The sequence below is a fragment of the Mustela erminea genome, chromosome X, assembly GCF_009829155.1.
Source record: "Mustela erminea isolate mMusErm1 chromosome X, mMusErm1.Pri, whole genome shotgun sequence".
In the NCBI taxonomy this organism is placed as follows: Eukaryota; Metazoa; Chordata; class Mammalia; order Carnivora; family Mustelidae; genus Mustela; species Mustela erminea.
In genome coordinates, this window is record NC_045635.1 from 19,134,924 (window position 1) to 19,199,959 (window position 65,036).

General features: G+C 40.5%; 2 protein-coding genes and 1 non-coding gene across 5 annotated transcripts; all 3 read left to right on the top strand.

Annotated features, from left to right (window-relative positions):
- Nucleotides 1-2,140: 2,140 nt before the first annotated feature.
- LOC116583203 (small ubiquitin-related modifier 2) lies at nucleotides 2,141-3,151 on the top strand. Its single transcript, XM_032331231.1, has one exon. The coding sequence runs from the start codon at nucleotides 2,270-2,272 to the stop codon at nucleotides 2,555-2,557; it is 288 nt and encodes a 95-aa protein (XP_032187122.1). The 5' UTR covers nucleotides 2,141-2,269; the 3' UTR covers nucleotides 2,558-3,151.
- A 9,545-nt stretch (nucleotides 3,152-12,696) lies between these two features.
- On the top strand, nucleotides 12,697-12,799 carry LOC116583754. Its single transcript, XR_004282868.1, has one exon. It is a non-coding gene; the product is annotated as a U6 spliceosomal RNA (small nuclear RNA).
- A 22,078-nt stretch (nucleotides 12,800-34,877) lies between these two features.
- PRDX4 (peroxiredoxin 4) lies at nucleotides 34,878-55,137 on the top strand. 3 transcript variants are annotated; one of them, XM_032330781.1, is made up of 8 exons: nucleotides 37,552-37,922; nucleotides 41,519-41,636; nucleotides 44,628-44,744; nucleotides 46,784-46,906; nucleotides 49,134-49,264; nucleotides 50,261-50,295; nucleotides 54,149-54,195; nucleotides 55,023-55,137. In XM_032330781.1, exons 1-8 carry the CDS (start codon nucleotides 37,679-37,681, stop codon nucleotides 55,024-55,026), a joined length of 819 nt encoding a protein of 272 aa, XP_032186672.1. In that variant the 5' UTR covers nucleotides 37,552-37,678; the 3' UTR covers nucleotides 55,027-55,137. The 3 variants fall into 3 exon arrangements, with proteins under 3 accessions (XP_032186673.1, XP_032186672.1, XP_032186671.1); XM_032330782.1 differs by lacking the exons at nucleotides 37,552-37,922; nucleotides 54,149-54,195 and adding an exon at nucleotides 34,878-35,364; XM_032330780.1 differs by lacking the exon at nucleotides 54,149-54,195 and having other exon boundaries at nucleotides 37,554-37,922.
- The last annotated feature ends 9,899 nt before the right edge of the window (nucleotides 55,138-65,036 follow it).

The following is a 65,036-nucleotide window of genomic DNA, read 5'->3' on the forward strand; positions in this document are numbered from 1 at the left end:
CCTGTGGAGTTTTTGAAACACAAGGTACAGTATCTGAGATACACAAATAAAGTCAAGAACCTGGGACTGGAGCAGCCACTGCCAAAGATATCATAAAAGGGTGGTTTGGGAGTGAGCTGTGCTTCTGCCATGTGCAAGAGAAAGGACTGCATTTCCAATGTCCACGTGCGGATGTTACGATGGTGAGTGGCATAAGATTGTGTTAGAAGGAAAGCATCCAGAGGAGTATGTGGAAAGAACAGAAGGAGCCAAACTGAAGGGTCAGTCACAAAAGGCTGAGGAATTGAGTATGGGTCAAGTGGACAGGCAAGGAAAGGCGTATTTCTGAAAACCTACACTGAAGAGGATTTTGAATATATATGCTCCAAAGGCCAAGACAACAACTGCCAAATACTCCCATAATGTAATGTGAGGTACTAGTATGCCTGTTATGGACTGAATTGTGTCCTCCAAAATTCTTGTGTTGAAGTCCTAACCCCCAGTGTGATTTACTTGGATATAGGGCTTTAAGGAGATAATTAAAATTGAATGAGGCCATCACAGTGGGGTCCTAATCCAATAGGACTGGTGCCCATTTAAGAATAGGAAAAGTCAGGACACCTGGGTGGCTCAGTTGGAAGGGCATCTGCCTTTGGCTCAGGTCATGATCTTGAGACTCTAGGATTGAGCCAGAGAAGATTGAGAGTGAGACTCTGGGATTGAGCCAGAGAGAGCCCACTTCTCCCTCTCCCTCTGCCTCTCCCCTCTACTCATATGCTCTCTCTAATAAATAAATAAAATGTTTTTAAAAAAGAATAGGAAAAATCACCAAAGTGCACACTCTCTCTCTGTACGCATGAATAGAAGAAGCTATGTGAGGACAAACAAGAAGATCACCATCTGCAAGCCAGGAAGATGGCTCTCATTAGAGATCAACCCTGACACTTAGATCTTGGACACCTACCCTCCAGAACTATGAAAAAATAAATTTCTGTTGCTTAAGCCCCCCAGTCTATGGTATCTTATTATAGGAACCTGAGCAAACTAACAGACCACGCCACAAAAAAATAGACCTATATGGGTTCTCTTGACATTAGCCCACCACCCACCATAGAGATCTAAAAGAACTGAGAAGAAAGGAGAAAAGAATTCAAAGATATCAGTGTGAAAGGCATTTTGTCCACAGTCATGAAGTACAGAAAAGGACTATTTACCCCTTGCCACAAAATCACTGACAAAGAGCTTTACAACTGACTAAGGTCCCTAAAGATTAAGGAAGATGGGAACTAGTGTCCGACCTACCCAAGTAAAATACAAGAGGCTGAGACTAGTGGTACCCCAAGATAAGGAACAGTGAAAGTGCATCTTGGGAGAGGGCAGCAAACCCACAATTTATAGAGAAGATATCTCTGATTTCCAGGGTTCACACATGGATTCTAGGGGCAAAAGTACCTGAAAATTACTTAAATGCCAAAAGCAGCACATGAAGAGGCAAAATGACCCCCGAAAGAGTTTAAAAACCACAAAAGGCCTATGAACTGAGGGACAGTCTCATGACCAATCAGAGGAAAAAGGCATTGCATTTAACAAGGGCATAAAGTCTTAAGTCCCTAAAAGATGAAATTAAAATGTCTCTAAGAGCGCATCCACTCATGGGGCACCTGGGTGGCTCAGTGGGTTAAAGCCTCTGCCTTCAGCTCAGGTCATGATCCCAGAGTCCTGGGATCGAGTCCCACATCAGGCTCTCTGCTCAGTAGGGAGACTGCTTCCTTCTCTCTCTCTCTCTCTCTTTCTCTCTCTGCCTGCTTCTCTGCCTACTTGTGATTGCTGTCTGTCAAATAAATAAATAAAATCTTTAAAAAAAAGAAAAAGAGAGAGAGAGAGCATCCACTCAGAATTTCCTCCATATCTCAGATATGAGACCCACGCTACAATTTAGTCAACTAGTCAAGGATGGGCTCTTCTCTCTAAGCCTTTTTCTCTCTGGTAACCACACCAAGAGGGATAAGAATGAGCAACTGTACAACTAGGGAGAAGTTATACAATTTCTCACTGATCAATAAAATCAAGGCAAAACATGGCTGCCTATTTTGAACTCCATTTCTATATACACACCATTTGCAAGACTCCAATCTTTAAAGAGTACTTAGCTGGGGTGCGCGCGCCCTCTCCCTCCTCCACCGCTGCCGCCTCCTTCTTCTGCCGCTCCTGGTGCTGCTTGTGTGCTCGTTCGGTGCGGACCTGGTACCTCTTTTGTGAAGCGGCAGCTGAGGAGACTCCGGCGCTCGCCATGGCCGACGAAAAGCCCAAGGAAGGAGTCAAGACTGAGAACAACGATCATATTAATTTGAAGGTGGCGGGGCAGGATGGTTCTGTGGTGCAGTTTAAGATTAAGAGGCATACACCACTTAGTAAACTAATGAAAGCCTATTGTGAACGACAGGGTTTGTCAATGAGGCAGATCAGATTCCGATTTGATGGTCAGCCAATCAATGAAACAGACACACCTGCACAGTTGGAAATGGAGGATGAAGATACAATTGATGTGTTCCAGCAGCAGACAGGAGGTGTCTACTAAAAAGGGAACCTGCTACTTTACTCCAGAACTCTGTTCCTTCAGACCAAGAAGATATTCTCAATTAGAAAGCCGCAATTTGGTTCCACCACATCCTGACTACTACAGTATAGTTTTCTCTATTCTTTCATTTTCCCCTTCCCCATTCCTTTATTGTACATAAAGTAACTGTGTATGTGCACAAGCATATTGCATTTTTTTTAACTAAATGGCCAATGGTATGTTTTGATCGACATCAAATGGAGATGGGATGGGGGAAAATACTGCTTCTGTGAAAATCCCCCCCTCTCCATTAGTGGCATGCTCAGTCGGCTCTTATCTTTATATTCCAGTAAGTTATTTTGCTCTCACTGTTTAACAAAAAAAAAAAAGAACAACATAAAAATCCTTGCATACCTTGTTCAATTGGAGAATTTTAATGTTTTTCATTTATCATTGTAAAACCAAGGACAATTTTATAACTTTTTTGTACGTAGCTGTTACACGTAGGGCAATCTGTCTTTAAGTAGGGATAAATTACTCTAAAAGAAATGAATCCTAGATAGTTTTCCCTTCAAGTCAAGCGTCTTGTTGTTTAAATAAACTTCTTGTTTAAAATGAAAAAAAAAAAAGAGTACTTAGCTGGAAGTAGAAGATAATTATCAATGTTCAAAAGTGGAAGGGGGCGCCTGGGTGGCTCAGTGGGTTAAGCCGCTGCCTTCGGCTCAGGTCATGATCTCAGGGTCCTAGGATCGAGTCCCACATCGGGCTCTCTGCTCAGCAGGGAGCCTGCTTCCTCCTCTCTCTCTCTGCCTGCCTCTCTGCCTACTTGTGATCTCTCTCTGTCAAATAAATAAATAAAATCTTTTTAAAAAAAAGTGTCGATCCTTTGGAAAAAAAATTAAGTGGAAGGGTTTTTTTTTTTAAGATTTTTAAAAATTTATTTGACAGAGAGAAAGAAAGCACAAGCACAGGGAACAACAGAGGCGGAGGGAGAAACAGGCTTCCAGTTGAGCAGGGAGTCTGATGGAGGACTTGAACCCAAGACCCCGGGATCATGACCCGAGCCGAAATCAGATGCCCAACCAACTGAGCCACCCAGGCATCCCCAGAAATTGAAGTTTTGATTACTTTTCTATAATAAGCTTCTTAGAGATTGGAAGTAACAACAGAATATTTGGCTATCTAAGGGTAACCAGAAAAACTATGGGACCCTCCTGGGCTTTCCTCCCAGACATGGGGGAAACAGATTCCCAACATAGCTTTCTTAAGAAAGAGAAAAAGAATAAATGTATTGTCTTTTTTACCTCACTCACATCAGCTCCATAGGATCTCAAGTGAAGACACTGATCAAATTCCAATATGACTATACTCCAAAGTTCTTTGAAAACCCAAAAGCAGGGATCCAGTCACGTTTCCACTATTTGATACTACAAGGTGGGAGACAATGACACACTGTGACTGGTCAGCTCTCCATAAATATATTTTTCTAGTGTTTTTTAAAGGCCTATAAAATAATGAAAGCAAAGACCTTAAATCCCAACAGGTCACATCATGACACGTGAAAGCAGAATAAATATGCAGAAACTGATATTGGACAAAATGAAGGGCTTCCCACATGAGCAGGCCCAAATTGACTAGATCCCTGAAGCTGTGATAAAATCAGCAACCAATAAAGACCAAGTCTCTATAAGGGGCCTTTATATGTCACAGACGTGAGGCATTTGGATGCAACCTGAAAACTCACATAACAATGGGATGAAAGGGTACTGCCTTACCCAGTGTTTGAAATATGAAAAGTGCATAAAGAATTTACCCATAGAACCTATAATAAAGAACAGAGTGAGGGAATATGCTATGCATCATACAGATCCCTGGAAGTCTGTCTAGAACAGGATGTTGAACCTTAGACAGGCGTTTGGCAGAGGCTTCAAAAGTCAAAACAACAAATGCCAAGGACCCCATATTCTAAGGTAAAGTACCATATTAACTTGCTAAACATCAAACCAAAACTGGGCAACAACAATAACCCACTGCCCCCTGCTGATAGATGAAAAATTGAGGTGGACGAAGAAAACATTGGAGGAAGTTATCAGCATGGTAGCTGCTGTTGGGTCACATCCCTTTTACTTAACCTTGTAATTAAGGAATCTACTTAAATGGGAGGCACCTGCTGTAGAAATGTCACAATTAAAGTCCAGACTGACTTTCATAAAGCATATGCTCCAGTGAGAGTTGAGCACTGGTTGATTGATTGGTTGTCCTTGTTCTTCATCATCATCATCATCATTATTTTTATTTATTTATTTATTTATTTTTTAGGATCTAAGCAATCTTCCAATAGCATTTGCCTTCCTGGGATGAAACAAGAATGAGTGGTCCATTGAATGTCTCTTGAAGTTCCCCACTGCTGCGTACTTTTTGCTGTAAAGTTGGCACTATTGTCTGATTAGATGTGGTCACCAAATACAAATAGAAAACTTAATCTGACTAAACAATCCTTACAACAATCCTAACAGTCCTTAAAAACAATTTTCCATCTGCTGTGCTCACAGGATTGCTAGTGCCAAAGTCAGAAAAGGAATCAACTGCAATTCATACCCATCATAACTTTAACAGGATAATACAGCACCAGGTCTGGCACATCAGTTTATGGACCCAAGAATCCCTTCCATAGCTAACTGTAGAGCTAGCATTCTAATAAGCACTTTTCTCAGGCTTCCTTGGCCCCATGTGTTAAATCTTGGTTTCAGGCCAGATCCTGAATAGAATACAGATCATCATGTCCTATGCAATAGTCAATCCACTTGACCATGGTCCTTTCCTGGGCAGTTCAGATTGATGAGCTTCTTGATTCAACCGATTTTCATCCTAAGAGTCCCTATTCATGAGCAAGCACATGGAACACAAATAGGAATTGTGTGTCTTGTGCAGTTGGCTCATCATATTCAGCTAAACAGAGATTGGGCCAAGCACCAGTTCACAATGTCAGCCTAGAGGCAACTACCAAGGAGTCAGTCAAAATATAACAAGATGCATTTGCAGAAGGGGAGGGTGGTTTCCAGTGAAAACACCACAGACTGAATCTTCACCCACTGAGAATTCCTTTTCCAGGCAGAATTGGTTTTATTTGGGTTTTCACAGTCTTTCAATTTTCTGCATCTCGATATACTCCTACATTTGTTAACAGATTTATCCACTAAGATCCAATCAGATCCAGGCATCTTCAATGATTTGGGTATATCTAAACCTTTTTTCTTGTATCTTTGAGTCTTTAACACTTGGTTTATTTCTTGTATGTGTACACTACTCTGCCTTAAAAACAGATGTTTCTTGGGGAATAACCACATTTTGGGGATTCTCATTTTTAACCCATCCCATGATAGGGAAAACAAGGTTTAACGACCCTTGATCTTGCTTTGTCACTCTGCTAATGTCCATCAGCACCCACCAATAAGCCAGCAAGAGCTTTTTAAATGGGGTACATTGGGTAATAGTTTCAGGCAAGCACCATGAACAAACCCCAGGGGTGCTATTGCCTAATGGCCATACCTTTTTGCCACAAGTCCCACACTGCATAAATGTCAGTCATTGACACTTTGGTCAAAACACAATGAAAAGGTAATTGTCCCTAAAAGAAAGGTAATCTGTACAACTTTTGTATATTTTCTAAGGCAGGTTGTTGGTGAACGCTATGCCTTTAAAATAATTTTATGTAATGGTCTGGGTAGGATACCTATGTGATGCACAAAGTCTGTCCAGTACTGAATTAGTCTATCATATGCTCTGCCAAATTTAGTTTTCTGGAGGGTTAAGGACACCAATACTATTGAATAAGCTTGGGGTTTTTATCTGGGCATCAGCCTCCATGGTTCAACAGAACTTATCTGGGTTGTTGAATACTAATTCTTGGCAGAGTTAATCTTCTGGCTTGATTCCTTAGGTAATAGGCAGTTTGTCTAACAAGGACAATCCACTGTCCTTAGCTCTTCCAATCAGAATAATGTCATTACCTAAAAGTACCATAAATTGTCTGGTGAGAATTTCCATTTTGTGGATCACAGCCTATCAACTGGTGAGGTGTCATGGAAAAGTTTAGGTTGCCTTGTATTACAAGGTAAGCTCCATGAAGGCAAATTGGTTCCCATGATGTGGATGCAGATAAGTGAAGAAAACAGTAACAGGTCCACCAATGCCACTTCATTAGGTGCCATGACCTCCATAATCTGGAAGTGGAGGGCTGAGTAATATAGCTGCACTGAGCTTGCATTCCAGCATAGAGACACTTGGAGTACCAGAGGGTTTTTTCACTACCCACACAAAGCTATTGTGCAGCACAGTATAGTGTTCTTTGCTTTTTTTAAAAAAATAAAGATTTTATTTATTTGACAGAAAAACAGCAAGAGAGGGAACACAGGAGTGGGAGTGGGAGAGGGAGATGCAGGCTTCCCGCTGAGCAGGGAGCCTGAGGTGGGGCTTGATCCCAGGACCCTGGGATCATGACCTGAGCCAAAGGCAGATGCTTAACAACTGAACCACCCAATTGCCCCACGGTACAGTGTTCTTAAACATCTCTGCAACTATCAATTTCTTGATCGGTGTAGGGACCTCCTTTCACTCCCCTGCCCCATATTCCCGTATCCAACACTATCTACTGATAACTCGTGACTGTGCTGAGGAAACCTGGTGGGCTTCCATTTGCCCCCTCACCCCACTATCACCATTCTATTGTGGCATCTCCCCATTGGGAAGAGCCCTTACAATCAAAAGAAGTACACCTAAAACTCCTCTTCCCACAATATAATCAGCAGTGTAAGTGATAACATCTTCTATGTGTATTAGCTCAAAAGTACCGACATTTCAGAACACATCAGTCCACAGTCCAATCTGAGAGTTACAGTCACAAGTAAGGTGAATTTTTTTACCACAGCTATGGAAGTTTCTACGAATCATGGTGACCCTTGCCCATAACAGCTGAAAGGCTAGACAACTTTGAGTGCCATGAATTCTCCAATACACCTCGACCAGTGGATATGGCCTCTTGTTCCAGTAAAAGAGGGTTGACGCTCAATCTCTACCCTAGACCTCTTTGTTCTTAAAAGAAGAAAGCTCTGGGTAGAAAGGTGGTATAGAATAAATTAGATAAACAACAGTCTAATTAGCACAAATCTGAGCAAAGGGTCTAGGTCTCTTGCTCTCTTCCTATCATCAGAAATTCTCCCTCCTGGGCACCCGGGTGGCTCAGTGGATGACCTGCCTTCAGCTCAGGTCATGATCTCAGGGTCCTGGGATTGAGTCCCACATCAGACTCTCTACTCAGTGAGGAGCCTGCTTCCCACCTCCCCACCCCTGCCTGCCTCTCTGCATACTTGTGATCTCTCCTTGTCAAATAAATAAATAAAATCTTTTAAAAAGAAGGAAAAAAAGAAATTCTCCCTCCTACAGAAGGAAGGTGTGTGTTCTTCATGGAGGACATGTGATCCTGAGAGACTGTGGTGAGCTTTTGCTCCATCTTAAGCAAATAAAACCCACCACATTTTCAGGTGTTCGAACATCACATCCTCAGGAAAACCTTTCCTGACCACTCACTCACCCACCCCAACATTGCACTGGGCAAAGTACTGTGTGCAGTGATAAAAAATATTGACCACGTGTCATTTCACAGTTGCATATTTATATGAGCATTCCCTCTACTCCTGATAATGCAACTAAAATTTTAGCTCTTAAAAGGCAAAAATACGTCTTTTTGGTTAATGAAGTCTCCCAAATAACAGTGCCTGAGACAAAGCAGGCACTCAAAAGTATTCCAGAAATTAAGTAGTTGATATAATATGCACTTCCAAGGTCTTAATTTCTATTGTTATGAATAAGATACATCATGGAAACATAAAAATATAATAAATAAATGTGATAGTGACAAAGTGCTGAACCATGGCCAGGAGATAGCAGAAGACACTCAGGGATGTACAGACCTTCCTGGGGCTCAAGGAATTACATCCCCCTAAGTGACTGTCTACATATGGATGAGCTCTATTCCATCAGTCAAAAACCAATCCACTCCACCCCGAAGAAGGTTTCGCACCAAATGGAGGTGGAAGCCCCATGAACACCTGCTGATTTTCAGCAGTACACAGGCTCCACTACTAGGAAAGACAATCAAGTATTTGATTTCAGATCAGGGGGACTGTTTCAAATATGTAAAGAACATATGGATATGCACCCACAGTGCAAAAATTAAGGTTGCAATGAATGCAGGTGCTGTGGACACATTTCTGAAAGCCTGCATTGAATGAGAAGTTGAACACACACCCTCCAAGGTAAGACACTGGCAGAGGCTCCAAAGGCCAAGACAAAATAAATAAAGGTAGCACTGTGTGTCAACTCTACTCAAATTTTAAAATTTGATAAACAAATAAATAATAAAGTGATAGGCCACCCTGCAAAGAAATGGATCCAAATGAATTAGCCCATCACTCAACCCAGGTATAGAAAAATCTTTAGTGAGAAGGAGAAAAGAGTTTTTAGAGGGAGCTGTTACCATGCTCGGAATTTTCTCCACCCTCATGAGGGAGGGATGGGGATTGTCTCCCAGTTGCTACAAAATCACTGATAAAGCACTTCAGAAATACTGATTCATATCCATGAAGGTTGAAAGAGAAAGGAAGAACTGGTAGGAACAAAGGATCTGGCTCTGATATTTTCTAGCACAGTACCCTTCCCTAAACTGAATTTCCAGATCTCTAAATTAAGGAGGGCAATTCATATTACACATTTCCTGGGTCTCTCTGGGTCCTGGGGTTTACATTACCCTTCCAGTATCAAGGTCTTCCATAATGTTGTTTTGTGGACCACTAGGATGTTCATTCATGATCCTTAACTTTGTCTTATACTCAGGGGATTTCTTCAGCTAATGACAACCACATCATCAGTGCCTCAAAATTACACTCTTAGGAAAGTATTCCCTGATGACTCAATCATCCACTCTGACCCCACTATAGAGTATACCCTGTGTCCTTGCTATAGACCCTCATAACAGTCTGAATTTTTCTTTCAGAAAAAGCATCTTAGAGTTTTATAAGTATACAATATTTATTAGTAAATTACGGATAGTGCCCTTAAAATTGCTCTTTAAAAGCAGAAACACATCCCTGTGCTTAGTGCTTCCTCCCAAATAATAGTGTCTGGTACTGAGTACATAATAAGTACTCAAAAGTATTCTGGAAATGACATTCTTAATATAAGATCAAATACTGACTGATCAATTTCTATGAGTGAGACCAGGATGGAGCATTAGAAGGTGAAACACATCCAAAGAATAAATGGGTCTATGACAGAACTGCCCATCATGGAACGGGTAATGGAGAAAGACATTTGGAGAAGGATGAATTTCAGGGCTTTGAAGAATCACATATGGGGCGCCTGGGTGGCTCAGTGGGTGGAGCCTCTGCCTATGGCTCAGGTCATGATCTTGGGGACCTGGGACCGAGCACCTCGGCTGGCTCTCTGCACAGCGGGGAGTCTGCTTCCCGGTCACTCTCTCTGCCTGCCTCTCTACCTACTTGTCATCTCTGTCTGTCAAATAAAATCTTAAAAAAAAATCACATCCCCTGAGTGTCTCTTCATATTGATAAGGCGTGTTCCACAAGCCATAAACCAACTCGCACAACCTTGAATTTTTAAGACAATCATAACATATGCCTGGTCAATGAGGAACACTAGAGAGAAAATACATATACATTGGAATTGTCACTCAAGCTCTTTCCCCCAAATATAAATAACAATGTTTAGCATCTTCCCTCCTCTCATTCTTGACTCATTCTCTCATCCTCATTCCCTTCTCTCATTCACCCAACCTTGACCACATGGACAAGTGACAGACCATCAAAACTTGTCCATATTCAACCAGAGGCTACTTTCAGAGTACAAATGGCTCCAAAACACACGGGTGTGGGAGACATATTTGTGAATTCCAGCTGGATAAGCCTTACCACACATCTTTTACCTTGAACTCTTACATTTTTTACTGAATCTAACATTTTACTTCTATGGTTAATTAGATGTGAATTTTAAGTCTCGGAACTTGTATTAAGATTTTATATTCATCATTTGTTTCAGCTTCAATCCATAGGGAAGGTATTGACATATATCTCAGATAAAGGTGAAGCAACTTAGGTCTTTCCCAAAGCCACCAGGACAATAAGCAGAACCTAAAACACTGATCCCAAAATATATGCTCTCCAGCAAGAGGAAGAGGAGGTTTCACACCTTATGAAAGCATTATTTCATGTCCTAAGCAGATAAACCTCCCCTTTCAGGGTTACTCTGAGAATACAGCAGTACCTAGGCATGATCACTTCACTTAAAATAAGCACAGTACAAAAGAAAATGCACCCACAGTGCCTACAATTAAGGATGCAGTGAGTGAAGCTTCTGTGAGACAGACTTGACCCTAAAAGTATGTACTGAACAAGACGTTGAAAGCAGCCACTCTTCTCTTGTAAGAGATATGGCAGAGACTCAACAAATACCTAGTACAACCATATTCTAAAGGGAGGTGCTGGGCTATGTTGAAAAAAGAACCAAAACTTGTTCTGCTGACATTATCTTATGGCCCCTCCTAAGTTCAGTTAGGAGGAATATAGAATTTCTGGTGAGGGTTGTTGTGGTAGGTATATATTCAACTGTCATGACTCTGGGTCTCCTCCTCCCATTCCCAAAGACATAATTAAACACTCTATGTAAATGAGAATCTCCCTTCTAGGGAACTGCTACATTTAGAACAGAAAGTGACATGTGTTCTACTGAGAACTGAGCAGCAGTCACCCCTTTCTCTTTTTCAGTTTCTTCTATGAGAATCCAAGCCATTCTCCAGTGAGCAGTACATGCTACCTGGCTATTCTACAGAGCATGAATAGCCCAGAAAACATCCAGGGAGCTCAAAATGCTGGGCACGTCTTTCTACATACCAGGCAATGCGGCCTGACTGGAAGCAGTCAATCAACGCAAATATAAAGCAAAGTCCAATTCTGTTGCAAAAATTCCCCTGACTCCTCCAAAATGGATACGGCAATACCATAGTCAGAAAAGGTATCTACTATAGTCCATGACCAATGGTACACTTGAAACAAAAACAGAATACCAGCTCTAGCTCTAGTGTTTCTGGCTATAGGACAGAGGGATTCACTTTACTTGACTGCAGCTGGCACTCTGCACATTTCCAAAATTCCATGGCCTCAGGCAATGGAATCTCCATGGGTCTTGTTTTGAGTCAGGTCCCAAATTATAAATTAACATGCCTTGTTGCACAAGAGTCTCTGTTTAGCACTGGTCCTAATCTGGGCATGACACAGTTGATGAGCTTCTTGGTTCTACAGAATGTCCCTCAAAGGGTTCTCATCTATGGTCATATAACACATGAATAGATGGTATGCATTTTTAGTGTTCTGCTGATAATGTTCTTTCCAACAAAGGCTAAAAATTGATCATATAGCCTTTCAGCTGCCAGCCACCAGCCCACACTACCAGAACATTACCAGCTGCACCTAAGTCAGTAAAAATGTAGCAAGATTCCTTTGGGTGCTTATTCTCCAAGACAAGTCTCATATCCTAAACTCCACTAACTGAGCAGAATTCCCATTCCAGGCACAACTGTAAATAGTTTTCGTTGGTGTTTTGCAGCTACACTGGCCCACATCCCTCACTGGATTTTAATTTAATTGATAAATCCACAAACCAGGCCTAGGCATCCACAAGAAACTTGGTGTACCAAAGACACCAAGAAGCCTGACCTGATGTCCCAGCCCCTGCATCTAAGACAACCATACCTGGAGAGTGACTGGGTACATTTTCCTGGGCTTTGAGACACAATTAATGCCCAGTTAACTTCTTTCCTTGATATAGTGCTTCCATGTAAACACAGAGACTAACTGGGCCATAACCACTTCATGGGATTCTCATTTTACCAATTATTTGATAGAGATGTGAGGGTGTAAAAACCGCTGCTCTTGGGGCACCTGGGGGGTTCAGTCATCAAGCATCTGCCTTCGGCTCAGGTCATGATCCTGGAGTCCTGGGATCGAGTCCTGCATCCAGCTTCCTGCTCAGCAGGAAGCCTGTTTCTCCCTCTCCCACTCCCCCTGAATACTGTCAGAACTGATAAATGAGTGCTTCAGCAGCACATATACTAAAATTGGAACAATACAGAGAATATTAGCATGGCCCTTGGACAAGAATGACATGCAAATTCATGAAAAATTCCGTATTTTTGAGGCTTTGACACCTCTAGACAGACTTAGGTACTCTCTGGTGATAAACTCTTAAATGCTTTGTATATTTTCTCAATTAGATCTCTTTTCAGAAGTGTCTGTAGAACAATAAAAATATTTGGCTTGTGAAAAAAAAGAACTGATAAATGAATTCAGTAAAATCACAGGATACAAAGTAAATGTACAGAAATCTGTTGCATTTCTATGTGCCAATAATGAAGCAGCAGAAATCGGCTGTAGCAAATTCAGGATACAGACCTGGCTGTATCCCAAGATACAGACCTGGCTATATTCCAAGATATATTTTATATATATATATATTATATATATTATATATATATATTATATATTACATATACATAAATATATACATAAATATATAATCAGCCCTTAACCTGTGTTAAATTGGCTGTAGCAACTTATTTGAAATTATATATATTTTACATATATATGTGTACATAAATATATATACATATATAATCAGTCCTTAACTCTTTATCATAACAGCTGTATGAAATGTGTAAAAGGGCAGCACTCCAGACCAGTCTGGACTTTCGCCACCTATAGACAGTCACAGATGGGTTTTGGGAAGTCACTTGCTTCATCAGCAAAATGTGGGTAACAATGATAGTGATTTCAAAAGGTGGATGTAGGGACTGAATGAGAAACTACACTTGAATGTCATTAGCACTGTGCCTAACCCACAGTAAGACTCCAATGTTAGCCATTTATAAAAACTCTTATTTTCTGATGATTACATCTTGTCACCAATTTTTTGCAGCACTTTGCCAACATACAAGTTGCCATGGATAGGAAACAACAAATGTTGGAGAAGATGTGGAAAAAGGGGAACCCTTTTACACTGCTAATGGGAATGCAAGTTGGTGCAGCCACTCTGGAAAACAGTATGGAGGTTCCTCAAGATGTTAACAATAGTACCCTACCACCCAGCAATTGCAAAGTGGGTATTTACCCCAAAGATACAGATGTAGTGAAAACAAGGGGCACATGCACCCCAGTGTTCATAGCAGCAATGTCCACAATAGCCAAACTGTGGGAAGAGCCAAGATGCCCTTCAACAGATGAATGGATAAAGATGTGGTATGAATACACAATGCAATATTGTTTAGCCATCAGAAGCAATGAATACCCACCATTCGCATTGAGATGGATGGAACTGGAGGTGATTATGTTGAATGAAGTAAGTCAAACACAGAAAGACTATTATCATATGGTTTCACTCATATGTGGAACATAAGGAATAGCACAGAGGACCATAGGGGAAGGGCAGGAAATCCAAAGGGGGAGAAATCAGAGGGAGATTAACCATGAGAGACTATGGACCCTGAGAAATAATCTGGGGGTTTCAGAAGGGAGGAGGATGGGGAGAGGAGGTAACAGGGTGATGGGTATTGAGGACGGCATATGCTATGATGAGCACTGAGTATTATAGTTAACTAATGAATCACTGAACACTGCATCAAGGACTAATTATGTACTGTATAGTGGCTAACTGAACATAATCTTTTAAAAAAAGAGGGGTTCCTGGGTGGCTCAGTGTGTTGATCCTCTGCCTCCAGCTCAGGTCGTGATCTCGGGATCCTGGGATTGAGCCCGCATTGGGCTCTCTGCTCAGCGGGGAGCCTGCTTCCCCCTCTCTCTCTGCCTGCCTCTCTGCCTACTTGTGATCTCTCTGTCAAATAAATAAAAATAAAATCTTTTTAAAAAATTAAGAGAAGGTGATATGGTAGATTTGTAACTACTTCCCTGACAATATTTTAAACATGAATTACTATAAACACAAAAAAATAAATAAACAAAACAACACAAGAAACAACAGGTGTTGGTGAGGATGTGGAGAAAGGGGAACCCTCTTACACTGTGATGAGTGCAGAACAAACTGTGAAGTCACTCTGGAAAACTGTATGGAGTTTCCTCAAGAAATTAAAAATAGAATCATCCTATAGCCCAGCAACTGCACTACTGGGTATTTACCCAAAGGATACAAAAATACTAATTCAAAGGGATACACATACCCCAATGTTTATAGCAGCATGACCTATAATAGTTAAATTATGGAAACACCCCAAGTGTCCATTGACTGATAAATGGATAAAGAAGATTCGGTAGACAGATACGATGGAATATTACTCAGTCATAAAAAGAAATGAAATCTTTCCATTTGCTACGACGTGGATGGAGCTGGAGAATATTATGCTAGGCAAAATAAGTCATTCAGAGAAAGACAAGTACCATGTGATTTCACTCAAAAGTGGAATTTTTTTAATTAAATTGATTTATTTATTTTCAGAAAAACAGTATTCATTATTTTTTTCACCACACCCAGTGCTCCATGCAATTCGTGCCCTCTATAATACCCACCACCTGGTACCCCAACCTCCCACCCCCCGCCACTTCAAACCTCTCAGATTGTTTTTCAGAGTCCATAGTCTCTCATGATTCAACTCCCCTTGCAATTTACCCCAACTCCCTTCTCCTTTCCATCTCCCCTTGTCCTCCATGCTATTTGTTATGCTCCACAAATAAGTGAGACCATATGATAACTGACTCTCTCTGCTTGACTTATTTCACTCAGCATAATCTCTGCCAGTCCTGTCCATGTTGCTACAAAAGTTGGGTATTCATCCTTTCTGATGGAGGCATAATACTCCATAGTGTATATGGACCACATCTTCCTTATCCATTCGTCCATTGAAGGGCATCTTGGTTCTTTCCATAGTTTGGCAACCGTGGCCATTGCTGCTATAAACATTGGGGTACAGATGGAATTTAAGAAATAAAACAAACAAGCAGAGGGGGAAAACTAAGAGACAGACAAATCAAGAAACAAGATTCTTAATTACAGAGAATAAACTGATGGTTATCAGAGGAAAGGTGGGTGGAGGGCGAGTGTGTGGAATAGATGATAAGGATTAAGGAGTACACATGCTGCGATGAGCACAGGGTGATGAACAGAAGTGTTAAATTACTATATTGTATTCCTGAAACTAATGTAATGTTATATGTTAACTAACTGAAAATAAAATAAAAACTTTAAAAAAGTTTTTAATAAAAAACAAAGTGAAATAGAGGTGCCTGGGTGGCTCAGTTGATTAAGCATCCAACTCTTGATTTCAGCTCAGGTCATGATCTCAGAGTCATGAGATCAAGCCCTGCATTGGGCTCCACACTGGGTGTGGAGCCTGCTTAAGAGTCTTTATGCTGGCTGACTGAACGTAATAATAAATAAAAAATAGGGGCACCTGGGTGGCTCAGTGGTTAAGCCTCTGCCTTCAGCTCAGGTCATGATCCCAGGGTCCTGGGATCGAGCCCCGCATCAGGCTCTCTGCTCAGCAGGGAGCCTGTTTCCCCCTTTCTCTCTGCCTGCCTCTCTGCCTACTTGTGATCTCCCTCTGTCAAATAAATAAAATCTTTAAAAAATAATAAAATAAATAAAAATAAAATAAAGTTAAAAATAAAAATAATTTTAAAAGAAGATTCTCTCTCTCCTTCTCATTGCCCCCCCCCACACGAGCATGCTCTCTCATCAATCAATCAATCAATCAATCTGGGTATGCAAGAGTTATCAGAAAAGCTATGACTATCTGGTTTTTCCTCCCAGACCTGGGAAGAAGAGGTGCCCAAGATAGTATCTATAGGAAAAAAGTAAAGAATAAAGTTGCTTTCTTTTAGACCCCATTTATATCAGATCAGTAGAAACTAGAATGAAGAAAACTGATCAAATTCCAATTCAATAATGCTCCAAACTTACATGACATGCCAGAAGTTACAGTGAGGACTACAGGGGAGCCATAAAGCCATCCACGCTATAATATTTGTCACAATGTGAGAGATAATGACACATTGTGACTTAGCTCTCTACAAATATATTTTTTCTAGTGCTTTCCTGGGGTTTTTTGAAATGACAAAAAAAAACACAACACTTGGAACCCCAACATGTCTCTTTAACATTAGGAAAACAGAATACAAATGTGGAAAACTGGTATATGACAGAATAAAGGCCTCCTTACAATGGTGGGTCTGGTTTGACTAGGTAGCTGAAGCCATGGTGAAATTAACAGCCCGCAAATACCAACTTTTTTTAAAGATTTTATTTATTTGACAGAGAAAGAGTGAGCAGGCAGAGGGAGAGGGAGAAGCAGGCTCCCCACTGAGGAGAGAACAGATGTGGGCCTCAATCCCAGGACCCTGGGACATGACCCAAGCTGAAGCAGATGCTTAACCAACTGAGCCACCCAGGCGCCCCATACCAAGTCTTTTTTTAAGGGTTTTAAATAGGGTGCCTGGGGGCACCTGGGTGGTTCAGTCATTAAGCGTCTGCCTTTAGCCCAGGTCATAATCCTGGGATCCTGGGAGCAAGCCCCAAATTAAGCTCTCTGCCAGTGGGGAGCCTGCTTCTCCCTCTCCCTGTACCTGTGATATTTAGTATCAGGAGTTGTACTAAGGCTTTATATTTATCACCCCATTTCAGTTTCACACATAGTGAGGGTCATGAAATACCTCTCATCTATGTTAGAGAAAACTGAGAGTCAGAGAGATTAAATATCTCTTCCACTGGCACAGAATCAATAAACAGTAGGTTTCAACTGGGAGTAAGAAGTTTTTCAATATTCAGGAGTTGGGGGTTATGATTATTTTTCTAGATTGGGTTTCTAACCACTTGGAAATGACCATAAGATAGGTTATTTAAAAGTAAGCAAATAACTGCTGGAACTTCCTGAGATTTCTTCTCATACGTAAGAACAGATCCCCAAGCCAGCTTTCACATGTAAAGAGAAGTTACTTTCCCTTTATGCCCATTAAGGTAACCTCAGCAATAATACAATTACAGTCACAGCAAACAAATTCCCATCAGAATACACTCCCAATCAACTGGACAGGCGGGCCATCATAGTGATGACTGTGGGAAGGGACTCCATTCTGGACTATTGGAAAGCCCAAGGCAGGAGGTTACATTATATGGTGACTTCTCATCTATGAACAAACCTACCATTCTAGTATCTTTTAATTAGACATGGAAAATATGAAAAATAAAAAGGCCTCCTGAGAAAATCCATTAGTACAACAAATTCCCTGGCTTGACACTGGGAGGAGAATTTCACACTGGAGATGATCCTTCAAGAATAAACAGAGGGCTTCTAACCCAGAGAAGAGCTGAATGCAGCCACCTATGTCACCGGCTATGCATGCAGCCTGGTGACCCAGAAACGGACGGAGTGTGGGACACTGTGTTACATCCATAGTACACCCACTGTGTCTTCCTGGATTTCTCCCAGTTCAACCCACTTTTCTCCTGCCTTCCCCTTTTTGCTTGTTGTCTCTTATTCCCTATGCCTCTTGGATACTCATTCATTATGTTGAGTAATAGCTACCAAAAAATTCAGTGGTTCTCACACTGACAGCTGGATTCCAATCACAAGGACACTTTTCTAACAATGGCTGGGCTGGGAAAATCCTAGTGGAATCTATTTCCACATACTCATCTTCTGTACATGTCATTTCCTAGATTAGATCTGCCCTCAAATCACCATGGAATACATCCAGCTTCTCCTCCCATCCTTTTCACTATCAACTTGTCCCATTTTAGCCTGCAGAATCAACTGTATTTTTCCAAGAATCCACTGCAGCCTTAGAAGCTTCTGGAACTAAGAGGTTAAAAGTTTCATCAAGTTGAATTTAGCAAAAGTAACTGACATCTTGAATGCCCACTCCACGCGGGAGCTGACACCAGAGCCCAATCAAGAGGTATCGGACATGCCACCACCATTTCATTGAGAATTTGGGATCACACTTCCTACCTGGCCACTGGACAACTAGCTTGTCATGACCCAGAAGGCGGTACAAGTACAAATAGGGGGAAATGGTTTTCACAAAATTCTAAGACCACATGTGGATTGACTAGATGCTGGAAGCTACAGTGAATTCAAAAGCCAACAAATATCAATCTTTTCATAAGATTTCAGGGGGCCTTAAAAATATAAAAGATGCTCTCAGAGAATATTCACTAGTCTAAATACCTAACTTGAACATTAATGGAAAGGAGATAACCCAATATAAAATTCTGACAACAACCAGAATACTTCTAGTCCAGGGAGAGCAGAAGAAACTCAGTATGTGGCAGGGTCTGTGTACACACTGACATCTCACAGAATTATGGGGTGAACGAACACTGCCTTGCCTCCACTTTTGAAATATGTAAAGTAGGTAAGGAAATATACCCATGATACCTACAATTAAGGGTACAATGAAAGAAAGAGCTACGGGTCAGACACATCTCTGAAAGTCTGTCTTGAACTGGATATTGAAAGTAACTCATCCTGTGATAATAAACATTGACCAAGGCTCCCAAACCTGAACAATAAATGCCTAGAACTCTATATTATAAGGTGAGGTACTATGTTAACTACATAAAACCTGACCAAAATTAGGTCTGCTAGCATTAACCTACTAAGTGGAAGTGGAAGAAAAAAAAGAAAGATTTGGGGAGTTATTGATGTGACAGGCATTATCTTCATCGTCCTGAATCTAGGCCTCCTCACACTTTCCCCAACCTCATAATCAAACATCCGGGAGATACCTGCTGGGGAAATGCTACATTTAGAGGCCAAACTGATTGAAAAGAGAAAGGGCTGGGTAGAACGGTGATGCTGGATGTACTAGAAAAACAGTCTGAAGAGCACAGATTTCAGCAAGGGGGTCTCAGTCTCTTGATCCTCCTCTCGTCATTAGCAATACAGATGTGACCAGACAGGCTTGAAACATGGGGCTGGTCATAGATAACCAGGTGATCTTCATTCCTTGCCCTCCAGCACAGCTGGCAGGGCAAAGGAGCTGAGCGCATATCCTTCCATTGGGCATTTTCCCAAATGCAACTGTCATATCCTTTCTTCCTGTTCACTGTACTTGCGGACCTCAGTACATTCTATATAATGTACTGCCCCTCGTCACCAAATACTTTATTGGTGAGGTACACTACTGTCCCTACGTCCTGTTCCATACTTGATTAGCCAACCTGCAGGTTCCTGACTAGTTTTCTGAAAGGGCACTGTGACCCTACCAGCCTCCTGGAAAAAGGAGTTTAAAATCCCATGGAGTCAGTCTGCCAAAACCAGGTGGGACAAAGCCTGATGTAATTTTTCCTCTTTTATAGTAAGACGCACTGATGAACTGCTGCAGCCCTGCTGTAGCAGCAACAACTGCTCTCTCAGGAACACAGAACACTTAGTTCGGGAAAGCCATTAGCTGTCCTTTGGCTACATGGGATACAGTGTGTAAAACCACCTACCTGCTTCAAGCATCATAACTGGCAGGTAAGCCGTGAATTTTGCTGCAGACTGTAAGTCTCCGAAATGGGATGGGGCGGGGGGGAGCGGGGGACCCAAGGCCATAGAGAATAACACCTTCAACTTCCCAATCAACAAGATATCATAATACCATTAAAGTGTTGAACATCGGGGAATTTCCCTGACACCATGTGAATATTCACAATTCAACACAGAACACATTGTAATACCGGTTACATATTAGTACACAGAGCAGATGGTGAATGGGCTGGGCTCACAGGCCTCTCGAGACAAAATCACTTTTAACTTTTTCTCTTTTCACAACAAGTTCTCCCAGATGCTTTCAGACACTTTCTGCAGAAAAAGAGACAGGAGATACTTTTACACAGACAGAAATCCCCACATCTCAAAAGACCCGAATATGATTAAAAAAAACGGCCTCAAGAAGATGAGAGCTGGAACAGTTGACTCAAGTGCAACCTTTCAGAAAGCTCCACTTGTGTTTCCTGGATTCATGTAGGAGTAGGAGGAGCTAGAATTGTCCCTGGCAATAAAGAAAGAAGGAGGCTGACATGGGAGAGAACTGCATGTCCCCCAGCTGTGGAAAGAAAGAAATATATTTTCCAGAGTTCACATGTAGACCCTAAAAAAGAACAACAGTAGGTATTTTCTCAACCCTCATTAAGGGGGAACAAAGATTATCCCCCACCCCCCCCTCAAACAAATAACAAACAGTTTCAGAAAACTTGATGTATGTCCCTGGAGTTAGGGGGACAGTGGGACTAGTATGTCACTCACAGAAATGAAGTTGAGAACCTGAGACAGGAACCAACTGGCTGTGAAGATAAAAGAGAGGACTGGCTTGGAGCAAACAGCACTTCTAACAGCTGTGTTTTCTGTGGTCCACGCATGCACTCTGCACAAGTGAAGGGACTAAGATTGTCTTAAAAGTAAAGCACCCGAGAGGGACACTTGAAGAGAAAGAAAACCCCAACCCAAAGGAGGCCTACAAAAGCCGGAGTGTTTAGGGAAGTTTAATGTCCAGAGAGAAGCTGCACCCATGGTACCTTCAGATAAAGGGACACAGGCAATAGTCTCTGACAAAGGATGAGAAGATACGAGTAGAGCTGCCCTACAGAGGAAAGGTCTGTGTTTTCCAAAAGTCAGTATGTGGCACCCTGAGAAAATGATAATAGTGGGCATTTTCTCCACCTTCATGAGGACAGGACGAAGATTATTTCCTCTTACCTTAATCAAATATAAACTAGCTTGAGAAAGCTCGACTCGTGTCTTCCTTAGTTACCCGGACACCAGAACTAATGCCTGATTCATGCAAAGAAGTCAGGAGTCGAGGGCTGGAAATGTCCAGCTGGAAGCTGCAGTAAGAGGGCTGGACTGAAGGAGAACTACACTATGACCGCATGCACAGAAGGATGGTGGTTTCCATGGCTGACATGAGAACCCTGTACAAGCACGTATAACCGGCTGTCTTAAAAGGAAGGAACCAAGGTAGAGCACCTAGAGAAGTAACAACCCCAACACAAATGTGGGCCACAAGAGACTAGGGGCTAAGGTGAATCTAGGGGCCAGTTAAAGCAAAGGCACCTGATGAGACAGGAGCCAGCAGTTTGAGGTCCCTTTAAGAAGCTCTGAATGTGTAAAAAAAAATAAAAAGAAAGAAAGAAAGAAAGAAAGAAAGAAAGAAAGAAAGAAAGAAAGAAAGAAAGAAAGAAAGAAAAAGAAAAGAAAAATAAGAAAAAGAAAAAGAAAAAGAAAAAGAAAAAGAAGCAGCAGCAGCTCCAAATGTGCCCAGGAAAATGTCAGCTCAGGATTTCACTGTTCACAGCCCCAAAACCACATTACAACTTTACAGACCATGACAGGGTGTGCTCTTCTCCACACACCTCTCCCCCTGGAGATCACATCTAGAGTGGTGATCAAGGAGTGGAGGGAGGAGTGAAGAGAGGAAAGGCAAAAAGAAATACTAAATCCATCCTATGAATGCATATACACACATCACTAACAAGATGACAAAGCCCACGAAGGAGCTAGTTGTTTCAGAGAGAAACTCCCAGTATTCAGGAGCATAGTGTTTCATGTTACAGTACACTTCTAGCTGCTTGGGAGTGATCACAAGATGGTTGGTTATTTAAGAGTTAATAGCTGGCTGTGGGACCTTCTGGAAATTTCCACCCAGACTAGGGATAAACAGATCCCCAAGGAAGTTTTCACGCATAAGTAGAAAGAGAAAAAGGTTATTTTCTCTTTATACCTGTCAAAGGATATTCAACAGACTGTTGATGAAGACCTATTCCAGAAGAAAGCCTATTTTTTGGAAAAGTTTATGCTTTCCCTCCAACAACTGTAGGACAACAATATCAAAAAAGTATCTCCAAAAAGAGACATTCTTGGAAAGGGCTGTGCAAATATGAATAGATAACTCTAGAAAAGGTCACCTCATCTGTGAAACAGGAAATGATGAGGTCCCACTTCACAGCTATGATGCTCAAATGAGAGCATGCCATTTCAGCCTGCAGGGTATCAGCTATATTTTCCCAATAGGATATCATGGTCGTAGCCTCCAAGTGGAAGGAGTCAAAACTTCTGTGGGATCAATTTGTCAAAATTTCTGAAAGCTGAAGAGCTTGGGCCAGGGACCCACATGAAGATAGGTCACTTCAAGGCACCTTCACTGCCATGCACCCAAACTTGGGCTCAGGCTTCCTGGCCTCGTGAGGAGCCCATAGAGCCTGGAGGACTGATATGGTGCTATTCAAACTGCAGAAGGAACATAAAGGTGAGAAACTGGTGTTCACTAAAACAAAGTACTACCTACACTGGCCAGCCAAACTGACTAGACCCATGAAGCTGCAGTGAATTCAACAACGAACAAACACTTTTTAAGGGGCCTTTAAATTTACAAAACAGGCTTCCTTAGAGACCCTAAAAGGCTAAACACTGAGGCTTGAAAGTGCATAGATGACATTACAATGGGGATGTTCCTATATGGAAATTTTCTCTGAGAACAATCAGGAGAATTTTGGTCCAGAGATAGATGAAGGCAGTCACATATGTGAGGGGTCTCCATGCACCCTGAAAACTCCTACAAGGATGGGATAAAGGGAGATGGCCTTCCCTCAATTTACCCCAGTGTGACTTCCCAGTACCCTCCTAGGCCCCTGCTTTTCTCTCCTTTTTTGCCATATTTCAACCATGTGTTTCATATCAGTTTCTTTAGTATAACGCTGATAGCACTAGCAGCCAAATTAAAAGTAACTAAACAGTAAATTATCAAAATTTTTGAAATTTTATGTCAAAGAACAGTATCAAAAAGTGACAAGATGATCCACAAAGTGAGAAAAGATATTTGCAAATTATATCTGATAAGGTTGTAATACCAAGAGCATACAAAGAACTCTTAAAACTCTACAAACAAAAGACAACCCAGTTAACCAATGGGCAAATATATGAATGGACTTCTCTGAAGACAATATACAAATGGACAAAATGCACATGAAAAGACAGTTGACCTTGTTAGTCATTAGGCAAATGCAAATCAAAACCACAACAATTACCACTTCACACACACCAGAGTAGCTATCGAACACATGGACAATAACAAGTATTTGCAACCATCTGGAGAAATCAATGCTTGAACATTACTAGCTTGCAATGGTGTTACTGCTGTGGAAAACACTTGAAAGGGACCTTAAAAAGTCAAACAGAATTACTATACGGTATAGCAATTCCAGTATATATATACCCAAGACAACTAAAATATATGTTCACATAAAAACTTATCCCCAAATGATCAAGGCAGCATCATTCACAATAGCCAAAAAGTGGAAACAATGCAAATGTCCATCAGCTGAAGAACAGTCAAACAAAATGAGCTTACAATGGAACATTCTCACCCACAAAAAGAGTGAATGCAGAGCACAGAGGATTTTTAGAGCAGCAAAAATAGTCTGTATGATATTATAATGATGGATATATGTCATTATTCATCTGTCCAAACCCATGGAATGTACTACACCGAGCATAAATCCTAAGGTGAACTAAGAACTTAGGGTGATCATACTCAGTAAAGGTTCAGACTCAGTAAAAAATGTACCCTTCTGATGAGTCATTTTGATAATGGGGAGGCTATGCACATGTGGGGGTGGGCAGTATATGGGCAATCTTTGTACTGTCCTCTCAATTTTGTTATAAACCTAGAACTGCTCTAAAAACAAAATCTTTTAAAAAGAGAAATGAATGATTGACTCACGCTGCAACATGGAGGAACCTTGAAACTGTTACAATATATATGTGAAAGAAGTCATTCCCAAAAGACTACATATTGTATGATCCCATTTATAGCAAATGTCCACAACAGGTAAACCATTAGAGTCAGATAGTAGATTCATGGTTGTCAGGTGACACAAAGTAGAGTGAACTAAGAGTTGCTAAAAGGTATGGGGTATCATTTTAAGGTAATAGAAACATTCTGGAATAAGATAGCAGAACCAATTGTATAACAATAAAAAAATCATTGGATGTATGTAATTTATATTTCAAAAAACTGCAAAATTAAACAGTCATGAACATTTATCAAACTCACTGTTTGTGTGGGTCACAAATTCAGGAACTGCTGAGCTGGGTGGTTCTGCCCAAGGGTATAGCACGAAGCTGCACTCAAAAGGTCGCGTGGGGCTGCTGTCATCAGAATCTTTTGGAACTGCAAGATCTGATTCCAAGAAGGTGCAGTCACAAGGGTTGCAAGGTGTTACTGGTATTTCACAAGCTATTTGAGCGTCCTCATGACTTCGTGGATTACTTCTAGAATAAGAGAGAGACAAATGCTGCTACCTCAAGCAAATGATAAAAGGTTTCAGAATGACTGTGTCTCCTGTAGGTTGAAGATCACAGGAACTAGAGTCTAACTCATACAAGTAAAGTCTAGAGGCTGAGGCTGGAACTGTCCTTACCAGATGGCACAATAAAATGGCAGCATTAGATGTAACCTGAACTGCCAGAATATGCAGAAAAACCTATGTTTCTAGAAAACAAATGTGGACCCCACAAAAGACAGTGGCCTTATTGTTATAAAAGGAAAAGCAGGGGCGCCTGGCAGGGGGGCGCTAGGTTGGTTGTCTACCTTCAGCTCAGGTCATGATCCCAGGGTCCTAGGATGGAGTCCTGAGAAGGGCTCCCCACTCAGCAGGAAGTCTGCTTCTCTCTCTCCCTCTGCCCCCCCATTCATTCTCTCTCTCTCATTCACCCTCTCAAATAAATAATACTTTTAAAAAATGAGTAAATGGGGGGGTGGTGCCTGGGTGGTTTAGTGGGTTAAAGCCTCTGCCTTCAGCTCAGGTCATGATCCCAGGGTCCTGGGATCGAGCCCTGCATCGGGCTCTCTGCTTGGCGGGGATCCTGCCTCCTCCTCTCTCTGCCTACTTGTGATTTCTCTCTGTCAAATAAATAAAAAATAATAAAATAAAAAATGAGTAAATGGGGCAAGATGGCAGAGGAGTAGGAGACCTAAATTTCTTCTGGTCCCAGGAATTCAGCTAGATAGTTATCAAACCATTCTGAACACATACAAACTCAACAGGAGATCAAAAAGAAGAATAGCAGCAATTCTAGGAACAGAAAAGTGACCACTTTCTAGAAGATAGGACATTCAGAGTAGTGAATCAGAGGCAATATTTGGGAAGATAGATCACAGAGGGAGGAATCCTCCATCAGTCGGCTCCTTGCAAATGACAGAGCAGCAGGGCACAAAATCAGAACTTTTAGAAGTTTGCTCTGCAGAGGGACATCCCTCCAGTGGCTACGCTGGGGGAGAGGGGGAACACTCATTTAGACAGGGTGGTCTCAGGACCCTCAGGAAAGTCTGGAGGTGCTTGAGTGTGGCAGAGCTCCCAGGTATTGGAGTGGGGAAGCCATCTGCAAAGATGAAGTCAAGAAGGGGCTCTCATCTTGGGGTTACCTTGAACCGTGATCCACGGCACATTTGGGCCACTGTTCTTTGAGCAGGGACCACACAAGTAGCAGATGCAGAGAGACCCCCTCCTTCCTCCTTTGAGGGGAGCAGCGCATGAGTGCACTGTAGGAATCTGCTGGGTTTGGAGACTCCAAACGGGGCCATATGCCAGAGACAGAAACTCTCGGTCACCAGCCGAGTGGGCACAGAGTAAAGCCAGAGACCAGGGAGAAGGGAGAGACTGACTGCTTTTCTCTGAGGGCGCACTGAGGAGTGGGGTCCCGAGTTCTCAGCTCCTACAGGCCGGAGACTGGGAGGCCGCCATTTTCATTCCCGTCCCCCAGAGCTCTACAGAAAGCATTCAGGGACCAAAGCGCCGAGAGAGAGAGAACCCAAGCAGATTACTGAGCCCAGCCCCTGGCAAGGGCAGTGCAGTTCTGCCTCAGGCAAAGACATTTGAGAATCAATGCAACAGGCCCCTCCCCCAGAAGATCAGCAAGAACATCCAGCCAAGACCAAGTCCACCGATCAATGAGAACTGCAGAACTCCAGAGCTAGGGGAAAGCAACACATAGAATTCACGGCTTTTTTCCCATGACTCATTAGTCATTCAAAGTTAAATTTTTTAAATTTGGGTTTTTTTTATATTACTAGGTTATTTTCTTTAATTTCCTAATAATGTTCATCTCAAAAATCTCAGAAGTAGTAAAATTGCTTTTTTCCTACTTACAAAACAGTTGTTAATTACATAGTTATTAGTGCTATTTTAGAATATATTTTTTTCATCTTATTTTATATCTTTCCAGTGTCCCAAAATTCATTGTTTATGTACCACACCCAGTGCTCCATGCAATACATGCCCTCCACTAGACTCACCCATCCCCCACCCCCATCCCCTTCAAAACCCTCAGTTTGTTTCTCAGAGTCCATAGTCTGTCATGGTTTGTCTCCCCCTCTGATTCCCCCCACCTCACTCTTTCTGTTTTTTTTTTTTAATTTTTCCTCTTTCTTATTTTAATCTATTTTAACTATTTTATCTTAACAATACCTTTTTAAAAATATTTTTTTAATTTTCATTTTATACTCATATTCTACCCCTTCATTGTATTTAAGCTTATTTTTTTTAAATATTTTATTTATTTATTTGACAGAGAGATCACAAGGAGGCAGAGAGGCAGGCAGAGAGAGAGAGAGGAGGAAGCAGGCTCCTGGCTGAGCAGAGAGCCTGATGTGGGGCTCGATCCCAGGACCCTGAGACCATGACCCGAGCTGAAGGCAGAGGCTTAACCCACTGAGCCACCCAGGCGCCCCTTAAGCTTATTTTTTTATACATATAATTTTCTCTTTCTTTAAAATTTTGGGATACGATTTCCTCTAACACACCAAAATATACCCTAAATAAAACATATGGCTTTGTTCTAGTCTCCAGCCTTGCACTTCCTCCTTTTCTTTTTCTTTTTTCAACCAGCTGCTCATCTTATCAATTCCTTTTTTAAAATTATTTTTAATTCTCATCATTGCAGTCATACTCTATCCCTTCATCATGTTTATTTTTATTGTGTGTGTGTGTGTATGTATGTGTGTATATACATATGTATATATACATATATATATATATATATATATATATATATGTCTTCCTTTCTTTAAAATTTTTGGAGGCAGTTTCTTCTAACAGACCAAAATACACCCAAAATCAAGTGTGTGACTCTGTTCTACTCACCAGCCAAATCATAAATTTTTTCCCTTTTTTCTCCCCGTGCTTTCAGGTCTTTTCCTGTTTGGTTAGTGTATATTTTTCTGGGGTCGTTTTTACCCTTTTAGCACTTTGTCCTCTCATTCATCTATTCTTCTCTGGACAAAATGACAAAACAAAAACTGACCTCAAATAAAGAACAAGAGGCAGTACTGACTACTAGGGACCTAATCAGTAGGGATGTTAGTAAGATGTCAGAACAAGAGTTAGAATGACAATTGTAAAGATGTTCACTGGGCTTGAAAAAAGCAAAGAAGATACTAGAGAATCCCTTTCTGGAGAAATAAAGGAACTAAAATCTAACCAAATCAAATTCAAGAAAGCTATTAATGAGGTGCAATCAAAAATGGAGGTTCCTACTACTAGGATAAATGAGGCAGAATAGAGAATTAGTGATATAGAAGACCAAACGATGGAGAATAAAGCAGCTGACAAAAGAGAGATCAACAACTACTGGATAATGAGGGGAGAATTTAAGAGATAAGTGATACCATAAGATGAAACAGTATTAGAATAATAATTCTAATTAGAACAATTAGAAGAAGAAGAAAGAGAGAAAGGGGCAGAAGGTATATTGGAGCAAATTAGAGCAGAGAACTCCCCTAATTTGGGGAATGGAACAAACATCAAAATCCAGGAGACACAGAGAACCCCGCTCAAAATCAATAAAAATAGGGCAACACCCCATCATCTAATAGTAAAACTTACAAGTCTCAGAGACAAAGACAAAATCCTGAAAGCAGCTTGGTACAAGAAGTCTGTAAACTACAACAGTAGAAATACTAGATTGGCAGCAGACCTATCCACAGAGACCTGGCAGAAAGGACTGGCATGATATATTCAGAGCACTAAATGAGAAAAATATGTAGCCAATAATACTACATCCAGCTATGCTGTCACTGAAAATAGAAGGAGAAATAAAAGCTTCCAGGACAAACAAAAAAGAAAACAATTTGCAAACACCAAATCAGCCCTAGGGGAAATACTAAAAGGGGTCCTCTAAGCAAAGAGAGAACCTAAAAGTAACAGACCAGAAAGGAACAGAGACAATGTACAGTAAAAGTCACCACAGAGGCAATACAATGGCACTAATTTCATATCATTTAATAGTTACTCTGCTTATAAATGGATACATGCCCCAATCAAAAGACATAGGTTATCAGAATGGATAAAAAAACAAGACCCATAGATATACTGTCTGCAAGAGACTCATTTTAGACCCAAAGACACCTCCAGATTGAAATTGAAGGGGTAGAAAACAATTTACCATGCTAATGGACATCAAAAGAAAGCTAGGTAGCAATCCTTATATCAGATCAATTAGATTTTAAGCCAAAGACTGTAATAAGAGATGAAGAAGGACACTATATCATACTTAAAGGGTCTGTCCAACAAGAAGAGCTAACAATTTTAAATGTCTATGCACCTAACATGGGAGCAGCCAATTATATAAACCAATTAATAAGATAATCAAAGAAACACACCAACAATAATAAAATAATAGTAGGGGACTTTAACACTCCCCTCACTGAAATGGACAGATCATCTAAGCAAAACATCAAGAAGGAAATAAAGGCTGTAAATGACACACTGGACCAGATGGACATCACAGATATATTCAGAACAGTCTGTCCCAAAGCAACCAACTACACATTCTTCTCTAGTGCACATGGAACATTCTGCAGAATAGATCATGTCCCGGGTCACAAATGAGGTCTCAACCAGTACCAAAAGATTGGGATCATTCCCAGCATATTTTCTGACCACAATGCTTTGAAACTCGAACTCAAGCACAAAAGAAAAGTTGGAAAGGACTCAAATACATGGACTCTAAAAAGCATCCTACTAAAGAATGAATGGGTCAACCAGAAAATTAAAGAATAATTTAAAAATTCATGGACACATGAGGGACGCCTGGGTGGCTCAGTTGGTTGGGCAGCTGCCTTCAGCTCAGGTCACGATCCCAGCGTCCTGGGATGGAGTCCCGCATCGGGCTCCTTGCTAGGCGGGGAGACTGCTTCTCCCTCTGCCTCTGCTGTCACTCGGCCTGCCTGTGCTCTCTCTCTCTGGCAAATAAATAAATAAATTCATGGACACATGAAAATGAAAATACAACTGTTCAAAATCTTTAGGATGCAGCAATGAGGGTCCAAGAGGAAAGTATATAGAAATATAAACCTTTCTCAAGAAAGAAGGTCTCAAATACCAATCTAACCCTACACCTGAAGGAGTCAGAGAAAGAACAGCAAATAAGGCCCAAACCCAGCAGGAGAAGAGAAATGATAAAGATCAGAGCAGAAATCAATGAAATAGAAACCAAAAGAAGAGTAGAACAGATCAATGAAAGCAGGAGCTAGTTCTCTGAAAGAATTAATAAGATTGATAAACCCCTAGCCAGACTTATCAAAAAGAAAAGAGAAAGGACCCAAATTAATAAAATCATGAATGAAAGAGGAGAAATCACAACCAACACCAAAGAAATACAAACAATTATAAGAACATATTATAAGAAACTGTTTTTGAGCAAATTAGACAACCTAGAAGAAATGGATGCATTCCTGGAGAGGATAAACTACCAAAACCCTACCAGGAAGAAATAGAAAACCTTAACAGACCCATAACCAGTAAGGAAATTAAAGCAGTAATCAAAAATCTTCCAAAAAACAAGAGCCCAGGGCCAGATGGCTTTCCAGGGGAATTCTACCAAACGTTTAAAGAAGAATTAATACCTATTCTCCTGAAACTGTTCCAAAAAATAGAAATGGAGGAAAACTTCCAAACTCATTTTATGAGGCCAGCATTACCTTGATCCCAAAACCAGACAAAGACCCCATCAAAAAGGAGAATTACAGGCCAATATCCTTGATGAACACAGATCCAAAAATTCTCACCATAATACTAGCCAATAGGATCCAACAGTACATTAAGAAAATTATTCACCACGACCAACTAGGATTTATTCCTGGGCTGCAAAGTTGGTTCAACATCCACAAATCAATCAATGGGATACAATACATTAAAAAAAGAAAGAACAAGAACCATATGATACTCTCAATAGATGCTGATAAAGCATTTGACAAAGTACAGCTTCCTTTCTTGATCAAAACTCTTCAAAGTATAGGGATAGAGGGTACATAACTCAATATCATCAAAGCCATCTATGAAAAACCCACAGCGAATGTCATTCTCAATGGGGAAAAACTGAGAGCTTTCCCCCTAAGGTCAGGAACATTGGCAAGGATGTCCACTATCACCACTGCTATTCAACATAGTATTAGAAGTCCTAGTCTCAGCAATCAGACAACAAAAAGAAATAAAAGACATCCAAATTGGCAAAGAAGAAGTCAAGCTCTCACTCTTTGCAGATGATATGATACTTCATATGGAAAACCCAAAATACTTCACTCCAAAACTGCTAGAACTCATACAGGAATTCAGTAATGTGTCAAGATATAAAATTAATGCACAGAAATCAGTTACATTTCTATACACCAACAGCAAGACAGAAGAAAGAGAAATTAAGGAGTTGATCCTATTTACAAGTGCACTCAAAACCATAAGATACCTAGAAATAACCAAAGAGGCAAAGAACCTATGCTCAGAAAACTACAAAGTACTCATGAAAGAAATTGAGGAAGACACAAAGAAATGGAAAAATGTTCCATGCTCATGGATTGGAAGAAAAAATATTGTGAAAGTGTCTATGCTACCTAAAGCAATCTACACGTTTCCCTACCAAAATACCATCAATTTTTTTCAAAGATATGGAACAAATAATAATAAAATTTATATGGAACTAGAAAAGACCCCGAATAGCCAAAGCAATGTTGAAAAAGAAAACCAAAGTTGGTGGCATCACAATTCTGGACTTCAAGCTCTATTACAAAGCTGTAATCATCAAGACAATATGGTACTGGCACAAAAACAGACACATAGGGGCGCCTGGGTGGCTCAGCGGGTTAAGCCGCCGCCTTCGGCTCAGGTCATGATCTCAAGGTCCTGGGATCGAGTCCCACATCGGGCTCTCTGCTCAGCAGGGAGCCTGCTTCCCTTCCTCTCTCTCTGCCTGCCTCTCTGCCTACTTGTGATCTCTCTCTGTCAAATAAATAAATAAAATCTTAAAAAAAAAAAGACACATAGATCAATGGAACAGAATAGAGAGCCCAGAAATGGACCCTCAAGTCTATGGCCAACTAATCTTCGATAAAGTAGAAAAGAATGTCCAATGGAAAAAAGACAGTCTCTTCAACAAATGGTGTTGAGATAACTGGACATCCACATGCAGAAGAATGAAACTGGACCATTTCCTTACACCACACACAAAAATAGACTCAAAATGGATGAAAGACCTCAATATGAGATAGGAACCCATCAAAATCTTTGAGGAGAACAAAGGCAGCAAGAAATTGTCATAGACTTTCTCCAAAAACAATAAACAAACCACCAATAAGCACAAGAAAAGTTGTTCGACATCATTAGTCATTAGGTAAGAGCCAATCAAAACCAACATGAGATACTTCTCACATCCACTAGATGACTGTAACTCAAATAATGTAAACTACCAGCTGTTGAATACGATGTAGAGAAACCAGACCCATCACATATTGCTGCTATGAATGTAAAACCATACAGCTGCTTTGGAAAACACTGTGGCAGTATTTTTAAAAGTTTATCATAGAGTTACCGTATAGCCCAGCAATTTCAGTCTTAGATATATACCCAAGAGTGCTGAAAGCACATGTCCCCATAAAAACTTGCATGAGGGACACCTAGCTGGCTCATCTGGTTGAGCACTGACTCTTGATTTCGACTCAGGTCATGATCTCAGGGTTGTGGGATCGAGCCCTAAGTTGAGATCCATGCTTTGTGCAGAGTGTGCTTGAGATTCTCTCTCTTCCTCTCCCTATGTCTCTCCCCTCACTTGCATTCTAAATAAATAAACAATATCTTATATTTTTAAAAACCTTCAAAAAAAATAAAAAACTTCACACGAGAATGTTCATAGCACCATTATGTCATAATAATCTCAAAGTACAAACAACCAGGACACCTGGCTGGCTCAGTCAGAAGAGCACACAACCCTTGATCTCGGAGTCATGGGTTCATGCCCCCACACTGGGTATGGAGATTAAAATACATAATGCAATTAATTAATTAATTAATTAATAACAGGATAAGCAACCTAAAAACCCATCAATTTATGAATGGGTAAAAAAAATAGTACATCCATACAATGGAATAGTATTCAGTCATAGAAAGGAATGAAGTATCAATGCATGCTACAACATGGAAACCATTATGCATAAATGAAAGAAGCCACACACAAAAAGACAAATATGTGATTCTACTTTATAAGGTACCAGCAGTAGTCAGATTCTGAGATGAAAAGTAGAATGGTGGTTTCCAGGGGCTGAGGGAAGGAGAGAAGGGAGAGTTATAGTTTAATGGGTATGGTTGCAATTTGGGAAGATGAAAAAATCGTGGTAAGACTGCATAACAATGTGAATGAGCTTAATGTCATTAAACTATACACTTAAAAATAGTTAAAATGGGATTATAGTATGTTACCACAATAAATGGGATTATGGTATTTTACCACAATAAAAAAGGAATTTAATACCAGTACATGCTACAACACAGATGAGCCTTGAAAGCACTATACTTAAGTGAGAGAAACCAGACACAAAGGGTCACACATTGTAAGATTCCATTTATATGAAGATGAAATGTCCAAAATAGGCAAATCTATGGAGAGAGGAAGCAGATTAGCCACTGCCAGGGGCTACAGGGAAAGGAGGAATCAACCACGAAGAGCATACAATTTCTTCTGGGGGGTGATAGAAACGATCTGGAATTAAATACTGGTAAGCACAAAGCACAGCATGATAACTATGCTAAAAACCACTGAATTACACATTTAAAAGTTTTAAATTACATTTTTTATGAATTTTCCTTGGAAAAAAGTTTGGACAGAAAGTCTTCCCCCAGCATGAATAGTCTTTTTTTTTAAAAGATTTTTTCTTTATTTATCTGACAGAGATCACAAGTAGGCAGAGAGGCAGGCAGAGAGAGAGGAAGAAGAAGGCTCCCTGCAGAGCAGAGAGCCCGATGTGGGGCTCGATCCCAGGACCCTGGGATCATGACCTGAGCCGAAGGCAGAGGCCCAACCCACTGAGCCACCCAGGTGCCCCCGAAGAGTCTTAATGCAAGACAGAAACTATCCTTTTTATGAGCAAACCTCTGAAGTCACAAAGCATTTCTCCTGTCATATGCTTCACAAGTGAGTCCTAAGTCTCGCCCACAGTCCAACTCAAGTTTTACATTTATATCATGAAACTTGTATAATATCAGTTTTACAACAGAGGGAAGATATTAATGCCTCCCATCTACAGATGGAACTCAGGCTCAGAGAGGTTAAATATGGTTTCCCAAGACCACAAGGCCAATAGGTGACTGAGCTCAGACTGGAACCTAGACACGGCTGACTCCACAATCTGTGCTCTTACCCTCCATCAACAGTGGTTCTTAACCAGACACACCATTTGTGAAGGCGTAGCTTCCTGGGACCCCCCCTCCAAAGGACTCTTAAATAATCATTTCTAGGGTGCCTGGGTGGCTCAGTTGGTTAAGCAACTGCCCTCAGCTCAGGTCATGATTCCAGGGTCCTGGGATCAAGCCCCACATCGGGCATTCTGCTCAGTGGGGAGCCTGCTTCTCCCTCTCCTGCTGCTGCTTTGCCTGCCTGTGCTTTCTCACTCTCTGTCAAATAAATAAATAAAATGTTTTTAAATAATCATTTCTAGGGCTTGGTCAGTACACCTGAATGTGTTTAAGCTCCTCAGGTATTTCTGAGAGTCATCCTATATATAGAACCACCCCCGTGCCTGATAATTTTGTATTATTAATATGGACAGCCGACTCCAGCAGGATGATCAGTGCCCTGGGGGCAGGGCCCCCTCCTCTAGCTCCTTTGTGACTGCCACTGTGACAACACAATGTCTGCCTACCCAAGGCAGAAGCTCAGGAGAGATCATTGGCCAGAAGGATTCAGAGCAACTGCCAACCAGAATGTCAGCTGCCAAGGAGTTCCAGAGGAGCTAAGGGGAGTTTGTGCGTGAGAGCTGGCCGACCTGGCCACTCTCTCCAGTGGGCAGGAGGGTCACTGGGCCCACTTGGTGGGCAGCCCCAGCTGCCAACTGGGGCACCTCAGCTCAGCCTAGAACAGAGGTGTCAGGAAATAACATTCTCCCCAAGCTTCCTCTCCCAGTTCTCAAACTTAGAGGCCCAGACTAGGGCCTAGAATTCACTGAGGCTTCGTGACTGTCTAGCAGTCAGGATGGAACACAGAAGCCGACCTCGGGGCATAGGCCTGAGCCGAATCCCGGGGGCTCAGTCCCGAACCTCTCGGATCCCACTCCCCTTCCATGTGGAACAGGAGGCCAGGGAAGGAGAAGAATGGGAACAACGAGAGCAACCTCGTCAGAGGACTCCTACCTACGGGCCTCCCGAAAGCGAAGAGCTGACAGACAACGTTATGGGTAAGGACAAGCTACCCCCCACCTCAGGAAAGGGAGGTAGTGTCATATTTTCCTCCTCTGCCCACAGGAAAGAGATGTCAAGAAACAAAAACCAGAGCCTAAAATGGGCAGGGCTGGGGTGAGAGAGGAGTCCGAAAGGGAGGTTTCCTATTGTCTCAAAGAGCTGTCACAAGAAGCAAGGATATAATTTGTGAAAGCAACTGGAAGCTAAGACAGGCTGTTGGGAACATTAGGTGTCATTTAGGGAATCAAGAGCTTACAACAGCAAACACAGAGTGCCGGCGCCTTGGGAAACAAAGATGAATTACACATCAATTCCAACCCCAAAGAGCTGTCTAGTAGAAGAAAAACAAACTGTTAGGTTGGCTTCTGCAGAATTCAGAAAAATGACAGGAGTTCGGGGAAAATGGAAAGGATGGGGGTGGGGCATAAGGGCTGCCAGTGGCCACTGTCTTTCCGGTGAGTGTGGTATCTCTCCCCCCACTTCTCACCTGCCATCCTAGCAAATGGGCAAATGATGGGGCTAATTATCAGAACATGAACAACACTGTGCTGGGAGAAAGGGTTCTCCGGGAACTTACCAAGTCTTAATTTTTAAAACTTATACACACCTTGAGACAGTCTTAAGTCACGGAACTGACTTTCCAGCTGGGAGAGTCCTTTCTCACTGGAAGAGAATAAATGGTCTCCAGATACTGCTTTTCAGGTTAGACCTTTCCTCAAGTTTTCTCAGCACTTAAAAGGGATGCAACAGGAGAGGAGACTCGTCTCTATTCACCCGCCCACTGCAAGGAAAAGGAGAGTAAATGTTAAAGGTGTAAAATGCAAGCCGTTCTCGGGCAGGATGGTTTGTTGTGGGGGCAGGATGGCACGCGGTAGCCAGGCTTCCGTAGAGAGCTGGGCACCCAAGGGTGAGAGGATCTAAAACAGTGAGGAGTGCTGAATACCAGTCACCAGCAAAGGCCGGAGGCCATCTCCAGCGAAGCTTTGTAGAAGAGATGGGCCTTCGAGGACCCGCAGCGTCAAAAACAACGCTGAGGGCGGGCGGGACACGGTGGACGCCACTAACTGGACTTCCTGGAGTTAGCAACCCCATGGTAGCCAGGGTCTGGCCTTAGAGCGCAGGCGCAAGCATCCGTGGGGCGGGGGGAGGACCTGGGGGTCTGAAGGGGAAAAAAGGGGCGGTGGGGCGGGTAGGGTGCCAGGGACCTTCAGCCCTATTCCCACCAAACCCTTCCAAGGTATACAAAGGGCTGGACTGGGGTTAAGGGTTGAGTTTGGAAAAGCTCAAGTTTCCTATATGCTTCAAAGAGTTGTCACAGGAGCAAGGATATAATACGCAAAAGCCACTAGAAGCTAAAACAGGCTGTTGAGAACACTGGGTGCCATTTATAAAATCAACTTCTTGGTATATCAAATGCTCAGAGTGCCAGGCGCCGCGGGGGAAAAAAGATGAATTACACAGCGATTTCAACCCCAGGGAGCTGACAGTCTAATGGAGGAAACAGGATGAATTTTGCGGGGTTCAGAAAGAAATGCTCACGGGAAGCTAGAAGGAACCCTGGGGAGCGTAAGGGCCGCTGAAGGCTCCCATAATGTGAAGGGATAATTATCAGAAGATGGAGAAACGCTGTGTTGGGAGAAAGTCTGGTTTTCTGGCAACTTCTCAAGCTTTAAGTTAAAGAAAAAAAAACAAAAACCTTTGAGACAGGCTTAAGTCACCAAACCGTCTGTTTGCTCTTGGCTGCTTGAGAAGAGTAAATGGCTAGACCTTTCTTCTCCCAAGTTTTCCGGGGACTTAAAAGGGCTATAGCTTGAGCAAGTAGTCCTGGCACTTTTCACACATGCCGGTTTGAGGAAAAACTGAGAGAAGTACAAAAATTCAAGCCACTCAGAGGCAGCTAAGTCAGTTTCACTTCGGGGGTGACGTGCGGTGGTGAGGCTTTGTGGAAGAGATAGGCGTGGAAGGATACCTCAAACTACGGCGGGTGGGGGCGCTTCTGACCACTCGCGCAAAGCCACTGAGCAGCTTCCGCTCCCAGAGCTGGGCTAAACTCCGCGGCCCTGGTCCGCCCAGGGCGCAGGCGCAAAGTCTGGCTGCGGGCGAGCAGGCGGGGCTGGAGCCCACGTGGCGGGGAAAGGGGGAGGAGGGTGGAGCAGGGAACAAGGCGGGGGCCGGGGCGGGGTGGGGGCGGAGTGGGTCTCGCGAGGCCGCGCCCAGGCTCACGCGGGCATCGGGCGCGCGGTTGTAGCTCCCTGACGGCGGGAGAAGTCGCGCTCGCGACAAGGGCCGTGTGTTTGCAGTCGCGTGGTCATGGAGGCGCCGCTGCAGCCGCTAGCCGCGACGACTCCGGCCTGTGGCCGGAGCCGAAGGCTGCTGCTGCTGCCGCTGCTGCTCTTCTTGCTGCCCGCCGGAGCTCAGCGAGGCTGGGAGGCAGAAGAGAGGCCCCGAACCCGCGAAGAGGAGTGCCACTTCTACGCGGGTGGACAAGTGTACCCAGGGGAAGCGTCCCGGGTTTCAGTCGGCGACCACTCCCTGCACCTCAGCAAAGCCAAGAGTAGGTGGTGCCCCGCCAAGAGGGAGGGTGGGGGCTGGCAAAGGGAGGCGGGAGGTGGAGAGGGCGGGAGACACGTGTACCCTGGTAGTACCTGGGGTCCTGGCTTGGGCGGCACCCTGTGGGTGGCCTTAGGCCCTTGGCCCGGCCTGCCTGGGGGTGGGGGTAGGGAGATAGAGAGGGGTTCCAGCTGTGAAGAAAAGGATGCACGAATCCGATTTTGGAAGAAGTAGTGGTTACCGCAAAACCGCAGATGAGGGTAAGAGGGTGGCCCCGGCCCCGAGTTTGTAAGCATCAGGATGTTGTGCAAACTGAAACACTTCCTCAGATATCAAAAAGTACCTGCAGCACATCGCCTCTATTTTCAAGTACTATTACAGGGAAGAATACATTGAAAAAGTTGAATAATGTTTCACAGAAAGTTGAATTAAACAGGAAAGTGGCTAACCAAAATGCTCCGGAGGGCAAACCATTCATTTTTCTTTCTTTTGTTGTTGCTTCTGATAAAGACTATTAGAAGCCACCTTCCCCAAAATCTGTATAGTTAATGGGTATTCTTTGTGTTTCTCAAAAATGAAGAACTTCTTACAGGGTGTACTTGCGAGGCTCCTTGTAAGAAAGTGGTGGGGAGGGGGCGAGGTTGGAAGTAATGCATTTGGGTTGATGATAAACCTTGTGGCAAATTTGATTCCTGCCAATCTGGCCTTTGGTTATTTGCATTTCTGTCCAGTGTACACAGCTAATGGCCACTTTCAGGAAGGACACGTCGGACTAGATACTGAGAAAGTTGTGGCCTCCTGCATCTGGATGTTAAGATTGGCCAAAAAGAAGTGGCCAGGGGCCAAAGGATAACCATTACCACTTTGCTTACTTTTAAATAATCAGCTTTTCCTATGGATCATTTGGCATTCTGTAGATACATACTTGGTTCAATTACAGCATGTTCCCTGTGTGTATTCAGTAACAAAGGTAATACCTCACAATTACAAATCCCCAGTGTTAAACAGGATGTTGTTATAACTTAGGATGGAATGGGAGTGATAAATGAGAAAAACTGTTTTGCCTCCTTACACATTGGCAGTTCTTTCCTACTGAAAGTTAACTGGAAGTTACTCTTGGATTTTTGTTTTTAAAGAGCCAGTCTTGCACTTTTAAAATCATAGTATTTCCAAATCCTGTTGCTTTTCCTTGGCTTGGGAAGATATTTTGAAATATGGCAGCCAGTTAAGTATTTACTGGCATGACATAAATATCCCATAAGAAACAAATTCCATCCAAGTCTGCTCATGGAAGCAAAAAAATAGTAATAATAGATTTCCCTTTACCAGCAAACCTTTTCAAAGTTTAGATATCTGTTGCATTTCTGTGTCACATGTAGGCTTATCTAGAATTAAAGATATGAGGACTTTTATTCATAAAATGGAATATTACAGAGCCATTAAATTTTAAACAAATTTTAGTAACATGAATAACTGTTCATGATTTACTCTCCCCCCCCACCCCGCCTTTTTTTTCAGTTTTAATTCCAGTGTAGTTAACAAACAGTGTTGCATTAGTTTCAGGCATACAATACAGCGATTTAACAGTTCCATATATAACTCAGTTCTCATTACTGTTCCCTTTTTAAAAATGGGTGCAACACGATCCAAATTTGTGTGTTTAAGAATGAATGAAAGGAAAAGACATCAAAATGTTAACAGTAGTTAAATTGATGGGAGGGGCAGATACGGGAAGAAGGGATTTAAACATTCTTCTTTATTGCTCTGCATTTGCCAGAATCTTTGTTAACTCTGCTATTTATATTTGGGACAGTTGTTATTTTTTAACAGATGCAAGGGGTTGCTTTGGGAATTCCATTTATAGATCTTAGTAAAGTAATTGCAGTCTTTTTACCATATAATTGATGAGGTTTTTTTCGTTGAATAACACTTCCAGTATTTGCAGGTAACATAAATCTATATATAGAAAACCCTAAAGAGGCTATCAAAAAAACTATTAGAACACTGCAGTTCTTAAGTCAAAAACCCCAAATTTCCAAAATCACAATTTTCAGAAAAAAATTATTTTTCAGAGTTGGTATTTCCTATATGCTAAAATCACTAAGGAGTGCCATTTTAACAGATCATTACAATTATAACCTCACACTTGAGTAGGATTTTCAGTAATGTATATAAAGCATATATAGTTCAGTTTCCCTCTGTCCAATTCTCCCTCATGGCCTTTACCTAATTAGATCAGAATATTTATAAGAGGCAGGCTGCTGGCTCAAGATACATAATCATGTGTTATATATTAGCTTCACAGAAAAATTCATCTTAACTTTGTCTTTATTCTCACAGTGGTCAAAAATGCTAGCTGTTGTAAACCTTACTTTCTAGGAACCTTAAATTTGGAATTGGATGTTGGCTTCAATATATGTAGACTCTGAAAGTTAAGTGCTGAACGTGTTAACAGAAGATCAAGCTACATTATAATGAAAGCATGTTGGCTAGAATTACAGCATGCCCATACAAGAGAGCAGCATGAACCATTCAGTTTCCATCAGGTCACTTGAAACCTGTTCAAGGGGGTCTCCTCTTTCAGAGCCCGCGGGAAAATAATCCCATGGTCTGGGATTTTAAACTTCTCACCTGACATTTGCAGATTTCCTACTCCTTGAGCAGGTCTTCTGTGTGAATGTGGGAAACTGGACAAACATTTAAATGAGTACATCTAAAAGACTGTCATTAGAAAGAGGAAAATCTTAATTATTTGAACTGTAGGAAGTTCATTAACTTGGAGGGGCTATAGTGAAGTATCCAGTAGGATTTAGTGCAGGGATAGAATGTAGAGGGGTCTGTGAGCATGCATAGAAAAACAAAATCTTTATTTTCACTAATCTACAACTGAAATTTAGAATTTCCTTCCATTATGAACATCAGCAACAAATCACACTAGCTTCAGCAGTACTTGCTTATACATATTGCCAAGAGAATCGCAGATATTTTTATGCCACGTAATTGCAGGTATCCTGCAATAAAATTTACACTCATCACTGTCATACACAGTTACTAGACCACTGCTAGATCTTGCAGTTTTAAAGATTTTATTTATTTGAGAAAGATGGAGAGAGCACGCACGCACTCATGTGCTTGCCTGGAGGGTCAGAGGGAGAGGGACAAGCAGACTCTGCACTCAGGAAGAAGCATGAGAGAAGTGAGTGGGGCTTCACCCAGGGCTCCGTCTCACACCCTCAAGCCCAGAGATCATGACCTCAGCCAAAAATAAACAATCAGCTGCTCAACTTAGTAACCCAGGCACTTCATAGATCTTGAAGTCTGAAAGTGTTAATAAAAGGGCAAAGGTATTACTATTATCACCAGGTTTTTTTCTATTACTTTGATAATTACATTTTAATATACTTGGCTCCCTTTGTATTTCTATATGTTTTGTTTTATGCATTCGGTAACACTATCCATAGAAAAAGTCCGGAAGCTTCACCAGATTGCTGAAGAGATGCAAAGGTGTAGAATCCTTAATTTTTAGTGATTTCCTGAAGATGTCTTTCTGTCATCCAATTTTCTCAGTGTTGTAGAACATCATATATTTCTCTTTCTTAGTTTCCAAGCCAGCACCTTATTGGGAAGGAACAGCTGTGATAAATGGAGAATTCAAGGAGCTCAAGTTGACTGATTATCGTGGGAAATACCTGGTTTTTTTCTTCTACCCACTTGATTTGTGAGTAATACATGTACAGGTCCTAAAACGTCAGCAGTCATTGTCAATCATTATTCAAGAACATCAAGTACAAATTATTTTATTTAGTTCTTGGTTCCTAAAAGACAAGCTGATACAAATTTTTTCAAGAAGGTAACATCTACCATATATTTCAGAACCAAAAGGCATTGTCCCCAATGCCTTATACTTAAATCTACATAATTGTTTTGTAATGTCATCATCAAAGAAAGGAAGGCTACAATTATATTAAGCTATAAAGCTATACCTGCTAAGGCAAGAAAATGGATATTTTAGAAAGCACTTAATAGCAAGACTTAGGCCACAAATCTATTTCTCTCTCTTAACTAGAAAATTAGCTCTTTACACTTTTATTATTTGCTGCATCTATTGCTTTTCTGTGGTTTGAACATTTTCCTGAAAATACTGCATATGCTTAAGAAATAATGCCTATTTATATAAATTATGCTTGTTGGGGGAATTTTCTCTTTAACTCAGATAGCACTTCAGATAAAAAGTTGACTCAAATACTCTTGCAGCTTTAGTTTTATCAAGGATATAGTTTTATCTGGAATGTTCTTCAAATTCCATGGAATTTGAAAAGATAACAAAAAGAGACTTATCCTGACTTTTATCTTTTTTCTATTTGAATATATTTTTTGGCTATAAAAAAGAGAACTTTCTTCTGTTTTGCCACTGTATATTAAGGTCTTTTTTCCATTAGGACTGTCCTAGAACTGTGTAAATAAAACCTTAAACTTACAGAAGAGTATACTTAAGCTTATCTCTATAGATTGTCTCTGGGCCAGAGGTTAGCAAACTTTTTCTATACGGGGCCACATAGTAAATATTTTTTTGCCTTGTGATCTCTTGCAACTATTCAGCTTTGCCACTGTAGCACAAAAACAGCCAGAGACTATACACAAATGAATGAGTATTGTTTTCTATTGAAAGTTTACTTACAAAAAATAAGATAGGCTGGATTTGGCCTGTGGACTGAAGTTTGCTAACCCCTACTCTAATCCAAATAGGAAAAATTCTCAGAAAAATTAGTTCATTGAGAGTAAACCAATTCATAAATGTGGATAATACATAATCTTTTAAACTAGCAAGAACTTCCTTCTTTCTAATCCACTGTACTGTGGCCTGACAAGCTGAAATGTATGATATAACTTAATTTCTAATAGAAACAAGAAGTGAAAATTTTAATATTAAAAAATGATAGGCCTTCTAAATTCATGTTGTTATAAAAGCAAAACTTTAACATCTTTTAAATATACAGGATGCTAAACATGAGTTTTGAGATTGGTCTAATATAGCAGACAAATATCCTGTTTCTCCCACTATTACTTTAAACTCCATAATGAATAAGACATATCTAAAGAATGATATCACCAATGGCCTCCTGGGGCAAGAAGCTAAGATCACTTCTTTCTGTTTCTCTGAGATGCCAGATTGGGCCTGGTTAGAAAGGAAGAGTTCTGAGGCATTTGCCACCGTCTGCATGTGTGAAAGTCAAAAATGTAACCCTTTAGTTTTCTTTTTTTTTTTTTAACAGATTTAATTTATTTATTTGACAGACAGAGATCACAAGTAGGCAGAGAGGCAGGCAGAGAGAGAGGAGGAAGCAGACGCCCTGCAGAGCAGAGAGCCTGAATCCGGGCTCGATCCCAGGACCCTGGGACTATGACCTGAGCCGAAGGCAGAGGCTTTAACCCACTGAGCCACCCAGGCGCCCACCCTTTAGTGTTCTACTAGAACTTTTTTTCTGTCTTCACTAAGATGTTGGATAAATATGTCTCTAACTAGCATTTGTTGGAATAATAGGAAGGCACGCAGGAGCCAACCATTCCTACCTTTGGAAAAATATTGAAAATACATATTGTAGCCCAGGTTTCCAGGGATATAATCTAAGATTAGAACTGTCTGCGTGCATGTGGCAGTCCTACATTTGAACAACTGAAACCTTCAAAAAGCCTGTATTGGGCTGCAAGAGGAATTTGTCCCCTAAGTCTGTGTTCTTCTGACTTTCTTGACCATGACCTGTACACAGTACAAAACCATTTTTTATTGCCACTCAATACACTGACATATACATACAGGGTATCATTCAGTCTGTAAACACCAGTACAGCCATGATCATTAAAATCCTGAAACACTTCCATACGAAATAGTAAATAGCCAATTTCCCAACCTCCTCCCCAAGTTGCCCCTCCCACCTGGTCCTTTTCAGAAACCTCCAGAGGTAAAGCCAACTTCGAGTTAAGGTTGTTCAGTATTTTTAGTATCACTCCTGAACACAAACATACATAGATATGCATGTGTATGTACACGTATGTTTCATGTCTTAACCTTCCTGTATATAAAGTATTCTTGTATTTTTTACTCCACTTGTTTAAAACGTTTGTTAGAATTCCATAAAGCGGCTTAAGGAGTCCCTGTGATGGTTCAGAAAATACCACCCTAAGGTAATATTCTCTAAACATGCCCTTCTGACAACAGGACTGGGAGACAAGGTAGAAGAGGACCTTATCAAGAAAGGGAAGGAGGATGGAAGAGCATTTTCTTATCTCGGAAATAAAGATCAGTGCATCTAGCTCATAGGGGTGGTATAGGAATATAAAAAAGGAGTGGAATGATGGAAAATTTGTGTAGATCCTTTGGAAGCTGTAAAGCACTATATAAATATAAAGCATTGTTATATAACGGAGAAGGGAACATTGGTTGACCACGGATCCATTAAGTTATAAAAATAAACATTTATTGAGATGTAATTGTGAACTCTGTAATACACATTTTTAATTAAATGATATTTGATCAAATCGTCTAGACAGCTACATCATGACAATGCTCATATATATAATTGTTCTTAATATGCATTTTTATATATGCATATTATATAGGTGTTATAAAGGTGTTTGTAAAAACTAAGTCATTTGAAACTTCAAGCATATGCATATTTGGAGAATACTAAAATTTTTTTTTAACTTTCAGCACTTTCGTGTGTCCAACTGAAATCATCGCCTTTGGTGACAGGATTGAAGAATTCAGATCTATAAATGCTGAAGTGGTAGCATGCTCTGTGGATTCACAGTTTACCCACTTGGCCTGGTCTGTATCTTTACACTTAAGCATTTATAGGAAAAAGAATGGATTCACTTTTCGATTATAAGCAAACAACTCTCATTGTGATAGGAATAGAGGGGTTTTTTAAGTTTTATTTTAAGTAGGCTTCACACCCAATGTGGGGCTTGAACTCTTGACCCTGAGATCAAGACTTGTGTGCTCTACCAACTGAGCCAATCTGGTGCTTTAGAATGTAGTTATCAGACAGTTGGGAATAGATATATCTGAGAGCTACCAGTTCAATGAAGTTATGGCAAAAATGCTTAAGGATTTTTATAGGACATTTCTAACTTGGGAAAAAAGCTCACTGCAAAAGACATAATAGCCATAACAAACACCACTGAGTTGTATGATTACTTCATTATGATAAATTGGGTAGCCTTAATCTGAAGGGAAAAAATTCTTTAAAATTCCATTTCTCTGTTACATAGTTGTCTAGTATTAAAAGTCAAACTCAAAATAGCTTTTATAATTATTTTTCAAGACACACTGATTTTCTTAATTTCTGATTGTTTTTTAAACTCATTAAACATGAAAAGATGTTTCACCTGAATAATTGCCAAGAATTGCAAATTAAAATGACAAGAAAAAAATAAAATAAAATAAAATGACAAGAGACACCATCTTTTCCCTATCTGATTGGCAAAGATTTCAAATATTGAAAAATTTCATCCAGTGATGACAAAGGTCTGAAGAAATGGTCTTCTCACACATACAGTTGGTTAATCATTCTGAAGAGCAGTATGTTTCAAAATCTGAAATGTGTGTGTTGATGTGAATTTTTCGTCTCCACAATTCTGTGCATAAGATTTTATGCACAATAAAGATGGTTTAGAATTATCTTAGTTTTAAAAGTTAATATTCATTTCATTAAAATAACAAATTCAAAACTACTTAATCCATTTACAATTATATATAGATATATATATAACAACAATTTTAACTGGTAAGGATCTACAATTTAATTTATATTCTCTTAAGTAATTAATTTTCTCAAGTATTTTTAAATGCAGTTATATATTTATTTGATTTCCTTTAACTATCTCAATTTTCAGATAAAACTTCCAAGAACTTAAGTAATTCTTGCAAATCTAATAGACAAATATGGCATGCCTTAAGTCCTTTAAAAATGTTTCCTTATTATTTATAAACTAAATAAAATTTCACATTATACATTTTAAATTAGAATCACAAAGTGAAAACAATGAGTTTAATTTGCTTCGTCGCTTCTATAAGTAATTCTAAATCTTTGTAGGATTACAACATAAATCCACTAGGGAAAAAGCTATATCCTCCCAAATAATTTGGGATTGGCTTCTCAAGAATTTTGGGGAGATACATTCTGAGCTGGATAGGTTACATATCAACCAGAGATTTCTACTTGGATATCAGAACTGGGGCTGCAGACATCTGGAGCAGTATTTCCTTGTTTGCTAGCTGCTCTGTCCCACTAGGACACCCACATTCCCTGGTTTCAAGTAAAAATGCTTCAATCTGAAGACCGATGTGTCTGAGATTATACCTAACTTCCTTCCCTGCTTCAAGTGGACTTTGCATTCCTTTGTCTCAGAATATTAAAGTATCATCCAGTTGTATTCTATCTCTCAAGCTTTGTCTTGTGATCACAACTCTAAGGTTATGACAGTGCATATCCTTTGATCCATCAGTTCCTCTTCTAGGAATTAATCAAATAAGTATGCAAAGTTGAGAATACATCAATGTTTCCAGTGGTGTTGATAAAAGCAAAAGAAAAATGGAAATAGCTTAAATGTCTAGCGATAGAGGTTGGCAAAATACAGCATGTAAATACTTTAAAAATGTGATAAGTATCTCCATATTTATTTAAAGGAAATGAATATACAAAGTCTGGAGTAAAGGGGAAAAATAGAATATGTATTAGCTTGTTTTTTGTTAGAGAAAGAATGTGTGTGTTTTGTGTTCATATGTGTGTGACGGAGACTAATAGTGCTGTTTGGATCCGTATATTTACTTCTTTCTGAGTGGTAATGTTTTGTTTGTTACAGGATTAATACCCCTCGCAGACAAGGAGGACTCGGGCCAATAAGGATTCCACTTCTTTCAGATCTGGCCCATCAAATCTCAAAGGACTATGGTGTTTATCTGGAAGACTCAGGCCATACCCTTAGGTACCCTCCACTGGTTTTATATTATGACAAATCCAAATATTATTTGTAATCCTCCCTGAAATGGAGTTAAAAGATACAAGGTTTGATCAAGAGGAATTATTTGCTCTATTTGCAAAAATGTAGTTACTGTTTAAAATAATTGGTGAGTGCTCTACTAAAATTAAGTGAGTATTGGAATCTGTTAAAGCTGGAAGATTATTTAGAGGTCTTTGACCAACCCTGTCATTTTACAGATAAACAGATTCATAGAATTCCATGAATTTAGCCAAAGTTATATAACCAGTTAATGGCAGAGCCCACACTTGAATCCAGTACCCAAATTCCTTGCCTGTTTCTTTTTCCTCTTTTCTAAAATGACTCCAGTAATGGTTTTTCTAAATACAGATATCCTAGTATTTAGCAAACTTGTGCCTTGGGGATTGGGACAAATTAAGGAAGTACCATTAGAAGTCTTTGATAAAAGGAAAACTTTAACTGAAAAGAATTGTAATTTTGTTATAATTATATTGTCAATTTGCTTTACAGTGCTAATTGTTTCTTTTTTAGAATGTTTTATGTGAAGGTGCCAGTATTTTATAATTCTGTGTTTTCTAATAACAGCTTTATTGAGATATAATTCACATACAACTTACCCATTTAAACCATACAATTCAGTGGGTTCTAGTATAGCCTGAGAATTGTGCAACCATCACCACAATCAGTTTTAGAGTATTTTCATTACTCTAAAAAGAAACCCCATACCCATAGCAGTTACTCTTCCTTTCCTACAATCGCCATACCCTTGCCCTGGGCAACCAACTTATCTACTTCATGTCTCTCTGGTTGCCTATTCTGGACATTTCATTTAAATGGAATCCTACAATATATGCTTTTTTATGATGAACCTTTTCACTTAGCATAATGTTTTCAAGGTTCATTTATATTGTATCAGGTGTCACTACCAATAGTTTCTCTTTTTTTTGTACTTGCTAACTCTTTCATCTTTTCTCCTTTCATAGAGTTTATGACTTAAGTTAATTCCCAAAGAGTAAATATGCCACTATAAAGACTGAAGCTATTTTACACTTTTTAATTATTTGAGCATTAACCAAGTAAAACCAAGTAACCCCGAGGTCATGACCTGAGCTGAAATCAAAGGTCAGCTGTTTAACCAACTGAGCCACCCAGGCACCCAAGGCATATTTGTTTTTGTTTGGTATGTGATGGTATGATGTGTGTTACCAAAGTAAGTTCAAATTGTCACAACAGACTCACTTACTTGAGAACAGACTTCATCACCATTAACAACCATTTTCTACTGTAAAAGTAGCTACATGAAAGAACACCCATAGGAATAATAGTTAACAGTTTTGCCTGAGTTTGGCCAAGTTGACCTAGTCCAAGGAGAGGGAGCGCTAGTTAGTTCAGACATCATTAAAAATGATATTAAAAAAAATATTGAAAATATAAAAAAATATATTAAAAAATATATTGTAAGATAAGCAGGGATATTTTAGTAATGTTTAATATGACTATAAAACAAAATTTCATGTAATAGATAAGTAATTGCATGTATTTCTATTAAAAATAGATCTCATTATTATGTATAATACTTGTACTCAAGCAATTAGCCCAAGTCCCTGAAATCTTTTTCTAAACCAAGTATTGGGTTGAAATCCAAACCAAGTATTGGGTTGAAATAAAGATGGTAAAGTCCTTTGGAAATTTTCATTTTTCTGTGGTCTGCTTTAACTCTTGCAATGCCATTCCATCTCAATAGCAGGTCTTTTCGATGAAACTATTCCATTATTCCCTAGGCCAAAAAAGTGAATCACACATACACATATTTAGAGGGAAAGGTAACTTTGCTTGTATTAAGAATTTTGCCTTTTCCACCTCTGGAAAAGGAAATACAAAGAGTTCTAAACAACCAGTGAGAAGACAGATCACTCCTTCACCCAGAGGAAGACTTTACTATGTAGATTCATAATTTCAATAATAGTGAATAGTAAAATCCCAAACCTAGTGCTCATAAAGACTTAAATAGAAATATAACAGTACATTGCTTACACAAAAACAAATTTTAAAGCTACCATTTGACAATGATATTCCCAAATTACACAGCGGATAAGCGTGGGTATGGGGAGGGTGTGTTTGCATATGTGTGTACACCAGTCAAGCAGGTTAACTATTGTTTGTCTTAATTGAGATGAAATGACTTCATCTGTACCACTCTTGTGTTTTACAGGGGTCTCTTCATTATTGATGACAAAGGAATCCTAAGGCAGATTACTCTGAATGACCTTCCTGTCGGTAGATCAGTGGATGAGACACTGCGTTTGGTTCAAGCATTCCAGTATACTGACAAACATGGAGAAGGTACCCTTTCCTTCTAAGCATCTTAGCCTTTTGATTTTTTTCATTTGAGAGATGATTGCATGATTAATTTGGGTTCTTAGTCAAAAAGTAATTTGGGTGATTCCAAAGTCCTCTTAATTATTTTCAGATTATTACCTGATCTTCTTAGCAGATCCAGTTATTACTTAAAGTGCTTTTAACAAAGTATCACTGATATATTCTACTTACAGAATAAGAAGCAAAAATAGTCATTATTTGCACAGTCCACAGAGAAAAGTTTCTGCTACTCTGGTTTTTGAAATTATGTTTCTGTAAACTTAAAATGTGCCAATCTGTCAATATTTAGTCATGCAGGTTTTATTTGTATATGTACATTATTTGACTTAGCTTTTTCCCTCAAAGCTGTTCCTTATCACACTAGTAATCTATCAGTTCATCCTTTCACTCCAACTTTTTTCAGTAGCTAAATGGAAAAGGTCAGATTTTGCTAAAACAGAACATATATTTTCCTTTCAAAAGTATAACTCAGTGCCTGAGTAAGGGTTCATTCTAAATAAAAGGGAAACGCCACTCTCCTAGCAATTTTAAACTCTTACTTGACAGACAGCAAACTGTGGCATCAGTACACAGTACTGCAGAAAACAGAAGATAAGCTTATACTGGAAGTTTACATAAACTCGGAGAAGTTTTTGCCATGCCCTGACTTGTCAATTTACCAGATTCCCAAACCTTCCAACTTTATTAGGCGGACACTCAACTTGGTTTCTTCTATTGTAAATGTAACTAAATGTAATTGGCAACCATTGACATAGGTTAGCTGCCTGCTGATGAACTCCATGACTGGAATTCTTGGTGCAAGCAGGCAACTGAACAGTAGTCAAGTGTTCAGTGGCCTAGAAATGTTCTCATTGTTATAGGCTCTTTCAGTTTCATTTTGGAAAAAGAAAAACCAAGAGTTGCTAAAGAGAACTGAAATCTGTTTTTAAACTGTCTTTTTGCCAATTTTGTTCCTTTCAGTCTGTCCTGCTGGTTGGAAACCTGGTAGTGAAACCGTAAGTCAAACTGATTTTTCTGTCAACGGGATAGCTGGGGCCAAAAATTGCCAACCTTAGAATAATCTTTCTTTGTAATAGAACCTTGATTTTGTAAAGGAAGTGAACATACTACAGAAATCATAAGAGTACAGGCATTCTTTGCACCGTAGAGAAGGTAGCTGAAACTGGAGAAAGCAGAGTAAATGTAATTGGCAGACAATGCTGTGAATTTTAAAACCAAGTATTAAGAGAGAGATACCATTAACAAAAAAAAAAAAAGGAGAGAGAGAGAGAAACAGTGGAGACCTGATAGAATTAAGTCAGAAGTCTTAGGGATCATGTATGGAGTTCCTTCCTATATTGTGGGCCAAAAAAAACTCAAAAGCAAACCTTTCTGTATGTAGTAAACTTTTGAGAAAATCTGGCTTAATTAACATTGAGGCTAAATGATTCTCTCCTTTATTGTTTGAAGGAAGATTGAAACAGGTATATCCTTTCATTTAGGAAAGCTGTATAATTTATAGCCAATCCCTGAAGTAGTCTCTGGCCAAAATACAATTCAGAAACTTGCTTGAACCTTTTTTAATTAACGTGTTTATCTTCTAAAAATCAACAGTTCTATACAAACTGTAGTTAGGAAACTGACAAATATTAGAGCATTGGAGGAAGAAATCATTATCTTACGATAAAAGAAAACTACAGATTCCTAAGACTTTCTTCTTTAGCAAATCAACAAAAAATGCCATTAATCATAGACAATGAGAGGTAGAAATTCACTCTGTAACCTAACTCAGATTGGGGATTGGGTAAAGTAACATTTCACTGGTTCTGAACCAGTTTTTGAAGAGTTTGCAAAACAGCTTTGCCTTTGTGGATCAGAGTTAAGGTTACAGTACAAATTAATTTACTTCTACATAGATCTGATAGATCTCAAAGATAGATATGAAGATAGACATTAAAGGTGCTTTAAGCACTAAGTACTTTAAATTTACACATGAATCATTAGGTTAGCCTATAGCTATTGACTGTGAGGCTTCCATATAGAAATAGGAATCAGAAGCTGCAGGTATCGCCTGAGAAGCCTTAGAAGGCATTTCTGGATGGGTCTTCAAAGTCGGGGGATGTTCCCCCAGAGCTGTAGCAAAACCAACAAGGAGTGGTGAATATCCTCATCAATCACATGCTTGTACTGAAAGAAGAGCCAGAGCTTCCAAGAGGTACAAAGTGACTACAAAGGTATTAGAGGATGAATGTTTTACATTTCAGAAAACATATTGACTATCCATTTGATTAACTTTTAGAGGGGCCACAAACCCCTTTGAGAATCTGATTAAAAAAAACCATGAATTCTCCCACCAAAAAAAATTCACATATGTAATTACATACTGTGTTTGGGCATTCCTTTTCTTGTTGTCAGCTTTATTGAGGTATAAATAGATAAACAGAATTAAAGATACTTAAACTAAACAGCATGATGATTTGATCTATTGTGAAATAATTATCACAGTCAGATTAATTAACAAATCCATCACCTCACACAGTTACATTCTTTTGTGTGTGGTGAGAACACTTAAGATCTACTATTTTAGCAAATTTCAAGTACACAAAACCGTATTATTAACTATAGTCACTGTGCTGTACATGATATGCTCAGAACTTACTCATCTTAAAACTGAAGGCTTGTACCCTTCGACTGGCATCTCCCCATTTCCCCCACCCCTAGCCCACAATTCTGCTGTTGCTGTGGGCATACTTTCAACAAACATTTCTTGACCACCTGCTGTATGGCAACTATTCAAACTCTTAAGATAGGAAGATGGTATTTATTAGTGAATACCACAGCCAAGGTCCCTACCATCAGAGTTACATTCTAATTCTAATTTTAGATTGTGGCAAATGGTTTCAGAAACAGGTTGATGAGAATTGGTGGGGTAGTGCCTGGGGTGAAGGATTAAGTGGTCAGAAAAGACTTTTAAGATGACATTTAAGTTGAAACATGAGTGAAGAGGGAACAAGTCAAGCATAGAGCAGTGCAGAAAGAAAAGCAAGGGCAGGGTCCTAAGGCCAGGAACCAACTTAGCATGTTCCAGAAACATCACGAGGGCCCATGTGGCAGGAATAGAGCGAGCTATGAGGAAGGGAATAGGGACGCCAGTGTCACGTGGCATGGAGAATGGGAATACAGTGAAGTAACAGAAATGCGAAGTCTTTGGTGACTATGGTGAGGGCAGCAGCTAGTTTGGAGGAGTTTGAAAATAGATCTGCCTCACTTCTCTCCTGTATATTGCACAGGCCTCCTGATTTGTTGCCCTGACCTCACCACTGCATGCCACTCTCCAAACCAGGACCTTTTAGCAGCCCTCCAGTACTCACGTGACAAAAGCCAGATCCCTGGCACCGCTTTCAACCCTTTGCACTGTTTGTATCTACCAATCTCTCCCAGGTCATCCTCCCTACAACTGACACCCGCACACACACTGTGTTCCCTCCGCGTCCCTTGACTCACTTCTTCCCAAAATAAGTCCTGCTTTTTCACAGATTTGTGCCTTTACTTGGGTTTTTAGCCTGGAATATCTTCCCCTTTCTCTAAATTTTACTCATCTTTCAAGACTAACTTCAATGTCACCTCCACTCTGAGGCCTTCCTTGATGCCATATCCATTTAGGCCTAGCCTGTGTCATACAGGATCATATTGTACATTGCGTCGGAAACTTGTGTACACACACGGCTTCCCCACAGGGTTGGACAAGTCTCAAAGACACGGACTTGAGTGTGGTTATTCTTGTATCCCCCACTGCCCAGCACACTATTGGCACACAGTGCCGTATTAGTCCATAAGTATTTGCAAATTGAATTTCAGTGCAGAGAGATTATAAACTGGCAAAGACAGAATACTCCTGGAAGTGACCCCTGAAAAATTATGTAATATTTACTATATGCTGAAGACAAATTCTGAAGAAGATGCATAGAGAACTATCATAAACAATACTGTTTATGTATAGGGCAGATGTACTTTACCTATAACTGTCAAATAATGTAGTTAATGTGAGCTCAAATCATATTGAAAATTTTTTTTTAATTTAATAGGGTTCTAAGGCTGTGATCCTGTTAATGAAGGAGCATTTTTTTTCCCAGAGTGTTGATTCACTAGTGATTGAACGTACTACTCCATATATGTTAGTATTTTTTTACTTTGTAGTTTGAGATGAAAAGGTTGCATTCTGGACCTCAAAAAAATCCATTTACTGGATAAAGAAGATATAGTATATATATAGTGGACTACTACTCAGCCATAAAAAGAATTAAATCTTAGCATCTGCAGCAACCTGGATAGACCCAGAGGGTATCATCCTAAGTGAGATAAGTCAGAGAAAGACAAATACTCGTATGATTTCACTTATATATGTATCCTAAAAAAAAAAAAAAACAAAAATAGACTCATAGATACAGAGAGGTATAAATAGATGAACAATATTGCCAAATATTGTTTGCCAAAGGGGATGGGACCAGGGGGATAGACAAAATACATGAAGAGATTTAAGAGGTATAATTTTCCAGTTATAAAACGAGTAAGTTATAGGGATGAGAAGTACAGCGCAGGGAATACAGTTGATAATATTGTATGGTGACAGATGGTGACTGGACTTATTGTGGTGATATTTCATAATATATATAAATACTGAATCACTATGATATACACCTGAAACTAACACAGTATTGTAAGTCAATTATTTTTAAATAAATAAAAATCGATTTGAACACACTGCTGCCTTTCAGGTTATTGTGGCATACCAACATTTCATCAGCAGATAACTTTAAAAATACATTAACATCTGTAGCCATGCTCTCTTAATGTGTTTGACTTAATTAGATCAAACCTGAAGATGTCATGAAAGCCTGGTGGCCAAGAGAAGAGCTGTAAGTAAATTTTGGGATGCTTGAATACAGATGTTAATTTATTAACAAAATTTGCCTTTGGGATAGGTGAGATTAGTAGGTAGGACAAATCCAGTTTTTCCTGTATATATGATGTAATTTGGCACACAAAAATCATCTTTATCTTATTTAGTCAAGAGATGGGCAACCAACATCAGACTACTACCGATGTACTTTGGCTTTTAAATAATTTGCAAACATCAATTTGAAGAGATCTGTGCACCCCTGTGTTCAGTGCAGCGTTATTTACAACAGCCAAGATATGAAAGCAACCCAAGTGTCCACCAAGAGATGAACGAGTAAAGAAAATGTGTATAAACATGATGGAATATTACTCGGCCATAAAAATGAATGAAATCTTTTCATTTGGAACAACATGGATGATCTAGTGGGTACCATGCTAAGTGAAATAAGTCAGAGAAGGACAAATACTATATGATTTCACTTCAGTGTGGTCTCTAAAAAACAAATGAACTAACAAAATCAAACAATATTAAATATAAACACTGGTGGTTGCCAGAGAGGAGGTGGGTTGAGAAAGTACAAAATAGATGAAAGGGATTAAGAGGTACAAACTTCCAGTTAGAAATCAATCACAGAGATGGAAAGTATAGCATAAGGAATATAGTCAATATTGTAATAACTTTGAGGACAGATGAGAACTAGATCTATTATGGGGATCATAATGTATAAAAATATTGAATCACTATGATATATGCCTGAAACTAGTAAGATATTATATGTCAATTTTACTTTTAAAAAAACTAACAATTTCTAAAAATGAATAATTTGCTTTTTTTTTTTAACAGATAATTCCAGATCCAGCTGGGAAACTGAAGTATTTCGATAAACTCAACTGAAAAATACTTCCTCAGGTTTCAATGCTTGAAAGTCCTCAATAAAGTTCACCGTTTTAGTACCATACTGTGTTACAATAGTAATTTCTTTTTTCTTTTTTTTTAAATAGTAATTTCTTAAAGAATATAAAACTCCCTAAGGTATTTAGTGTTCAAGTTAAACACTGATGCCAAAAGATAGGAAGTTTCTCTCTTCCCAAAGTAAGAAATGTCAGATTGAATCAAACTAGTAACAAGAGTAACCAATATTTATGTAATACATCTCAGGTGCCAAACATTGTGTTAGGTGATTAGCTGCATTATTAGATTTAATGCTCAAAGCAACTCTTGGAGTTCTTTATTTTTTTAAAAAAGATTTATCTAATTATTAGAGAGCATGGAGTTGGGGGAGTTGGAGTTGGGGGGTAGATAGCAGGCTCCGTGCTGAGCATGGAGTGTGATGTAGGGCTCCTTCCCATGACCCCAAGATCATGACCAGACCTGAAACCAAGAGTCAGACATTTTGCCAACTGAGTCACCCAGGCTCCCCAAGCTATATCTTCTTGATTAATAATTTCCATTCCATTCCATTAATAATGTTCTAGTCTCCAGTTCAATTTAGGTATGTTATGCTCAGGTTCATTCCAAAAAGCCAGTTGTTAATGTTTCATTCAGTATTCAGCAACTTTTGATCATCCCCTCTAAATACCTGGCATTTATCAAGTAGCCAAAGACAAATTTTTGCCCTCAAGGAGCTTCGTATTTGATTATTGAGACAGGTGCTGATAGTGTAGTAACTGGGGGTGGGGGGAAACCTAAAAATAAAAATACATCCCGAGTCACCACTTTCTTATTAACTGGATAATGTAAGTAGCCTATGAATAAAATGGCATTAAATACACTCCCCAGTGCCTTTTATAAATTATCCCTTTAAATAACTTACCTCTGAAAGTCCACAGGTCCAAAATTATATCCTAAAGATGATCTCAGGTGGCCAATTACAGAAGACAGGAAAAGTAGTGTTTAGAGAGTCCCGTATCCTCCTGGAGAGGGTGGGCCCTGGGCCTAACTGCAATGCAGCTACAGGAGACCTATTCCCAGAACACCATGACCTACCATAATCTAGAGCAGGAGCTCTCAGCTGGCAACAGTTTGCCCCCAGGGGACATGGTAATGTCTAGAGATATTTTGGGTTGTCACAACTGCGGGGGTGCCACTGGTGTCTGGTGGCCAGGAATGGTGTTAGACGTATTACATTGCATGGGGCAGTCCCCACAACAAAGAAGTTGTCAATAGTCGTTAAGGTTAAGAGACCGTTCTGTAGAGACAGCTGCCAGGTACTTAAGGAAAGGTGGCCAGTGCGGTTTAGTAGCTGCCGGCCAGCAGAACAGACCATGCCCCCGTGGCTGCATCTTCACAATAATACGTCAAGAGGGAACTTCGAGCTTCTACAAAGTACACTAGGCACTGCCTTTCAGGACACTGGCACATAGATGACATCTATAATTCCCTGAGTCTCCCTCACATGTGTGCTCTTCTGTTCACTTTCCCAGCTAAGCCTTCCTCGTGTTCTGAACTTTACAATGACAGTGGCAGACTGCTCTGTCAGGGACTGTGGTCTCCAGAAATTCATGCAAGGACTCCTTCCCTACTCCCATCATTTCTTCTATGTCCAAGGACATCTCTAATCCTACATCCTAAACTTTCCACCTCTCAGTAAACCTCCAGGTTGTATATTTTATTTTCAAATACATTAACCACTATTTTATTATTTAATGATTTTATACCCTAAACCCCTATCTGATAACATGGAACGCATCCTTGTATTTTGTTACGCATGAACTTGCTAACAACACTATTTCAATGAAATGTCTTTGAATAGAGTTACAAATATTTGACTGTGATGAAATGTGTATTTGAGGTAACTTGCTCTACAAAGGTCTCCGTGTCAGGGGAGATGTGTGTATGTATACATACCTATGTAGATATACACATACACATATACATACACACACACTCCTGTAATTAAATCTGTACCTGGCTCTTAAAAGGAAAGAAAATGTTTATCATAGTTACTATGTATTTAGCCTTATATAGCAAAGCAACTTTTACCAACTCCATTATTAACGTAACACAATTTGGGCATAATGTCATAGACTTAAATAAAATCCTAAGAATATATTTTTAAAGATCCATCTTCCTAAGGCTTAAGCTTACAGATTTAACAAAATCTAAAGCCAAGTCATAACCCAAATTCACCTAATCCATGCATTTGTTCATAGAGAAAATATGACCTACACATGTGGCGAAGTGGTAAGAACACATGAAACAACCCCATCAAGAAGCCCACAGTCTCCTGAATGAAATATACAAAAAGAGTGACACCGGGCACCTGGGGGCCTCAGTCAGTTAAGCGTGTGCCCTCAGCTCAGGTCATGATCCTAGAGTCCTGGGATCGGGCCCCACATCAGGCTCCCTGCTCAGTGGGGAGCCTGCTTCTCCCTCTGCTCTTTACCCTGCTTTTGTTCTCTCTCAAATAAATAAAAAAATCTTAAAAAAAAAAAAAAGAGAAGACCAACACAACGTAACAAACACTAAAATAACCAACACTCGTGGTGGTAGTTCTAAGGGGAGAGTGAGTAACTACGAGAATAGACAGGGATGCGGGAAAGTGTCCCATCAGCAGGGAGCTCACAAGGGAGTCTGCTTCTTGCTCTGCCTGCTGCTCATTCTCTCTCTCTAACAAGTAAATAAAATCTTAAAAAAAATTTTTAAATAAAACCACACACACACACACACACACACACATACACACACACACACACACACACACACAGTATTTGTGACCCAACCTGAAGAAAGGAAGCAATAATTGGTTTTCCTCTCTCATGCTAATCTACTGGGAGATAGCATGTACTTTAAAAGTTGATATGTTGGGGTTAGAGGTTTGTGGCCAAGGTTACATGGAAGTAAAAATTGAATCTCGTGAACTTCAAGCTCTGGCCATTTGTACAGCTCAGTCAGGACATCAGAAACTGGATTTACAAATTTTCCATCAAAGGTAGTACACTGTACTGTAACCCAAAGGCCACAAGATGGCGCCAGGCACCCCAATGTGGCGTAGGCACTTGTTGCAACCTTGAACCCTGTCAGGCTAAACCAAATGAGGTTCTTTGTTACTGTTGTTTGGGGTTTTTTATAACTCTAATTTAAAAATAAAACTTGAGCATTGGGTGTTATATACAACTGATAAATCACTGAACACTACATCTGGAACTAATGATGTTGGAACTAAATATGTTGGCTAACTGAATTTAAATTAAGAAAAAACTTTTTAAAAAGTCTGACCAGTTCAGGGGTGCCTGGGTGGCTCAATGGGTCCTTCGGCTCAGGTCATGATCCCAGGGTCCTGAGATCAAGCCCCACATCAGGCTGTCTGCTCAGCGGGGAGCCTGCTTCTTCTTCTCTCTCTCTCTCTCTCTGCCTACTTGTGATCTCTGTCAAATAAATAAATTAAATATTTTTTTAATTTTTAAAATTAAACGTAAGTACAGCTCAAGTAGGCATCTTAATGTGTGCTAAGTGTACTCCCTCCATCAGTTACCATGGCCCAATGAGTACATTTTACACTGTGACCTAGTACATCTATAAAAGTATGCACCATGAACACGCAGAACAAGTTTCACATGAGACCTACCATTAGTGGGCATGATGCATTCTGATCTTTTAGTTTTGCATGTTGGTCACTAAATGTCATGACCTAGAGCTTACAAAATAAATAAATAAATAAATGCGCCGTTTTCTTATGTATGACAGATATACAGATACATATAAAATCAGGATGGGGCACCTGGGTGGCTCAGTGGGTTAAAGCCTCTGCCTTTGGCTCAGGTCATGATCCCAGGATCCTGGGATTGAGCCCCGCATCGGGCTCTCTGCTTGGCGGAGAGCCTGCTTCCCCCTCTCTCTCTGCCTATTTGTGATCTCTGTCTGTCAAATAAATTTTTTTAAAAATCAGGATAAAATAAATGCCTCGTATAGCAATACCTTGCCACATGTAACTTCCATTTTACTTCCGTTAGGGTTTTATTTATTTGTTTTAGTCTTACTATTCCCTCTATTAAAGGTGCACAATTTCTGTGACACAAACCAAAATATCTTACCCTTTTTTTTGGTTACTCTAAACCCTTCTCTGAGGTATTAATTTCTCAATACCTCTGGATTACTGAATGGTTTTCAGAAGAGCCTGTCTTATTTGAAAGGCTCTATTTTTTTTTAGCATATACATCTTAAATAGAACTTGATTGTTAAAATGATATGCAATATATTCATCAAAATATATAAAAAGATATAAAAAGGAGCACCTGGGTGGCTCATTTGTTAAGCATCTGCCTTCGGCTCAGGTCATGATCCCAGGGTCCTGGCATCAAGTCCCACATCGGCTCCCTGCTTGGCGGGAAGCCTGCTTCTCCCTCTCCCACTCCTCATGCTTGTGTTCCCTCTCTCGCTGTGTCTAAGTCTAATAAATAAATAATCTTTTTTTAAAAAATAGTCCACTGGGGCGCCTGGGTGGCTCAGTGGGTTAAGCCTCTGCCTTCAGTTCAGGTCATGATCTCAGAGTCCTGGGATCGAGCTCCGCATTGGGCTCTCTGCTCGGCGGGGAGCCTGCTTCCCCCTCTCTCTCTGCCTGCCTCTCTGCCTACTTGTGACCTCTCTCTCTCTCTCTCTTACTCTGTCAAATAAATAAATAAAATCTTAAAAAAAAAAAGTCCACTACCCGAAAAGCTGAATCAAGTGAAAAAATAGAGCCTAAATCAGGGGACTGTGAAATAAGGAGAGTGTCCCTCCTTTTAGGAGTAGGAGACAGAACTCAAAGACATGAATCCCCCAGCGCACTCCCAGAAAAAGCCACTTGCAGACCTGTAGGCAAGAGCTCACAAGCATACACATTCTGGCCAACACCTGTGCTGTGGTGAACCACATCACATCACACTGTCTTCTGAAACCCACACGACGGATATAGTGTGGCTATATCAAACCTCAAATATATGGATATATCAAACCGCAGATTGATCTTCTTGGATCAAAACAATTCTATGACAACAGTTTTGTCTAGAAGCAATATGATGAGTCAAGGACCCTTAAATCCATTTTTGAACTTCCTAAATCCTTATTTTCAGTTCCTCACCTCTCATGGTTGAAGACCTGACTGTATCCTGAGATATATTTTATATATATGATACATATACATAAATATATATACATATATAATCAGTCCTTAACCCTTTATCATAACAGCTGTATGAAATGTGTAAAAGGGCAGCACTCCAGACCAGTCTGGACTTTCGCCACCTATAGACAGTCACAGATGGGTTTTGGGAAGTCACTTGCTTCATCAGCAAAATGTGGGTAACAATGATAGTGATTTCAAAAGGTCTATGTAGGGACTGAATGAGAAACTACACTTGAATGTCATTAGCACTGTGCCTAACCCACAGTAAGACTCCAATGTTAGCCATTTATAAAAACTCTTATTTTCTGGGCGCCTGGGTGGCTCAGTGGGTTAAGCCGCTGCCTTCGGCTCAGGTCATGATCTCAGGGTCCTGGGATCGAGTCCCGCATCGGGCTCTCTGCTCAGCAGGGAGCCTGCTTCCCTCTCTCTCTCTGCCTGCCTCTCTGACTACTTGTGATCTCTCTCTGTCAAATAAATAAATAAAATCAAAAAAAAAAAAAAAAAAAAAACTCTTATTTTCTGATGATTACATCTTGTCACCAATTTTTTTGCAGCACTTTGCCAACATACAACTTGCCATGGATAGGAAACAACAAATGTTGGAGAGGTTGTGGAGAAAGGGAAACCCTTTTACACTGCTGGTGGGAATGCAAGTTGGTGCAGCCACTTTGGAGAACAGCATGGAGATTCCTCAAGATGTTAGAAATAGAGCAATTGCAATACTGGGTATTTACCCCCAAAGATATAGATGTAGTGAAAAGAAAGGCCACATGCATCCCAATGTTCATAGCAGCAATGTCCACAATAGCCCAACTGTGGAAGGAGCCGATATACCCTCCAACAGACGAATGGACAAAGAAGATGTGGTCCATATACACAATGCAATATTACTCAGCCATCAGAAAGGATGAATACCCAGCTTGTACATCAACATGGACGGGACTGGAGGAGATTATGCTGAGTGAAATAAGTCAAGTAGAGAGAGTCAACTATCATATGGTTTCACTTATTTATGGAACATAAGGAATAGCATGGAGGACATTATAAGAAGGAAAGGAAAAGTGAAGGGGGTAAAATCGGAGGGGGAGACGAACCATGAAAGACTGTGGACTCTGGGAAACAAACTGAGGGTTTCAGAGGAGGGGGGATGGGGGGATGGGTGCGCCTGGTGATGGGTATTAAGGAGGACATGTACTGCATGGAACACTGGGTGTTATATGTCAACAATGAATCTTGGAACACTACATCAAAAACTAAAGATGTTTTATATGGTGACTAACATAACACAATAAAAATTTTTTAAGAAGTTAAAAAAAAAAAAGTTGCCATGGGGTTCTGTAAACAAATAAAGAATCCCTAATTGCTCCCAAATGTTTTTGTGTTAAAGCATAAAACCTTGAATTTGAGCTTGAGGCTCTGGCCCAGAAACAGAAATTGGTACCAAACTTGCATTGTTGGTATCAAAATGGAAGAAAATGTAAACTAACCTTCACCGTCCCCCTCTGGCACTTCTTGTCTCCCTCTTCCCATCTGTAAGGAGGTACAATGCTACAAGGTTATTGTTCAGAATTTGTTGTAAATTTAAGTACATGTTCCTAAAAGTTAATATTTTCTACCACATCAGCAGTGACAACAAGCAATTACACTCCCATTAAAAGCAAGACTGTCAACCCCTGAAAGCTGGAAATGTCAGGCAGATCTAACATGAGATCCTACATCTGGTTTTAAGAAACATAACACTACTATTTGATTCTCCCTAAGAAAAGAGTGCATAAAGATTTACTCTTTGGACAACATACTACACTGCTTTACACAGCACAAAATAGAGAGTATGACCCCACATTTGTACGTTATAAAAAAATCTTTGTGTGTACACTTTGTTAAAAGCTACTTTTTTAAGATTTTATTTATTTATTTGACAGAGAGAAAGCCAGCACAAGCAGGGGGAGTGGCAGAGGGAGAATCAGGCTCTCTAGCCTGGAACCATGACCCACGCCAAAGGCAGACACTTAACTGACTGAGCCACCCAGGAGCCCTTGTTAAAAGGTATTAATAAAAAAAAAGACCATGGAAGGGACACCTGGGTGGCTCAGCCAGTTAAGCCGCTGCCTTCGGCTCAGGTCATGATCCCAGGGTCCTGGAATTGAGTCCCACATCGGGCTCTTTGCTCAGCCAGAAGCCTGCTTCTCTCTCTGCCTCTGCTGCCACTCTGCCTGCTTCTGCACTGGCGATCTCTCTCTCTCTCTCTCTCTCTGCCTCTCTGACAAATAAATAAATAAATAAATAAAATCTTTAGAAAGGAAAAGAAAAAAAAGAAAAGAAGAAAAAAGACCGTGGTCAAATAAGGTTCTTGAAAGCTGATTAAACAAAGTTAAACAGGTGTTCTTATGGGCCTACTTTTCAAAGAGTCTTTTGTAACCCAATACGCATTAAAAACAAGCACAGGACAGGTATCTGATGTAGTGTTTCCCAATGGAACTTGTTGATAAATGTCTTTAGGAGAGTATCTCATTAGCACAGGGTCTGAGCAATTCACCCGGGGGAGGGGGGGAGAGCAGGACTCTGGGGATGACTCAGCCCATCCCCACCCAGCTCCAGACACCATCACATTTTGAAACTTTTTTCTTACCAGTGACCTCTCGATCATCCCACTGGTGGCCTTTACCCAGGGCTCATCCTTGTCGGCCCATGCCACACCTGATCACTCCCTCCACAGAGACGGCTCTGAGAGGCAGAGGGATGGCACAGTTAGCATTTGGAAATCTGGCTGGCCCTCTGTGGAACCCTCAGGCCACCTATTTACAGGCCTGGTCAGCCCCCACCAATTCCAGCCACCCCAGCTGAGGTGGGAGATGTTCCAGGCCCGGCCAGGCTCCCAGCTCAGCTCCCAGCTGCACACAGCTGCCTAAGTGACATGGAACAGCCAACACCACATGGAAAAGAACCTTTCAGATTCTTCTAGCCATCCCACAGAATCAAATATGTCTTCGATGGGCACCTGGGAGGCTCAGTCAGGGAAGCATCCAACTCTTGATTTCAGCCCAGGTCATGATCTCAGGGTCATAGATCGAGCACCGCACAGGGCTCCATCCTGAGCACAGAGCCTGCTTAAGACTTTCTCTCTCCCTCTGCCCCCCAACCCCGCTCTTGTGCATGTGCACTCGCTCTTTCTCTCTCTCTCTCTCAAAAAAAAAAATGCTTTTAGAAAGATAAAATTTCTTTCTCTGCACAAACTTTAAATTAAATGTTGAACTCCCTGGGGTGACAGTGCGGGGAAGACTTCAGTTCTTCAGCAGTCAAGCTCCTGGCCCTATTCTAAGAGATGAGAGAAAGCAGATCGCCTCCCAGAGAACACGGGGAGCAAAGGGAGCAAAGGGAGCATGCGGTGTTCAGATTCACAAGGAACGGACGCACAGCAGCACACGGGTACACACAGCACAGCGCAAAGCACACTACTGTGAACTCTTCCCAAAAAGCAGCGTTAAAGACGCCATCATTAGAGACGGCCTGCTGAACGAATGCCTGAGCAAGAAGAAAGAACATGGTGATGAATAAGTAAATTGGGGGTATCTCAGCATGGACAACCCCGTACAAACCATGCTGACTTCCTTGCTAGACACATTAACAATGCTGGGCTTAGTTAAAAACTCACTATTCTTTTTTTAAAGATTTTCTTTATTTATTTGAGAGAGAGAGAATGAGAGCAAGAGAGATGGAGCATGGGGGGGGGGGCGGTCAGAGGGAGCAGCAGACCCCCCGCTGAGCAGGAAGCCTCATTGGAGACTAGATCCTGCGATTCCAGGATCATGACCTGAGCCAAAGGCACTCATCCAACTGAGCCACCCAGGTGCCCAAAGCTCCCAATTCTTTAAAGAGGGACAGAACATTAAATACCTAGAGCCTCCCGTATGTCCTATTTGCTTGCTTCATCTTATCTTCTTAAAGTCCTATATTAAAAATGAAAATCTCGGGGCACCTGGGTGGCTCAGTGGTTAAAGCCTCTGCCTTCAGCTCAGGTCATGATCTCAGGGTCCTGAGATCGAGCCCCACATTGGGCTCTCTGCTTGGCGGGGAGCCTGCTTCCCCCCACTCTCTGCCTGCCTCTCTGCCTACTTGTGATCTCTGTCTGCCAAATAAATTAATTTAATTTAAAAAAAAAGTGGTCTGCACTTTCATTCTTCTGCATATGGCTGTCCAGTTTTCCCAACACCATTTGTTGAAAAGACCATCTTTTTCCCATTTGGATATTCTTTACTGTTTTGTCAAATATTAATTGACCATATAGTTGTGGGTTCATTTCTGGGTTTTCCATTCTGTTCCATTGATTGATGGGTCTGTTTTTGTGCCAGTACCATGCTGTCTTGGTGACTACAGCTTTATAATATAACTTAAAGTCTGAGAATTCTAATGCCTCCAGCTTTGCTTTTCTTTTTCCAGATTGCTTTGGGTATTTGGGGTCTTCTGTGGTTCCACACACATTTTAGAATTGTTTCTTCTAGCACTGAAAATTGTTCTTATCCTATGAAAACCCATATTGGGAGGCAACAGATTTTGAGTTAAGATTCTGATATCTAAAATTACTTGAACTAGTAATTTAACTAAAAAGATAAAAAGTAATTTTTTAAAGTTCAATCTCAGTAAAATTCAAAGAAAGGCCATTTGTGAATGTCCTTTTTCACCCATCAAAAGGGCAAAGCTGTTTAAAAAGGACAAGATTTGGCAAATTTTAAGGAAATTTATGCATAAATGAAGGT

What these genes read in the sequence shown, in the direction of transcription:
- LOC116583203 (XM_032331231.1), top strand. Translation starts at nt 2,270, where the DNA reads ATGGCCGACGAAAAGCCCAAGGAAGGAGTCAAGACTGAGAACAACGAT.
- PRDX4 (XM_032330781.1), top strand. Translation starts at nt 37,679, where the DNA reads ATGGAGGCGCCGCTGCAGCCGCTAGCCGCGACGACTCCGGCCTGTGGC. An exon ending in TACTGACAAACATGGAGAAG is followed by an intron (nt 49,265 to 50,260) that starts GTACCCTTTCCT and finishes TGTTCCTTTCAG; the next exon opens with TCTGTCCTGCTGGTTGGAAA. An exon ending in GGAAACCTGGTAGTGAAACC is followed by an intron (nt 50,296 to 54,148) that starts GTAAGTCAAACT and finishes TGACTTAATTAG; the next exon opens with ATCAAACCTGAAGATGTCAT.